The sequence below is a fragment of the Clarias gariepinus genome, chromosome 15 (genome assembly GCF_024256425.1).
Source record: "Clarias gariepinus isolate MV-2021 ecotype Netherlands chromosome 15, CGAR_prim_01v2, whole genome shotgun sequence".
NCBI classification, from domain to species: domain Eukaryota; kingdom Metazoa; phylum Chordata; class Actinopteri; order Siluriformes; family Clariidae; genus Clarias; species Clarias gariepinus.
In genome coordinates, this window is record NC_071114.1 from 29947364 (window position 1) to 30019452 (window position 72089).

The 72089-nt window shown below is 39.6% G+C and overlaps 2 protein-coding genes across 4 annotated transcripts in view; both read left to right on the forward strand.

The window, feature by feature from the left end:
• The first annotated feature begins 3060 nt into the window (after positions 1-3060).
• On the forward strand, positions 3061-55153 carry tp53i11a (tumor protein p53 inducible protein 11a). The gene is made up of 7 exons (XM_053513475.1): positions 3061-3179; positions 31622-31792; positions 44497-44555; positions 44780-44828; positions 45922-46012; positions 49959-50060; positions 52052-55153. Exons 2-7 carry the CDS (start codon positions 31664-31666, stop codon positions 52183-52185), a joined length of 564 nt encoding a protein of 187 aa, XP_053369450.1. The 5' UTR covers positions 3061-3179; positions 31622-31663; the 3' UTR covers positions 52186-55153.
• Positions 55154-60200: 5047 nt separating this feature from the next.
• Positions 60201-72089, forward strand: part of cd82a (CD82 molecule a) — a 31402-nt gene continuing 19513 nt past the window's right edge. Inside the window, exons 1-3 of one of the 3 annotated variants that reach the window (XM_053513809.1) lie at positions 60201-60260; positions 68589-68661; positions 71958-72030. In XM_053513809.1, coding sequence (XP_053369784.1) covers positions 68599-68661; positions 71958-72030 — 136 coding nt within the window. In that variant the 5' untranslated portion in view covers positions 60201-60260; positions 68589-68598. Of the gene's footprint in view, positions 60261-60725; positions 60880-68357; positions 68507-68588; positions 68662-71957; positions 72031-72089 lie in introns of those variants that run through there. The other 2 variants (XM_053513807.1, XM_053513808.1) reach the window with 2 other exon arrangements.

The following is a 72089-nucleotide window of genomic DNA, read 5'->3' on the forward strand; positions in this document are numbered from 1 at the left end:
CTCTATAAAGTCCCCCGCTACACTAATGCACTAATACTTGGATACCATCAAGTTAGAAAGTGTTCTCAGTACCCTGGACAAATGATCAGACTGCCTGTCTGTTTCACGTCAAATACCCCGGCCTCCCAGGAACTCCTTTAATGTTTGCATGTGGTAATATCTTGGACTGTACAGGGGATGTGGCAATAACTCCCAAACAAGTTCCTGTAAATGTAAGTGGTGCTGGTGAATAAATGTGTGTACAGTTCACACAGACAGATGTGTCTCTTTCTTCCTCAAGTTAGTGATAAGTTATTTGTAATTTTTTTTATTTAAAGGATCAGACGTTTCACTCACTAAATGTTCACCGGAACACCTCCAGTGCGCTCCTTAGTCAGGATCGTCATTCACGGACATGCGGCCTCCTTTAAAACATTCTCACTGTTCAAATGAATTAGACTTAGACTTAGAGGATAATGACTAAAAGTCTTAACGCAGTACTGTGCTTGATGTCTTCTGTAAATGTAAATTGCTTTTACGAATTCATTCACCAGATGTTTCATCACAAGTCCCTGTTTGACTTTGAACACCCCTGGTGATGAGGCGACGATGCACAAAGCATTTATTGTAGCAATTAGCTTTTAGTTTTGTTTGTTGTCTTTTTCTCATTGTTGAACAAACATCTTGTAATTTGGACCATTTCTTATTTTATAATATTTTGTTAATATGAAAGAATGGAAAAGGGCAAGACAGTCCTATGAAAGAAAACATAAAAGAAAGCAAGAAAGAAAAAGTCAGGACTAGGGTCTTGGTGGTTCAACTAAATCCCACATAGAGGCCCATTTCAGCAGGAATTGTTCAGATTTGGTCTGTAAGTCAGGTGTACGTTTTTCCAAAGGGTTAGGGTTTGGGGTTGGGTTTAGGGTTACTGACTTGAGCTAAACACATCTTCAGATTTGGTGCACAAGATGATGACCATAAGATACGTATACATTTCCGGCCAAATAAGTGATGAAATTTAGTAAACAATTCAAATAAGAAGGAAAATCTAGTGATGTTTTAAAATTTAACAGGTATATAGTTGGAGACAAAGTGAATTTTTTAGCCAATATTTTCTGAACCAATTCATGTACCTCATACCAAAAAGGTGCAATTTTCTCACAGTCCCAGAATAGATGCATCAATGTTCCTGTTTCTGAGTTACATTTAAAACACAGCTGAGATACATTTGTGAACATTTTATGGAGGCGTACTGGGGTAAGAAACTGTATGTTCGGTATATGAATTAAAAGTTGTGCTCATGCACAGAGATTGAAGTTGATTTATCAAATTTAAATTACATTTTGCACCATACACATCAATGATTTATGAAAAACCTACACCTGTCACATATACAGTAGAGAGCAGTGAATGACTGGCTTGTATCCCTTTCCCAAACTGACCATGTGGAAATGATTTAAAATGAAACTAAAAAACAAACAGCATGATGTACTATAGGTATTACGGTTGTTATTGAGCTTTGGCGCCATTCCCCCCCACCCCTATACAGGGTGCATTATGGTACGAAGTCACTTCCAGACGAGTTCCTGTAATGTGCAAGTGGTGCTGGTGAATGATCGAGTGTACGGTTCCCACGGACAGATGCGTCTCTTTCTTCCTCGTTAGCGGTAAGTTATCCGTAAATTTTTCCAATGAAGTACCAGGCGTTCCACTTGCTGAATGTTCACAGGAACGTCTCCAGTGCGCTCTTTAGCTGAGAACATTCACCTGCTTTAAAACGTTCGCACCATTGAAATGTTTTACTGCGGCTAAGCGTCTCATCACTGTACTGTGCTTGAAGTCTTCTGTAAAATGTCAGTCGCTTTTATGAATTCATTTGAATAATAATGCTTGCAGTACAAGCGTTAACTGCTCAGTGAAATTCTCTGGGAGATTTGATGTGCAATATGAGCAATGTAGGTAAAGTGCAATATATGTAAATTTACATTTCAATATGCATGAATTAAATTATTTGGTGCAATATGCAGTATGTAAAATTTTGGTTACATATATGTAACTGTTTCTTGTGTAATTTAAGTTAAGTGTATTTTGTATCTTTTTTGTAATATTTGTGAGGTAGCTAATTTCGTTGGACATCCCACATAATCCCGGTTTAAATTGAACGCGCCTCACGATGAGGTGACGATAAACTAAAAATTTTTATTGTAGCATCTAGTGATGGGTCGTTCATAAACGTTTTGTTATTTTTGAACGAGTCTTTAACGTGACACGTCGAGAAGAACGAGTCGTCTCGGAGAGTGATTCGTTCGTTTTCTACTGGGCGCGCATGCGCAAATCATCGAAAACCTCTGTAAATCCCGGAAACAGAATTGAGCTAATCTTTCTTAATGACTCTTCTACTCCGAGTCGTTTGTTTCTTTGTCACGTGACTCCCATGGACGCTATGCAGTGCAACAGATTCAAAAGAACGAACGACTCGGACTAGAAGATATGAGAGGTGAGCTGCTCATTCTGTTTATTATAATATGTCTTTAACTAAATTGTAATATTTTCATTACTGGAACTGTAGGCATCATTTGTGTATGTAGACGTATTGGGGTTCGTTGTATTGAAAATGTAACATTTTATTTTTATTTCCGATCAAAAGAAAGAAATGAATCAAATGACTCAAAAAAAGATCCGTTCATTTTGATGAACGAGATTCAAAGAACCGAGTCACTAAAATGATTCAAACTTCCCATCACTATTAGCAATCAGCTTTTGGTTTTCCTTATCACTAAACAACTCCAGTAATGTGGAACATTTTTTTTAATTATTATGTTTTTATTAATCTTTTAAACGACACTGATTGGCTACATTTTAAGGAGGCGAGGTTTGGAAAGTTTTGTTCATGAAAATTAACTGTAGAAATTCCTTAAAATGAGTCTAACAAACAAACAGCACGATATACTACAAGCATTACGGTTGCCGCTGAGCCCTGGCGCCATTTTTTTGAGTTTCTTTTATACAGGGTGCATTACGGTAGGCGTCGCGCTCGTGCTGGATTGTCGCTTGTCGAACTGCTGCGATGTGTGTGTGTGTGAGAGAGAGAGTGTGAGTGAGTGAGTGTATGAGTGCGAGTGTGTGTGTGAGAGAGATTTCCCCATAACGAAAACAACTCGGGATTGTGTTGTGTTTATTTCGTGTCTTAAAAGTACAAGGTAAGCTGTGTCTGTGTGTGTGTGTGTGTGTGTGTTGGGGGTGTTTGTGTTTGTAAATCATGCTGCGATGCTTCTTGGCTCCTGTAACGTTGTTAAATGTTTTAATAAATGGGAAAAGTGGTAAGAAATTGGACTTTTCCTTGCCGTGTTGTCGCACGTGCCGTACACTGTGTTACTTTGTAACGATCCGCGTCTCCTTTGATGTTTCTGTTAGAGACGCATAAGTTGCACTGATAGTTACATTGTACAGCCTGGCACAACTTACACATCAGGTAAGATTATTGAAACATCATTTTAATTAAAAATATAAATAATTAATGCATTAATTAATGAATTCACATTTTTAATCATGTCTTCTATTCTACTCAAAAAGCCTCTGAGTCCATGTTAGTGAAGAGCACTCTGTTTTAAAATCTAATTAGATATACTTAGGATATTAAAAATGTATTGGTTGTTTACATTCCTCATGTATTTTTAAATGAACTCCAACTACAGGATTAGAAACAGAATTGTCAGGAATGCATCTGTCTGATCTCATCTGTATGCGCCGCCCAAGGTTTGGAAATGCAGTATCCGTATTGTAATCGGATTTCGTAATCGGACTTTACGGTTGACGCTGCGTTCTCTGGAGCATTGCTCGTGTCTCTGACATTCATATGTGAGGTCTGTCTTAAGTCAGTGACGCACCTACAGCATCAGGAGTACAGCATTAGATCAGACATGTGGAAAATCGGATCGGCGTTAAGGACTATTCGGATGGGATTCGTTTCCCTGCAAATTCGCCCGCTGGCATATGACATGCAGGAAAGGGCGTGGCTCTTACCAATACGTCAGACAAACAAAATTCCATGCATTTTATCCATACCGTATTTCTATGCCAAATTGTTTTAAACTGAAGGGCGTGACTGTGTCTGGTCACATGACCTTAAAATATACAGCGGTAGCCAAAAGTATTAAGACGCTATTCAGGATACAGTGTATTATAAATGTCCCTGTGCACAAACCAGTTGATGTCACTAACTAGTTTTGGCGAGTTGTGCTCATTACAAACAGCTGGTTTAGTTAAGGGATGGAACAAATAAACATGCGGCTTTGGGGAGTCGTCCTCAAACTAGACACATTTCTGAGCGTGATCGTTTTAGAAAGCAATCAAGCAGAGACGGACTGTGTGACTGAGTACTGCAGACCTCTAACTGATTCTGAGCTCAGCAGGTTTTGACAATTAAAGTACTTTGTGCTCAATATTGATTTACATATAACAATTTCATTGCGTAAGATAAAATAACTAATTATTCCTATCTATGCTCATCATTATTTAAAAACATATAAGAATATCATTTCAATACTTTTGCATGTCTGCGGTAGCATGTGGTAAGAACTTTACATTTCTCTGATACACTATTCCATATGTTATTGTTTGTTGGATTTGTCCTGCGTGACTCGATCTTCGTTACTCCAGACGAGAGGAGGTATACAGTACGAGCTGCTCTTATTACAGCTCATTTTATACAGAGTAAAGACACCGTTGAGGCATGTGCCTGCATGTTTGTAATAAAACAATGACTAATATCACAGGTTTGGATGGAAATAAGATCCTGTGGCAATAATGTGATAGTCCCACCTCCTCGTGTAAAACTAATCCCGTCTTGATAGAGCTTTAAGTGTAAAACAGTTTTTAAGGGTTATGTTGTGAGTTACAGCCAAATTCTGGTGTTTAGTAAATGTGGTCTTCAGTTCCTTACTTGGTGAAACATTGAGATGTTTTTTTAAACATGTTTGTCAAATCAGTCATTTCTATTTTTTGTTTGGATAAACACTGCTTTTGTGTGTAAAAAAATAAATGCTGGTTGAATTGTGTTTAGGACTGGAGGAAATGTCCCCGAAAAAAATAAATAAAACAGGGTTTGTGCAGGGAGGTGTGTGTCTGTGTGTGTGTGTGTCTGTGCGTGTGTGTGTCTGTGCTTAATTCCCGCCCCCTACCGGTGTGTGTGCAGCTGTTCTAAAAGCTCACGTCTCGGAGGAAGAACATGAAAGTCCTCGCTCTCCCTGCAGAATTTTCATATTTAGCTGAATTCTTTTTTTTTTTTGTAAAAAAAAAATTGAAGCTCTGATCAGTTCCCTGGTGAAAGTTTTGTCATCTTGTACAGTTTTGGGGGAAAAATATATTGTTAATTATAGTTCTTTATAGAAAACAAAGAATAAAAATCGCCAGGTCAGAATCACTCACTCACTCATCTTCTATAGCGTTTTATCCTGTATTCAGGATCGCGGGGACCTGGAGCCTATCCCAGGAGGCTTAGGGCACGAGGCAGGGTACAGCCTGGACAGGGTGCCAATCCATCGCAGGGCACACACACACACTTGCACAATTTGGGAACGCCAGTTAGCTTAACCTGCATATCTTTGGACTGTGGGAGGAAACCGGAGAACCCGGAGGAAACCCACCAAGCACGGGGAGAACATGCATCTCCATGCACAAAGAGACGGGAATCGAACCCGGACCCTGGAGGTGCAAGGCGACAGTGCTAGCCGCCTCTAAGTCAGAATAATAAAAAAAAAAAAAAAAAAAAAAAAAACAAGGTTGCAATCGGTGCGTCTCTTGTCAGAAATACTCAGATGGGTAAATTTAAACACAAACACCTGTGAAAAATACATGACCAAAGTCACCTGTGCATCAAGAACATTTTGTTCATCCTTGATTCGAATGTCCAGAACGTAAAAGTTCTGCAGCGCTACAGCTCTGTACTTTGGTTTAATAAACAGCCAACTAACAAACCAGGAAAAAAAAGTTTTTGGTTCACGTCCTGCAGTTGAGTTGATTCCGAGAGTGTGTCCGAGTGCGACCGCTGTGTTCTGTCTAAAGAGGGTTTTGTTCAAATCCTCTAAACTCTATGTATGTGAAAGGATCCTCTGTTGTTTGACGGTCACAGCGATAGCAGAAATAAGGGAACATTTGGAAACTTGGTGAATTATTTACTCCCTCGGCTGGGGTCGGGTTTGTGCCTGGACGTGGCCCTGAACGTGAGACGAGCTGTGACGTTATCCCTGCTTCTCAATCCTCTCAGTTAGTCTCTGCATGTTCCATTATTCTTAAAAATAATCCCTTTTTTGGTTCAGATAATCATCAGGATTATGAATCCTGAGCCCTGGTTTCAAAATAAACATTCCCTTGTTAAGTCTTGAGAAGACTACTGTTTTAAAAATAACACTTGCCGATGGTGTAATTGCAGTTTCTATGGTAATCCTTATTTCTCAATTAACTCTGTGACCATGAATAGAGAATGGAAGCTCTGGGCTTCGCTGTGACTAAAAGTGAGGGTGAAAAAAAAAAAAAAAAAAGTTGTGTTTTTTTTTTTTTTTTTACTGAAAGAAAACAAAAGTACACGCTTTCCTGTGCACGGCGGTTTCGGTCGCTGGTTTGGAAGAGCACAAGGCCACCGTTTGGCTCCAGGTCAGATTTATTTCCTGCGCTGACAATGGCTGGAAATGAGCCTGTAACCTAGCTGTAACTATGTAGTTATATTTAAAGTGAGCCTGGCTTGATTTGAATCGAAACCCTTCCGTCATCGGCGCGGAGCAGCAGCGGGTTGTAAATCACTCGGCTTTGTGTCGGGCAGAACGCCAAGGAGCGCGACACGGGAACTCGCAGTCGCTCTGTCTTTGGAGCGAAGACCCGAACAACAAGGACAATGAAGGTCCAGCGTGTGTTTTTTTGTGTCATAATTTCAGTACCCGAGGATTGACAGTTCGCCTCGTTATTCCCGTTGAGTCATTCCCCTGAAATGTCGACCGTGACGAATGTTAGCGCGCGGGTTAATCAGAGCCTCATTTGATGTGTAGGCTAGCTGTGAAAATCAGAGAAAACCAGACCTAGATTTTTTTTTCCCCCACATTATTATTTTTTTGGTTGGTTTGTTTGTTTTTCCTCAAAGAATTTGACGCTTTGACGGGAAGACAAGACAAGACAAGGTAAACAGACTCTGATTGTCTCTACATGTGCTCAAGTTTTACATGAGCTTTAGAGGGTGTTTGCACGGTGATGACATAAAGCGGTCGAGAAGCCAACACCTGAGGTTTAACTCGTGCACACGTCACCACTAGGGGGCAGCAAGAAGGGGAAATGATACGAAACGCATCGTTTACTGCGACAAAACGAATCAGTGAGGAAGAACAAAGTTTACTTCATGAGTGTTTTAACTCGGAAGAACAAATTATTATTGCAACATAGGGCTGAATTCAGATTTCTCGATTCTGATTGGTTGGGAAAAATGTTTTTTTAGTTTTCTAGGACAGGAGCTCTGACAGTCATGTAGTTACAAATCACAGGTTTACATGCATTAATTCAGGCGTTCTGACAAGATGTCACTTTTACATTAACAACTCATTCATTAGAGCAGGGCGGTTTAATCAGGTTTTATTAAAAGTTTTATTTTTCAATTCAGAATCGATTCACACTTTAAATTATTATTTAATGAAAACATTAAATGCTTTAAACAGACAAATTCTTTAAATATAAACAGTTTCCATCTTTCACAAATAATAATCATAATAATGCAATATTGCTTCTTCCTCTTTTGAGTTTATGGCTGGTTGGTGCACTATCGCCACCTATTGGACTGGAGTGTGAAGCGAAAAAAAATTATAGCTTTGTACAAGATATGACATCAAACACTCAATCACAGCATGTCACAGCAAGTTACACAGCATTTCATTGATTATTAGATACTTTGAGTAGTTTTTAATACTTCAAAACTTGTAAGAAATTTAGCTGACAGTTATAGATGGGGAGGGGGGTTTAATTGATTCATTTTTTAATTGATTAAATCAATTGGTGTATCGTCATTGTCCTGTGTGACAATTCACGTATCACAGACTCAAATCGATCTTTTAAAATATACTTTTAAATTTATTCATGTTTTCACTGGAGGTGGTAAAATGTTGCAGTTCCTCTATAATCCTACAGGTGGAGCATCGATTAACAGTCTACCTGTGATTTACAACTCGTAAAATGTTCACAGGGACTCGTTATTCATACGACGGATGCTCCAGGTAAATGTGTGTAACCGATTTAACCGCGACGTTTTCTCCTCTGATCTCTTTAACTTTGATGAAAGGAGTCTCCAGTTCCAGAAGTAAAGCTAAAACTCTAATTGTTTACTAATAATGAAACTTTGAAAGAGTGAGAGAGAGCGCAGGGGTGAGAGAGAGAGAGAGCGGACGCTCTGGTGTTGCGTCCATTCATTTATTTCTTTTTGTCAGAAACACGGAGTGTGTGTTGTGTTTTGTGAACAGCCCGCAGGGTAATGAGTCCTGACTCCGCCGGATGGTTGAAGCACCAGAGGATACCTGTGTGAGACGGGAGATTTCAGAGCTTGAGGTTTTATTTATTTATGTATTTGTTTTTAAATTTCAAATCAGGTCATTTAAGTTAGAGGAAACAAGCCTTTATACATTTTACTCGAAAAAAAAAAAAATCTATTACAGATGACATTTCTTGTCTGCTCCAGGGGGCGCTATATCCTGACTGACCCTGTACTCTGTGTTAGTTGTTTGTTGTGAGGTGTGCAGTGTGTGTGTCCATCTCGTTTGCGTTTTGTCTGTGCATCACAGCCTGGATTATTATTATTATTTTAGCTTTATTGCTTATAAACCAGGAATGGAAGATAATCTCCAAATTACATCATCACACTTTGTTGCATAAGTAATGAATCACTCGGGAGGTGCGCAGTAATGGGGAAATAATCCACACAGGATTGGGGTGATTAAGGGGAGATACTGTTAAGACTTCTGAAACACATCCTGGAGTCTTTAGTTCGTTTTGCACCACAGCACACAACTCTGCAACAACATCTAAGCATTCTTTTGTTAAAGGTGCGACATCATACTTTTTATAGCTTACATTAAATGTTGTGGAACATCTGGGAGATAAGTTGCGATTTGCACTTGGACTATAGCAGGTGCAGACAGTCCAAGGTCCATCAGCTCACAAGTTCATACGCATCCCTGCGACGTTCTCGAGAAACCATAAACTTCTGAACAGCTCACACCGGACACTCCTTCCTTAAACATCCAGCGTTAATTTGCATATAGAACTAATATCGACTTTGTATTAGAATGTCCTTTACGTACGCAACAGTCGAAACGTCATCATCTCGAATGTTTGAATGTCCACGCTAACCCCCTCCACTCTCATGATTAAATTTTGCGTCTGTTTGGCATCTGCGTGACTCAGCCTGGGTAAATTCCACTTTCTTCTCTGATGGATCAGAAGCAGAGAGCTCGATCCCCGGGTCGATACACGCTGCTCATCGAGCCCGCGTCAACATAGCACAATAAATCCCCGCGGATCTCATTTGAATCGAGCAGCTACGCAGTAATTACACCATGTCCACTTCATCACAAGCTCTAGCGTAGCATTTATAGGAAAAAAAAAATCTAACAAACTGGACGTTCTCAGAGAGCAAAAACGGATCCTGTTTCCCTTTCCTTTTTTTTTTTTTTTTGTTTTGTTCAAGACAGACTCGTTTAAGTGGGTTTAAAAGCAAACTGCAGGACAGTCTTGACCTTTATGTCTAAATTAACCTGATTTCCGCTGACATGTGGTCAGGGTGAGTGGACTCGTTGTCCTTCCTCGATCAGACAGATGAATGTGCGTGAGGAGTTTTCAGACTCGAGCCTAATTAGCCCTATGGATCGTTCTCAGACACCGACTGTCAAGAAAAGCCAACTCGATAAAGGAACAGGTCCAGTGGAGTGGAAAGCGCTCATCGTGAAGAGACAGATCCACATCCTGCATGATCACAAAATGAATAAATATATAAACAGTAGATAAATAGATACGTTTAGGAGAGTTGAAGTCGTAATCAGGTACTAGACGGGTTATTGTGTTTTTTTTTTTTTGTTTAGTTTTTTTTACCTTAATATAATAAATCATTAAACTTATTTGTTGATGAGAGTTATGAGGTGGAGGAGAAGATACCTTTGACGTACGGTGTTCATCTACAAACACGTTGCACCTGATTGATATCAGTTGTGCGATAAGGTTTCTGAAGGAACGCTACCGGAAACACGGGCATGGACCCAACATGGCTGTGGATATTATTTCTTCCTTAATGGGTTTCATTTTGAGCCCGGTTCCTCTCTGGGTTTCTTCTTCCTGTCGTCTCGGTGAGGTTTTCTTTCCTCTGGCTTGGTCATTAGGAATAAATTTAAAATTGATATCCGCTTTGTGACCGTGTCTATTGTTGAAAGTGCTACATAAATAATATTGATTCCAATTGACTTTTATCCTGAACATCCAGCTTTATGCTTCATATCTGATTATCTTTCTGACCACATGGGAATAAAACCACCTGCTCTCGCCCCCATGAGAGTAAACATCTACTCTGGTGAAGTAAAAACCACCTCTCTGGCCTCCACCAGAGTAAAACCCACCTTCCGTTACCTTTGTGAGAGAGAGAGAGGAAAAACACCTCCATGAAAGTTGAAAGTGCCTTCTTTTACATCCGGGTAAGTAAAATTTGACTCCATGAGGGTAAAAACCTTCTCAGTCAATGCGAAACCCACCTCCCTGAGGTTAAAGCTCACATTCCCCTGCCTCCATGCCTCCTTCTTGAGGGTAAAACCCAACTCCTCTTGTCTCCAAGAGGGTAAAACCCATCTTCTCCTGCCTCCAAGACGGTAAAACCCATCTTCTCCTGCCTCCAAGAGGGTAAAACCTATTTCCTCCTGCCTCCAAGAGGGTAAAACCCATCTCCTCTTGCCTCCAAGGGGGTAAAACCATCTCCTCCTGCCTCCAAGAGGGTAAAAACCCACCTTCTCATGCTTCCTTGAGGATAAAAACCTACCTTTTCCTGCCTCCATGAGGGTAAAAAACATCTCCTCCTGCCTCCAAGAGGGTAAAATTAATTTCCTCCTGTCACCATTAGGAATATATTTATCTGATTATCTAATAAAAACCCACCTTCTCCTGCCTCCTTGAGGGTAAAAACCCACTCTCTCCTGCTTCCTTGAGGATAAAAACCCACCTTCCCCTGCCTCCAAGAGGGTAAAATTAATTTCCTCCTGTCACCATTAGGAATATATTTATCTGATTATCTAATAAAAACCCACCTTCTCCTGCCTCCTTGAGGGTAAAAACCCACCTTCTCCTGCCTCCTTGAGGGTAAAAACCCACCTTCTCCTGCCTCCTTGAGGGTAAAAAACATCTCCTCCTGGCTCCAAGATGGTAAAACCCCCTCCTGTTTCCATTAGGAATATATTTATCTGATTATCTAATAAAAAACCCACCTTCTCCTGCCTCCTTGAGGGTAAAAACCCACCTTCTCCTGCCTCCTTGAGGGTAAAAACCCACCTTCTCCTGCCTCCTTGAGGGTAAAACTCATCTCCTTTTGCCTTCATGAGGGTAAAACTCACCTTCTGGTGGCTGAAAACGAAGAGCTGTTCGACATTCCCTTCATCACGGCTCTAACTCTGTCTCCTGAGGCTGCGCTCTTTGAGCATATGGACAGAACGAGTCTGAGAACGTGTGTGTAGTGTTTAATTGAAGCGCAGTCTCCCTGGGTGAGTCAGATAATCTCCGTTCCTCAGAGTGTTCGGGTGAGAGTCAGACCAGGACCGACGTGTTCTTCACCGCTTCATATGCTGCGTTTCGCTCCAGTCAGCAGAGGGGGAGTTGGTTATTATTACTTTTTTATTTCATTTTTGCCATTTCTTTAGCTTGTGATAACAGTTCCCTGTTGTTGACCAAGAAGCACGCACACACACACACACACACACACACACACACACACACACACACTGAAACCTGAAAAGCAGATTAAACAGATTACATGGACTTCTCCCACAAGAATTATAATCATTTCATTATAAGCAGGTGGTTTTGCTTGCGTAAGCGTGAGTGTGGTTTTTACGCAAACTGAAATTACATCAAATGGGATTTCAGATGTCTGAGCCGGGTTAAGTTAGATTCGGAAATGTATTTCACATTAATTTGTCTTATTTTAAGTGTGGACAAATTAGACAGATATTAAAGGTACAATAATTCCCCCCTTCTCACTTGAACAGATGACCTTAAGGACGCGTCCTGTATGTGAAACACGATTAAAAAACAGATTGGAGCAAAAGTCTATCAAGTCGCTATTAAACAAATGTTCTGGAAACACGGATGTCCGATCCGGTTCGCTTATTTGTGTTTGGTTTCTGCAGACTGGTGTAGATGGTCGTCATGAACAAGGGTAAGAATGGGTTCAAACAGTTAGAAAAGGAAGCAGCTAGAGATCTGATCTAATCATATAGACTAATTTTATCTTCTGCACCTTTGAAGAACACAGGAAGTACCATAAATATACCACAGTACTCAGACTCTACTGGTGTTCTTTACAATGTCTACTGACTGTGTCTCTTTTTAATCAATGTTCTTCAAACAGGAAGAAGTTTGGCAAAAAAATATATACATAAGTCCTGAGGACATATAAGCATATATATTTGCTTTATTTTACACTATTTCTCTATCTATCTATCTATCTATCTATCTATCTATCTATCTATCTCCATGGTCGTTCCTGGTATTTCTTTCTCTCTCTGTAAAACAATACCGAGGGAGTTTCTCCCAAACACACAATAATCTCCTCTGAACAGTTGATATTGAGATGTATATCTGCTCCTTCTGCTCTGTAAAGCTTCATAACGGCTCTAATCTGAGGTGCTGGTTGTTAATTGGTGATTTCTGAGGCTGGTGACTCTAAATGAACGTCTCCTCTGCAGCAGAGCTCAGTTTTGGTCTTGCTTTGAAGGTCTTCATGAGAGACAGTTTCATCATCATGGAGCTTGATGGTTTTTGTTGTTGTTGTTTTTTTTTTTTTTTTTGCAAATGCACTCGACACAATACTGTTCTTGCAAGAACTGTTCCAGAACAGCTCACCTTCATGTCTTAAAATAACTGACTGTTGTTGTGGCTGTTGTTTTTGTTACGAAATAACCCAAAGCCATGTGTGTTATTTCAGAGTTTTGAAATCTCTGGTTTTGTTCTAGAATGTAGATAATAAATCACTAAACAAAAAAACAACCTTTTATTGCTACTCTGTCTCTCTGTTTATACACCCTTCAGGAAAAGAAACACTTGGATACAAAATATTTGAGTACTAAATGTATTACTATACTTTATTTATCTTGGGAATGACAGATACAAGTCCTGCACAGTGGCCAGAGGGATTTTGAGCCATTCTTTTTTTGTATATTATATGTTAGGGGCAGTGGTGGCTCAGAGGGCTAAGGCAGTGAGTTCCTGATCAGAAGATCGGCGGTTCCACACCAGGTTGCCACTGATGGGCCCTTGAGCAAGGCCCTTACCCCTATCTGCTCCAGGGCGCTGTATAATGGCTGACCCTGCGCTCTGACCCCAGTTACGCTGGGATATGCGAAGAAGGAATTTCACTGTGCAGTAATGTACATGTAACAAATATCCATACATATTTGTTACATATACAGATGCTGGTGGAGGAAAACACTTTCCCCAAAATACCCCAAAGTGGCTCAATAATATTTAGATCTGGTGACTGTGCAGGCCATGGGAGATGTTCAACTTTACTTTTATGTTCACATCAAACCACCCCGTCACCAGTCTTGCTGTGTGTATTGGTGCATTATCATCCTGATACACGGCATGTATGTAATATATAAACACACACATCAACATTATATGTACACATACAGTGTCTATACATTCATATCTGTGTGGTTGTATATATGGATACGTAGACTTTTATTAATTCAAATAAACCCGTGTGAGTGACGTGCGCCTACACACACTGCCGCATGAAGCCCTGACGCTGTACAAACACACTGTGCTGTGAGTGAATCAGCTCTGAGGCTGGAATATGGGAATAAATGTCAGCCCCGGATCGTCAGAGCAGTGGACATGCTCCTCATCGCTCTTCATCGCGCTCCATCGCTCTTCATCGCGCTCCATTTCCACTACTGTGTCTCTGAGATTAAAGCTCTGACTGTACAGGAAGTGCAGACCTTCAGGACCGAGTTCTGTTCACTTACAGATCAGGAGAGTTCCATTATCGAGTATCTGTAAAAAAAAAAGGCAAGATTTTGAGAATAAGCTCGTAATAGTCAGGAAAAGAAAAACAGTTGCAATATTTGATATTTCAGTATCATTTATGGGGAAAAAATAACAATTACATCATTACGACAAAACAATTAAATAATTTAAAAAAATTGTTAATTTTTTTTTCTCCAAATATTCCAACTCTTTGTGTATTTGTCAGAGTATTGTGATTTTTGTTTTATAACATTTTTCCCCCATTATGTCATACTTTATTTATTTGGTTATAGCTAGAATTTACTTTTATAACTTTATTCTGAATATATTGCAACTTTTTCTTCTCCTTCTGTACATTTCTTTAGTGTAAAATGTAAAATCTAGCTGTAGTTTGTAACTCTAAAACTGTTACTACGTTTACAGCTGGCTGTCAGTCAGGCTGTGCGTTACCATAGCAACATACAGCGCTCCACCCAGCGACGGCTTCATTTGGAACTATTTTTGTTGTCAGAACAAAAACAGACAAAAACGCATCTAAGGAGCTAGTTTGTGCTCGTCAGGTTTACTAGCTTGTTAGCGAACTAGTTGTTTGCATTTGTTCTTTGCATGATCGCAGGGCTACAAATCTTAGCTACCGGATTAGCGTATGACTAATGTGTTTCTTTAAAGAAACCTCTTAAGCGTTTTTCGAGACCCGAACAAGTAAGTCGGGCTGCACTTGCAATCAGAAATATTCAACTCCCTCACCAATAGACAATATAGTGATGTTGATGAAAGATAATGAAAATAAATGAAAAAAAACTTGAGAAATAAACAATTTTTATTGATATATATTTGAGTTATTTTGACAACAGAAGTTGACTTAACTTTGAAGTTCAAATGATGAAATGTTAATTGCAGATTAACAATATATAAGGAAACATTCAGTATTATATATGTCATTTTATTTATTCCAATGTGTATGCTGATGTTTCTGTATTTTTGTTAAAAATTTATATTTTATCAGGCAGTGCTAGTCTGGCATTTCTAGTTCCCAGTGTGGCAACAAAGTTGCTTTTTGATCCTTCAGGCGCTGAACAGAAGGGAAGATCGCTATCGTTCTACGCTTTTTGTTGGCGTGCGGAATTTTGCGATGATCCCTAAATCATTCGTTTCGCCGTAGAGAATAATGGTGTTTATGCTTTTAAACATGTATTTAATTTAAAGTGGATGCAGCTTAAAGACAATGTAGAGAGGAAATATATGTGGGGAATGACAAAATGTTTGAGAACCGCTGGTATAACCAAGGTTTAATTTGTCATTAGAAGGCATCGCGTTCTTCTTCAAAATGACCTGGTATTTCTGGGAATCCATGATGCCACGTACACAATCAAGATTGCCAGTTCCTGCCGCAGAAATACAGTCCCACATCATTATTGACACACCGCCATGCCTGACCGTGGGGATGGTATTCTTCTGGTCATAAGCCTGACCTTTTGCATGCTGGTCCATATGTCCAAAAAGTTTCAGTTTGGTTTCATCAGTCCATAGAACTGTCTCCCAGAACTTTGTAGTTTTATCCAAATTCCTTCTGGCATATTCCTGTCCATAGTTCCTTGAGGTCAAGAGTGGAGTGCGTCTTGGGTGTCCAGCCATGAAGTCCAAAGATTATTCAGTGCACGTCTTATAGTTGCCACTGAAGCACTTGTACCGGCCTTCATCATGTCATCCTGTAGCTGTCTTGCAGTCACACTGGGTTTTTTCTGTCCTGACTAAGTTGCTAAGGGCTCTTGATGAAATTGTAAGCTTTCTTCCACGGCCAGGCAGGTTTACAGCTGTTCCATAAGGTTCAAACTTTCTTATAATGCTCCCAATGGTGTCTCTTGGAATGTTAAATCTTTTGGAAATCTTCTTATACCCAATGCCCTTCAGATGTGATGAAATAATTTCCTCTCTCAGCTTTTGTGGAAGCTCCTTTGTCTTTCCCATGATTGCAACTCACCTTGAACACCTTCATGGTCGGGGTTTATAGATGCATCACAGCTGAAGCAAATGAAGGATCATTATAGAGTTCCCAAAGGCTTAATGATGTTTCAGCTCCACTTTAGGCTATAAAAACTGTCAAAGCTTTAAAACAACATTAATTTATAGAGGTTTCTATAACTGTGACACGCGATTTTAACAAAATATAGTGTTACACACACATTACTACATCACACATTTTCTGTGTTGATTTTTATGTATCACTAAACTCATGAAGAAGCCATCCAAAGCGGAATCCTGCACTTTGAAAAGATTTTTGTTTATAAATCCTTAAAACTCTTGAGGGGTTGAATATTTCTGATTGCAAGTGGATTAGTAGCTACCGGATTAGCGTATGACACATTAATCGTTAAACACATTCCAAGATGGCGCCGGTGAGGTCGTCTGCCGTCACGACTGCTCCGACCCCCTTTTCTTTGTTTTTGTTTTTAAGTTAGTTTCCAGCGTTCTAAAACCGGCAAAATCGCCACCATTGCGTACATACGGGAAACATCCCAACCTGGTTCGGGAACAGCACCATGCAGGACAGGCGAGCTCTACAGAGGGTGGTGCGATCAGCAGAGCGCACCATCCGCACCGAGCTCCCTGATCTCCAGCAAGCACTCGATCTACAGCAAGCGGTGCTGGACCAAAGCCAGGAAGATCGTGAAGGACCTCAGCCATCCCAACAATGGACTGTTCTCTCCGTTAAGGTCAGGAAAGCGATTCCGTTCCTTGAAGGCCAACACAGAGAGACTGAGGAGGAGCTTCTTCCCACAGGCGATACGGTCTCTTAATTACACACCACACAGGACTGACCCACACATATGGTTTTTACACTCATTCTGGACATTCGTTTACACTAGTGGCCACTGCAGAACTACACTTTGTGGTGATTAGTTAAGTCACTCTATCACAAGCCACTTTAAATAAATCACTTCAACCATATTTGCACTGCACAAGACACTTTAAATATGTGCCAACCCTGGACATTACCATTTTTTATTACCATTTATATCAAACTTCATTCCGTGCAAAAATGCCATAAATCTATATCCACTTTGTACAGCTGTTTTCTTATTGTTCTATATTTCTTTATATATAGTTTCTATATTGTGTATTTTTGTTGTACAGTTATTTTATTTACATTTTTAATATTATATAATTTGTTTAATTCTTTCTTAGTTAAATTTACCTTCTATTTTATTTTTCATAATTATTCCCTATTCATAGTCTTTTACTTTAAGGTCACGAGCAGTTGTCTAAGCATTTCACTGCGTATCGTACTGTGTATGATGGTCTACAGTATGTGACAAATAAAATTTGAATTTGAATTTGAAGAAAGCGAGAAAAACCTGTTACACATTTTCCGGGACCCGAACAAGGAAGTATGGCCGCACTTGTGTTGTGTAACAGACATCTAAATGTTATTCCCTCCTTAAATCTCGGCATGCTAACTCTTCTCCTTTCTTTACACCACCGTGTTCACGCCGCAGTGTATAACCTACCCAATAGTGTAATATGCATGCCATGGATTCCATTCACATCTGCCGTGACCTTTTTTTTTTTTCCCTAGCCGGAGAGTTTGTTGCCATGGTGAAGGGAATGCGAGCGGGGCCTTGATGCTGGATGTGGCACAGATCAGGATGCTTATCATAGCTCTGATATCGGCTTCCCTCGGCAGTTGCGCGCTCCTTAAACAGGACCGTGTTAATGACTCGAGCTGTTTGTTTAAGATAAATGAGTTTTCAGAGGTAGCCCGAGCAACGAGATTTTTATTTATATATGTTTTTTTTTTTTTTTTTTTTTGTAAAAAAAAGGCAGGACGAATCCCCCCCGGAGCCGTGCCGCTCTTGTCGTCTGATCTATTTTAATGCGCGTTTTGACGTGTGGTAGGTGTGAGGCTTGTGTTCGAGGCACACGTGGTGGTGAGAAGGTGTTTATAACGACGTGCCGAGGCACTTCCACTGGAACATAACCCAGGGCCTCGTGCGCGAGCTTGTGGTAACAGGCCGGGTTTGTGTCAGAGCGGTTCGGAGAATCCGCCTGGCTTTTCTAACGTTTACATTTTTCCAGTTAAACAGCTGAAGCGGCGTGAATGTTTATTCCCGCGCTGTTTGACCGAGTGTTTGTTTACCTCTCATACACATGAGGGTCTGTTAATATTTAATCTCAGTATAATCTCTGGCTTTCTACATTTTCCACTTTCGGATTTCAATAGCTTGATAACTGATTGACCTGTTCGCCGGGAGTGTTGACTGAAGCCCGTGTTTATGTCACGTTACAACACAGCGCGGCTGAACTCTTAGCTCCGATCGGTCAGAAGGATTCATCTTAACCAATTTTTAAATAACCAACACATTCACAATCAATAACCAATTAATCATTCATAATTGCCCAATATCACATTTAGTGGTTGTGCTATTGTGCTGAATATCAGCACGGCTGTGGTGCGGTCTTAGGCATAAGGGCGCAGCTTGGGTACAGAAGGTCTCACAGCCGTGCTGATATTTAGTACAACGGCACGACCTTGAGTGTGATCCAACAGTTCCACAAACACCATTCATTATCACCAGATTATGATTTGTTTATTTATTTAATCAGTTGTTTTGCTCCGCCCACACATATCCTTCCTCACCTGGCAGAACTAACGAACCACGACAGGCCAGCTGGCGAGTGACAGTTTAGCGAGCGACAGTTAGTGTAATTAACAGGAGGTGAGAGTGGTGTTAAACTCTTAGCGGTACTCTGTAGCCAAAAGGTGAGGAGAATAAACCATGGAGGTGGTGGACAGTCCTGAGAAACTCACCGGATTTACTTTATATTTCCACCTTATTACACTTTAGAATATCACCTTCGTTAATTTCCAGGTTCTGGGGTCGAATCCCAAATAGCATTAAATGGAAAGCTAATGCTCTATGGTGTACAATCCCTTGTTCCACACATGAGGTAGTGCCCTTGATCAGGGGTTAGAGAGGGATTTTGGATTCAGCGTCGTGTTAGACGACATAACGTTAACAGATGTGTGTTGTTGCTGAAAGTCACTGGTTGTAAATGTGGGTTTTATCAGGCAGCTGCTCTCTCTTTATGAAATATATACAGTATCTGTAAACATTACAGTTGTTTTTAAACGAAACAAACTATTGCCAAAGACGAACTCAATTCAATCGCTTTTCTTCTCGTTCAATCGCAGCCGTGTTTCTGATCGGGTCACGTGACTTGAGTCCACCGTTCGGAGACTTGTGTGCAATCTGCATCCTAGAAAACTTCCAGTTTGTTTATTTATTTATTTATTTACTCCTCCTACATTACAGTGGTGCAGATTTTTCACACTCGCTCCAAACACACCTGCTTGTAAAAGTCAAAGACAAACGGACGTCTCGGGCGCTTCGGTGAAGAGAGAACGAATGGAAGGACAAGGACAGCAAGCTTGCGGTAACTAGAGGTTGATTACGAGGGAAAACACCAGCCGCAAATGTGTGTTTGTGATATTAAGAAAAGAACAAAGTTCACGCTGTTAAATGTTGCCAAGCAACTACATCTTAACGTTTGCCATTGGGATAAAGAGAGAGAGAGAGATGAAGGAATAATTAGATGAGCCGTCATGCCAGAGAAAGACATAATAATAAAAACTAATAATATAAGGACAGTAGGAGAGACTGTGTGGTCCGAGTGTTTTGTTAGCGCGAGGGAAGAGAGACGGCGGTCACGCGAGCGGCTCCAGACCTCCATCAGAGCGAGCGACAGGTGTGAAATGGACAGGCGCCGGTGTTGATGACCAGGTGGACGCGGCGTCCTGGCCGGAGACGGCACGGCGTCTGTGTATGTCAAAACAATAGTCATCCCTTCATCGTCTGATAACTAAAATACACACGGCCTGTCCATTACTGCTGCAGCACAATGATGATATTAATAATGCAGTGCACTTAATAATGAATACGTTTCAACGAAAAAGTGCAAAACGGGTCTTCAAGTTTAGTTCGCAGACTGATTGATTAGGATTACATCGTTCGATAATGAAAATGATGAAATTGTGCCATGAAATGAAGGGAAAAATAAATATTAATATTATACCAGTAGTTTGTGTTTAATAAATCGCTCCCTCGGAATTATAACATCGGTCAAATCTGACTTCTTTTGTCAAAATTGAGGTATTCATTATTTTCTTATTTTTTTGACAACATATTACCATAATGTAAGTTTATTATTATTATTATTATTATTATTGTATGCATTTTGAACTAGGAGTCTCGTGGTGTAGTGGTTAACACTGTCGCCTTGCACCTCCAGGGTCCGGGTTCGATTCCCGTCTCTGTGTGTATGGAGTTTGCATGTTCTCCCTGTGCTTGGTGGGTTTCCTCCAAGTACTCCGGTTTCCTCCCGAAGACCTGGGGATTTGGCTAATTGGTGTCCCCAAATTGTCCATAGTGAGTGTATATGTGTTGGCTGGATTGTGATGGATTGGCCCCCTGTACCTCGCCTCGTGCCCTAAGTCTCCTGGGATCGACTTCAGGCTCCCCGTGACCCTAAATACAGGATAAAGCGCTATACAGTAAATGATGAATGAGTGAGTGAGAAAATAAAAATTCACGGGGCAGTTTTGCAAAAACTTCAAAGCTTAATATAAAAACCGCCCAGAATGCAGAAAGAAACATATTATTTATTCATGTTTTTTTTCCTAATAAATAATAAGTAAAAATTTCTCCAATTGCACATAAAAAAATAACTTTGAGAAACTGAATATATTTTTTTGTTTATGGAAGGTAAATGAACTTTTTGTAATTTAAAGATTTGTTTAAAATGTTATTTAGCTCAAAAAGAGGAAAAACTTTGTATTGTGTAAAAAAAAAAAACTAATGTGAAAGAATATATAACTTAAAGGAATGTAACAGTTTGCAGTATCAAGGTAGAAAATTAGGACTGGGGGAAATTAATAAAATAAATTGTATTTTGATACTTAAAAGTGTAAGAATTTAAGTTGAAAATGTAAAAATTAAGAAAATAACAATGAAAAGCAAGAATGTAAGAATTTTTTTTATTGTTTTGCTTTTTAGTTATTTAGCTTAAATTTTTTTTGAATGATCCACAAATTAATAAAAGAAGAAAAATGACAGATTTCAGTATAATGGGTTGTAAGTTTGCAAGTTTTTATATAAGAGTTTGTCATTGTTAATAAAATATCTCATCAAAATAAAATTATTATATATAAAGTTTATAAATTCCCATAAAGAATGGAAAGTAAACTTGTCTCCTGTGCCCTTTGGCTGATCCTGTTCCTCCCTCGTCTTCCTGAGGAACCTGGTGTGGTTTTCTGCTCATGAAGCTCATCTACCTCAATGTTTTTAAGAAAGTGTTGCTTCTTCTGAGATGCTTTTCAGTTCACCACAGCTGTAAAGAGTGATTACTAGCGACACTGCAGCCCTTCAGTCAGCTCTCGCATTAACAACTCATTCCTGCTTACGTTTTTTACGTTTTTTTTTTCTTGCAGTGGTATTTAAAGCTCTGGCTTCTTCAGGGTTAAAAACCCAAACTCGCAGCAGTTTCTGAAATCCACAACACGACAGCCAGAGTGAAATGTTTCAGCTCGCATGGTCGCTATAAAACGGGTTCACTCTCTTATCGTCCCTACACGTCCGTACTCCTTTCGGTGGTGTTTATTCATGAGTAAGATCACCAGACCTGCAAACGGAGAGGAATTTCGCGCAGCCGCTCTGCAGAACCATCGGAGTGGAAACTGGCTTGTACAAGTTATCTGCTATAAACATGCCAAAAGGGGGAAATGGAAGATGTCCCGGTCCATGCTGGAAAGATTCATGTCGGTTCTCGTAGAGTTTGTTGATATTAAAGTGACACTTCCGGGAAGCCCCGCCCCCTTTCCCAGAAACACGTGTACCGTCTGGACCGGACTCGCAGAGCGTCCTCGCTTCAGTCAGGGGGAAGAGGGAAGGTGTTCAGTTCGTTAATGTAAAATTAAATCTGTATATATATTTAACATCAGTTCACAGTGTATAAAAAAAAAAAATTTCACTTCTGGAAAACTTTTATCTAAAACATTAACTTTGGGCGTAAATTTAACTATTTACAAATAACATTAATAATCATGAGACTTGCAGTAAAAGTGAATTAGATTTTTCAGAGACTGTAAAAATGCTGAGTGCATCAAAAATGGACAGCACTGTGCAAAAGTCTTGACACCCGTCATTTCTTCATGTGCTGCTTTCGATCCTCCAGATTTTCTTGTATTTTTAATGCAGTCGTGAGGAATAGTTCTCCAGGCGTTTTTTATTTTTTTGTCTCTCGTTTTTAGTCCAGTCCCTAAAGAAACGCTTTTTGTGTGTTAAGCCACAGTTAGTGACCTATGACTCGATCAGGTCGGTGATTAGTTATCCTGCTGGTGCTGAATGCTGAGTGGTTGGAACAGACGAGAGGGGAAACAAAGTCGCTGCCGCTGAAGTTGTTAGATAAACAACCCATTTTTAAATTGTATCTTTAAACACTTGGTATTGTTCTTAATTCTTTTTTTAGATCTCTATCATTCAGTTGGATTTATAATATGAAGAAAATTGGTTGACTTTTGCACAGTACTGTATAAAGAAAAAAAAAAGATACCATTAAAATACTTGCTGCTGAATAACTGAGTGTCCATGGTCCGACTGTACAGTTTATCATATCATTACGCCTCACTTCTTCTCGTTATAACAACCGTAATGGTGGACGATTAAATGGTTTAATGATGGTGTGAATCACACTTACAGTCTCGATGTGATTTTGTCCGATTTTGTCTCAAGCAGCTGTATTTCTTACAGGTTTTAAAGTATTAAAAACTCTTTAAAGGTTGTAATACTGTAAATGCTGTGTTGATGTTTGTAAAAGTGTCATGACATTTAAACAAAGAGGTAATCATTTGTTTCTTCTTTTTATCTTCTCTACACTCCAGTCAAGTAGGCTTTTATTGTCATTTCAATCATATACTAGTGTTTGGATCATTTTAGTGACTCGGTTCTTTAAATCTCGTTCATCAAAATAGAATTAAATAGAATTTATTTCTTATTTTATTAGAAATAAAATAAAATGTTACATTTTTAAAAAACAGACCCCCAACACGTCTACATACACAAATTTCGGCTATAGTTCCAGTAATGAAAATATTACATTGCAGCTAAGGACATGTTATAATAAACAGGATGAGCAGCTCACCTCTCATGTCTTCTGGTCCGAATCGTTTATAGGAGTCACGTGACAAAAGAACAGACGCTATGCATTACGCAGAAAACAGAATTAAGCAGTTCTTCTTATGAGTCTTCCAGTCCGATTAACGACCATCACTACCATATACACCAGTTCAATACACAGTGAAACGAAACAGCGTTTCTTCAGGACCAAGGTGCTACATGCAGTATAATTTAGCAAAACTTACTAGCTAGGACGCCTAATTAGCTGACTAGCTAAGACAACAAAATAAATTAACATAACTGTCTAAGAACTTATAAAAAAGACAACATAAAGTGTACATGCACTGTTTACCTAAATAATTTTTAAAAAGCGTGAGTTGATGCTGAATCGAACTGAAACTGACCAACAAAATATTTAGATTTTAAATCACGCAATCGATTAAATTGCGCTGTTCTAGTGAAATCAATATCGCACAAACGTTCTCGTGAACGTTAAGTGAAACCTGCATGATTTTAATGTTATGCAGAATTTGCGCTGTTGGTGTGTCGTGATTGGCTGATTGAACCATCGCATGAAACTTCAGGTGTACGGGAGTTCCTAATGTGTTCCGGAGAGATCATACTGTAGTTCTCAGTTCGGCTTTTGTCGAATTATTTAATGGGGAATTTCTCAGCTGTTTCTCAGTCACCTTGTTTTCCCTTTAGAAATATTAAAACCGTTTTGTTCAGGTTCGAAAAGCAAAGCGGCAAAGGGAAACCCCTGCAAGCTTGTCTATTTATTTATTTTTTGTTGTTGAAAAAAGTTGTTGTGGTGTCGCTGCTTTTCTTCTTCATTGAAATTTCAAGTCTGTAATCCGTACCTTTAGAAAGCTTTCCATTGAGTCGGGTCTTTATTCGGCCGAAACCATTTTTTTTTTTTTGTACCATTTCATTATATTCCATCATCTTCTACAGGCTCATTGTGCGTGAACATTGAGCCGTTGTTTTGTACTGAAAGTCCCGACACATCCGTCTCCGAGCCGTCTGAGAGCGAGCATGTCACTGCCCCGATACATTTCAGCCCGTGGATCGCTCTGTTATAAACCCTGAGCATCATAATGGGCTCTTTTTTCATTCGGCAGCGATTCATTTTTTTTTTGGGGGGGGGATTCATTTGCATGAGAAGCGCTGCTGCTATTTGCATGAGATTTTGTGTGTGTGTGTGCGCGCGTGTATCTATGAAAAGGCTTTTCAGTGGAAATAAAGTATTGTTAACTGGATGTCTGTACTTCGGGTGCCAGATCTTTTATTATAGCGGGCCATCTCGACATCTGAAACTTTTCTTTCTCTAGAGAATAATTTATTCTGTTGAGCCTCGCCGACACTCAATGCAGATCATAATATGTGTGTGTGTGTGTTTGTGGTTGAGTTTGCGGCTGTATGTTCAGGAAATCATTTATTCCCAGCAGAATCTTTTGCACAAAAAACTCCTTATAAGCGTCTAACGTTAACTCTGCGGCTAGTGATTTATTTCACGGCTATAAATACGACAATCTGCAGTAGTTATGTAGCTGTGGAGTTTTTATTTTTGTTTTATTTCTCATAGTGCTGCTTCATCGACTCGAAAATAAGTGTTTTTTGTTTTGTTTTTTTATTACACGGAAGGTTGAATCGCTGTGGTCTGCTTCCACATTTATTATTTATTGCAGTAAAAGTGAATTAAATCCGGGAAGGGTGGGGTGGGGGGGGTATCTGGGGGCTGTATCCTGGCTGACCCTGTGCTCTGACCCCGGCTACCTGACTGGTGTAGGCGACTAATTATTTCACTCTTCTGTAAGGTTAATTCATTCTTAATCTTGAACTTACAAATATTCAGTGCTCTAAAGCTGGTCAAAAAAACATAAAACAAATCTTCAAAGTATCACTTCTGCTTCTTCTTTGAAGTGTATGTGCAGTGTGTGCAGCACCACCACCTACTGGACTGTAGGAGTTTGGAAGTGTAGAACATCAGCAGGAACAAAACAATTCTGTCTTTGTACTAAACGTGACATTTAGATTATAAACAACACAGCTTTTCAGTGTTTATTACATACTTTTAAATAACTTAAAAATCCTGTAAGGAGCTTCAGACAAATCAAACAGCAAATAGTAGTGCTACTGATTCGAATAAAACAATCAAAATGAAATTAACTATCTAGTTGTGATATATTCTACAGTTCTGTTTCAGACTGGATAAGGTGAAATGAAAGAGACTCTGATAAGTAAAGAAGTCACGCTTAAAGAAAGAAAAACCAGACTCCTGAGTGGTGGTCATTCTGTTTCAAACGTTTATCAGCTACCGTATTGTTTTTTTCTGTTTGGTCTGATGAAACATTTTGGAGTTACAGTTCTCAGGATACAGGATAGATATACTGGAGTATGAGGTTATGGGATGAATTATGTGTATGCCAGATTAAAGAGATGCGTCTTGAGTCTACTTTTAAACTGGGATACTGTGTCTGAGCCCTGAACATTGTCTGGAAGGCTATTCCAAAGCTTAGGAGCTAAATATGAAAACGCTCCACCCCCTTTTGTAGATTCTGAAATTCTGTGAACTACCAGAAGTCCAGAGTTTTGCGATTTTAAGGAACGTAGTGGATTATAGCGTATCAAAAGACTGGTTAGGTATGTAGGAGCTAAACCATTTAAAGTCTTGTATGTAAGTAATAATATTTAATTCTTACTGAACAGGTAGCCAGTGCAGGAACGATGATATTGGGGTTATATGATCATATTTTCTGGATCTAGTGAGAACCCTGGCGGCTGCATTTTGGACTAACTGTAGATTGTTTATTGAGGATGCAGGACAACCACCTAGTAATGCATTACAATAGTCCAGTCTGGAGGTCATGAATGCATGAAGCAGCTTTTCTGCATCAGATACGGATAAGATGCTCCTAAGCTTGGCAATATTTCTAAGGTGGAAAAAGTCTTTTTTTTTTTTGTGATATTAGAGATATGATTTTCAAAGGACAAGTTACTGTTTAATATCACGCCCAGGTCTTTTACTGTTGAGCTGGTAGTAACAGTACATCCTTCTAAACGCAGGCTGAATTGTGAAAGCTGTTGTGTACTGGTTTTTGGGCCAATAGGTAATATCTCTGAATATCTTATCTGAATTTAGTAAAAGAAGGTTATCGGTCATCCAATCTTTTATATCTTGGACACACTCAGTTAGTCTAGACAACTTGGGTATTTCGTCTGGTTTTGTTGAGATGTATAACTGGGTATCATCAGCATAACAATGGAAACTAATCCCATGTCTTCTAATGATGTTACCCAAGGGAAGCATATATATTGAGAACAGCAGAGGTCCTAAAACTGACCCTTGTGGGACCCCATATTTCACTGGCATTACATCAGACGGTACTCTACAACATGGTTTTGATCAGACAGGTATGATCTTAACTATTTCAATGCCTGTCCCTGAATACTATGTGATTTTGTAAGCGATCTGTAAGAATATTATGATCTATAGTGTCGAATGTAGCACTACGATCCAGTAAGACTAGTATTGAGATGCAGCCTTGGTCCGAAGCTAAAAACAAGTCATTTGCAATTTTCGCTAGTGCATGCAATTTTAAATAGTTTCTGTACTATAATTTGGGCCCATTTTCTAATATTTTTTATATTAACGAAAGGTTTGAAATCGGTCTGTAATTTATGTCATTAGGATCTAAATTAGATTTTTTAAGAAGAGGCTTAATAACTGCCAACTTGAAAGGTTTAGGGACGTGACCAAGATATAATGACTAATTAATAATGTTTAGAAGCGGCTTTCAAACCGTATGCATCACTTCTTTTAAAAATCTGGATCTAACAAGCACGTTGTTGATTTAGCCAAGGTGATAAGTTTAAACAGCTCTTCCTGTCCTATACCTGAAAAGCACTGAAAATCGTAATGTGAACCTTTAGACTGAACTGGATCATAAGATGCTATTAGAGGTTGAACCTCCGTAATTTTTTTACTGATACTATTGATTTTTTCATTGAAGAAGTCCATAAAGTCTTCGCTTCTAAACTGTGATAGAGTAATCTCTGCAGGCATCGTAGGTTTTGTTAGGCGAGCCACTGTATCAGTTATCAGTTGGCTAAGATGCTCGGTCCTAGCAGTTTTTAGGGCCTGTCTATAGCTGCACATACTGTCTTTATACGCAATTCGACAAACTTTGAATGTAGTTTTTCTCCATTTTCGCTCGAGGTTACGGGTTGCTCTCTTTAGGGCGCGAGTATGACTACTGTACCATGGTGCAAGTGTTTTATCTCTCACTGTTTTTTTTTATCTGATGGGAGCAACAGTGTCTAATGTACTGGTAAAAATAGTGGCCATGCTGCTGGTCACTTCATCTAGATCATCTCCATTTAGGGGTCTAATAAGAAATTTGGATAGATCTGGCAAATTACTTGTGAATCTGTCTTTAGTAGTCGGATTCATATTTCTAACAAATCGATAACGTAGGGAGACACAGCTAATCTGTTCTACGGGTAGAGTATATATCAGGAGGTGATGATCTGTGATATCATTTTGAGGTAAAATCTCTATATCATATACATTTATACCATGGGATATAATTAAATCTAGTGTATGATTAAAGCGGTGAGTTGCTTCAATTATATTTTGTTTAACCTAAAGGAATTTAGTAAATCCATAAATGCGAGTGCTAGCATCATCTACATAAATGTTAAAGTCTCCTACAAGCAACACTTTGTCAGAGTTAATCAATAGGTTTGATAGCAGATGTCCAAACTCTTTAAGAAATTCAACATATGGCCCCGGGGGTCTGTACGCGCTGGCCAGGGTAAAATATAGCGCGGGTTTATTATGTATTTCACTTAGTGTAACATTAATGATGAGCACTTTAAATGAGTTAAACCTGGGCCTTGTTTTCTGAGTAACAGTGAGTACATCATTGTAGGTAGTTGCAACACCACGACCAGTTAGACAGGGCTCATGCTTATTGAAATATCAGTATATCTAGTAACGAATGGCGTTAAATCCAACCTGACCAATAACGCCATGTTCTGGATTAATTTGTGCAGCAATTAGCAAGCTGTGGGTTATACTTCAGTTACACTTGGCTGGCTAGCTTGCTTTATTTACATTTATAATATATATATTTTTTATTATAATTATTTCGCTATACATCAGAGCAATTAAGGGTTAAGGGTCTTGTTTAAGGGCCCAATGTGGCAACATGGTGGTGGTGGTGGTGAGGTTTAAACCTCAGACAATCTGATCAGTAGTCCATCACCTTCCACTGTATATACAGTATATAGCCCTATGTGATCATACTGTATATACACTACTGTGCAAAAGTCTTGACACCTCTGATTTCTTCATATGTTACTTCCAGAGAGCCAGATTTTTCTTGTATTGTTAATGTAGTCCTAAAGGAACACAGTACTTCTCCAGGCTTCCTGAAGGATGTTTTTGTCTCCCTTTATTTTCAGTCCAGTCCCTGTAACTGAGCAGTTTCAGAGGAATGTGTCTTTGTGTTTGTTAAGCCACACAGTGACCTATGAATCATTTAAGAGTTAAAAAAAACATCTAACTTAAGGCCTGACCTGGTGAGAAACAGGTGCTAACAGGTGATGTCAGATGATCAGGTCGGTATGGTGGTTGGAACAGATGAGGGGGGAAATGAGGTCGCTGCTGAGGCTGGTACAGTTTCGAAATAGTATCTTTGTTTACTTTGTAGTATAACATCTGTTTCTATTACTTTATAAATCTACATTATACAGTATAATTTGATTTAATATGAAGAAATAAAGGGAGCATGAGACTTGGTCTCCATAGGACTGCATACGTTGCTAGTTAGCTCATGTGTTGACCTTTGACCTGATCAGAAGGTTCTAGCGACATATTTCAGGTGTTCACTCTTTAGGTGCGAGTTGTTTTTGAATATGCAGATTGTTTACATGCCGCCCCTTGAACCGCTCGCCCTTGTAACACGTCTCATTTTTATCTTTTTTACACCAATAGGAAATGAGCACAACGCACAAGTCCGGATGTTTGCTTGAATTATTTTAGCCTGGACGTGATTGCAAGGCCAACCATTGTTCGCTATCTAACAGGAAGTTTTGAAGCGCTGCCACATACACTTACGCTTCTGTATTCATAAACACGGAAGAGCCTTAAGAGTCCAGCCGGAATTTTTTATTTTAATTTTTTTTCATTTCCATGACCTATCCAGCCACCGTGATCTTTTCAGCTTAGTCTGATCTGTCAGTCTGAGAGCGCTGATGTGTTTCAGATAGATAAACACTCTCTCTCTCTCTCTCTCTCTCTCTCTCTCTCTCCTGGCTTCCCGAGAGCCACATGGGACGGTCGCAGTTCGCCTCTCCGCGCTCTTCATTAGCACTAAGCCAATGATTGATTTAAACGAGCTTCGAGCAGTGAGGACAGACTGTCTGAAAATATTTATAGAATATAATGATGGAGAAAAAATAATGCCAAGGTAGCGCTGTGCACCGTTTAATTAGAGGGAAGTTTTTGGAGAGCGATTTGTCTGGCGGTTCGCAATGTTTACCGCGTGTTCAATTAAATCTGGCTTTCACTCGGACAGTTACATCGTGACGAGGTTAAAGAACATTATTCCAGTTCTATGTTCATTAATAAATAAAACACTAATGACGTTTTATGAAGTGGAGTTTTAAACTCTTGTGTTTATTTATTTGTTTGTTTGTTTATAATTACTATTATTAAAAACAATCATGTCTTACTTTTTAAACTACATTCATAGTTGCATTTATTGTGCAATGACCTTCCACATCAGCCTCTTATCATCTTTGTATTATTATTATTATTATTATTATTATTATTATTCTCTCTCTTTGAGTAAGTAAACAAATAAACAGGCATCTAAGCAATCGCAAGCCGTAAACACCTCTTTTCTGCAGATGTTGGAAACCCAACGTTTCTGGGATTTCCAGTTTAAAATCTGGTTGCTTTTATGAATGTGTACCTTGGAAAACTGATTTTTAACTTTTTTATTTTTATTTTTAACAAATCTGATCCAAATCACAACCAGAGTTGGTTTGAAATCAGATTCAAGTCAGATTCCTAAAGATGTTCCTTATGTTCACTCGCGACACGGTCGTCACGTGGTGGAAATAAATGATCATCATTTTGTAGAAAGTTAAGTTGCTGTGCTTTAGGAGGTCGCGGAGGGACATTTCGGCGCCGTTAATACGGAGTATGTGAAAGCCGCACTCTTGAGTTTTCCATGCTGCTTGATTAACTGTGTTTTCAGAAAGTGCGTCCGGATATAGAAAAGAAAAAACAATGATCCCTGAACACTTTTAGCCTCTTACAAATTTATTTATTTATGTTTATTTATTAATTTATGTATCTACAGTATCTATGTAATCATCATTATTAAAGACGATCATGCCTTAATTTTTTAACTATATTTATAGTCACATTTAATGTGCAATGTCCCTGAACAACAGCTTCTCCTCTTCTTCTTCTTCTTCTTCCTCTCTCTCTCTCTCTCTCTCTGTAAAACAAACACGTTGAGTTGAGTAATCACAAGCTGTAAACGCCTCTTTCCTAAAGTTGTTGTAAAACTGAGGAATTGTTTAGACTGAATGTCCGTGCAGTGAGATTAACAGTGTTTTCAGGAAGAGCGTCCGGGTTTAATCGCAGTATAGAAAAGGAGAACGATGATCCCTGGACAGAGGGTGAAGTGGAACGTCTGATGGCACTTTGGGAGGATGAGACAGGGAGTGTACAGAAACGGGCCAAAGTATGAGAATATATCATGCTGTATGCGAGCCTCCGGCGTTGTTACCATAGCAACCGATGCAGAACGAAATCCGATCTGATCACTTCGGTCCTAAAGATGGGAACTTGGCCCAAGTTACAGTTTTATCTCTGACACTGGAGACTCATTCCATAACGGTTTCATACATTTAAATATGAAGTTTTCTCATAATCAGCGTTCATGTGTCTGTTTTTACAAAAAGCGGATTGAGTTGTTACTATGGAAACAATAACGTATTAGAATATAATCCTGCATGTTGTTGATGGAGGAGCCAATCAGAATGCAGGATTCTCCAGCAGTGTTGGTGTTATGTGAACATGCTTTCTTAGCAAACAATTAAAAAATGAAAGCTTGAGAAAAAAATAATTTTAATTAACTGAGATTAGTTTCTTTCTTCCCCTTTTCTCTTTTCTCTCTCTCTCTCTCTCATATCAGAGTGAAGCCGAGCGCAGCGTCTACCTCTTCTTCCCTTACGCCATGGCCTCCAAACCTCATCCTCCGCTCATGAAGAAGCACAGTCAGACCGATTTAGTGAGCCGCCTCAAGACCCGCAAAATCCTAGGCGTCGGAGGAGAGGACGATGATGGAGAAGTGCACAGATCAAAGGTAAAGGGAAAAAAAATTACGCAAACACTCTGACATTTCTCTCCGAGCACATGTTGAAGAAGCCGTGTACTGGTTTGTGTATCCTGCACCAAACAAACGGATATAAACCTCACGGTTCGAGGCTCCGCCGCTGGAAGCGAGATGTTCTATCGCAGACGCTGTTTAGTTCGAGCTCAGAGCTTTCTCAGCCAGAGTTGAAGGATAAAAATTCCAGAGGAGCAAAAGACATTTAGTGGGACAGGAGCATTTTATAGTGTACAGTGAGTAGAGATAGCAGTAATCTTCAGCACTTTCACATTAGAGACGGATTTAAAAAAAATAATAATAATAATAACCCTAAAGCGATTCGGTTGAAAGCCAATCACCTGTTTAAGGAAAATAGAGAGTAAAAACTTCTGCTCTTTATGTCTCTATAGAATCTCCTGATACACTAATGCACTGATCCCAGTGTCTCACTAGTGCTTGGACACCATCAAGGTAAAAAGTCCTCTCAGTACACTGAAGCCATGATCGGACTGTCTGCTTCACGACTGAAACGCCGGCCTCCCAGGAACTCCTTTAACATGTGAAAATGTGGAGCGAGGTCAGGTCCCCCTGTATAAGGGGTGTGGCGATAACTCCCAGCCGTGTTCCTGTAACGTGCAAGTGGTGTTGGTGACAGGAACGACTGCAGTGGACTTCGAGCCTCCACGGTTCTTTGCACCAAATGTTTTACTGTGGCGAAGAGTCTCATCATCGTAGTGCGCTTGAAGGCTTCTCTAGACGCTCCAGTAGGCGTCAAAAATGCACCGACCGGCCTTTATTTACTCAAAAGGAGAAAAAAAAAAAAAAAGTAAGACTCTTGTAAAATGTGAGTATTTCGTGGAAGAGACAAGCAGTTTCCATTTTCTACAAAAGCTGTTTTTGATTCCAATTTAAAAACTCAACCAAGAATGAAATGAAATGAATTGAACTAAAGATCGATTAAAGTGCATAATCGCTTCAATCACACATCTCTACAGTCCATTCATGATGACAGTAGTGTTATGATGGTTTAGTTATTCAGGCCCTTATGTTTATTTCATACGGCCTAAATTGAGAAACTCATAAAACGCTCTAATCGGATTTTAAACTCCATGTTACATCACTCACGCCGACTCGGCACGGAAGTTTAAGTCCGCATGATCACGCGGTGGAAATGATGGAATAAATAATTATCATTTTGTAGAAAGTTAAGTTGCTGTGCTTTGGGAGGTCACGGAGAGACTTTTTACCGCCGTTAATACTGAGCATGTGAAAGCCGCACTTTTGAATTTCCCATGCTGCTTGATTAACTGTGCTTTCAGGAAGCGCGTCTGGCTTAACCGACCGCGGTATAGAAATGGAAAACTGTAATCCCTGAACATTCTGATATGATTCCTCTGCGAGTTTTCACCAAACGTTCAAATGTTTTACTGTGGCGAAGAGTCTCATCATCGTACAGCGCTTCAGTTATTCAGTGTTTCAGTTATTCAGTGTTTCAGTTATTCAGTCGCTCATGTCTACTTCAAACAGCCCAAATTGAGAAACTTTGCTTTTAAAACGCATCTATTTCAGGTGATTATGTGAAACACCAAGCTTAATGTATTCGCATTAACATTGTCAGGACTCGTCTCTCTCTTTGAAAGCCATTTGAAAGCAGATGCTCACATCCTGATGATAATAATAATAATAATAATGATGCATTTTATTTATGTATGCACCTTCCTAGTCACCCAAGGTCGCCTTCCAGATAAAAGATAAAAACAAGATAACATTGAGTAGAACTGAACGAGCTCTGATCAGTGAAAGGGAGCGACATTATAAAGTGCTTTAAATGTGACAAGGATGATTTAATGATGATGCACTCAAGTCAACACTCGCATGCCGTTTTTTACCCCCGTGTGAGGAGGCGCCGTCGCGTCAGCCGTGTCGGATTCCTCTGACTTTAGATGAGGTTTCGGTGAAGGTGAGACTGCACTCGGGCCGCGTGGTGTTCACTGACGGCTTTCAGGAGGCGATGAAGCAGAATCGTTGGAGAGGAAACCACCATCTCACAGACCCCCGGGACGGTACAGTACGGTATGGGACGGTACGGGACGGTACGGCTCCTCATCCTGCTGACCGCAGAGTCGCTGAGGTTTATTTTACTGTTTTTAAAATGATGGCGTTTGATTTGTTGTTTTTTTTTACTTTCCTTTTCTCTCTTTTTTTCTTTCAGTTTTTGTTTCTTTCTTCATTTCTTTTTATATTTTCTTTTAGCTTTTCATTTCTTTTTTTCATGCCTTCTTATTGACTTTATTTTTAATTTTTTCCCTTTTCATTCTATTTGTTTTTCTCTTCACTCACCTTCGTTCGTTCTTTCTTTCTTTCTTTCTTTCCTTCCTTCTTTTCTTTTTTCCATTTCTTTGTTTCTTCCCATCCCTTTTTCTCTTTCTTTCTTTCATTCATTCTTTCTTTCTCTCTTTCTTTCTTTCTTTTTTCAGTTTATTTTTCTTCTTTCCTTTCTTCATTCCTCTCTTCTTTTGTTCATTCATTCTTTCCATCTTTCTGCTTTTAATTTTTCTCTTTTCTTTCTGACACCTTCTTGACTTTTTCTTATTTTTTCCTTTTCATTCTATCTATGTTTCCTGTCTCACCTCCCTTCATTCTTTCTTTCTTTTTTTTCCTTCTTTCCTTTCCTTTTATCCTTTTCTCGTTTTTCTTTTACTTTCTTTTTGTTTTTCCTACCTTGATAATTTTTCTTTTTTCCGTTTTGTCCCCATTTCTTTCCTTTCTTTCTTTCATTTCTCTTTTCTTTCTATTTCTACTATTTTTGTCTTTTCTTCTCTCTCTCAATTCTTCTTTCTTTTTCTTTTCTTTCCTTATCTGCCTTTCTCCTCTTATTCTTTCTTTCTCCATACCTCTATGAGATTTGAATTCTCTTTGATTTGACCCGGTACTTTTGAGAAGTTCTCTGTAGTTCTTATCAAACATTGTTTAAACACAAACACAAATCCTCACAGTTGTTTCCTTTTCAAATATCAGATGTCTTTATAGTAATTAAAAGTGCATTCAGTCGAGCCTCAACAAGAACTTGTTTAAAAAAGACAATACAATATAATTAATTTTCCTTACGCCCCCTCTGACATATTAGACGCAACCAAAGCATCTCTCCTCTCCCCCCCTCCCTCTCTCTCTCTTTCTCTCTCTCCCCCCCTCTCCCTCTATCTCTCTCTCTCCCCCCCTCCCTCCCTCTCTCTCTCTCTCTCCCCCCCTCTCCCTCTCTTTATGGTCGGTGTGAGTCCCAGTGACTGACGTGGCAGGAAGGTCAACATGAAACGCGTTTGTATTCACACTCTGCCGCTCCCCGAGCTCTGTATTGTTCCTCGTCATCCTCGTATCTCCAGGCGGGTGGAATCAAAGCGAGCGTCCATTAAAGGCCTCATCCATCTCGCTCGTCCCCTCCCTACTGAACAGACGCACAGAGCTCGTGTCCGTCTACAAACACAGCTTCAGGTGGCTTTCACCAGCTTTTAATAACCAGATGAAGGCAGAAGAGTTTTCTTTCTCGCGCTCTCTCTCTCTTTCTCTCTCTCTCTCGCTGTGTGTGTGTGTGTGTGTGTGTGTGTTTTAGTCATGGCATGTTACCGGAAATCATCCGAGACCACAGCAGGAAATTTATGCGGTTTATGTCAAGTTTTTCTAGTAAATTCGTGATCGACTTCCTGTGTACCTCAGTTGGATTTCAGACGATCAGAACGTTACTGAGGGTGTGAACTTAACATGGTTATAAAACTCTCGCTGAACAGCGCTGAGATAAACATCGTACACCACATGCACTATTTTGAGGAAAAAAATATGTTTTTGCGATTGACCCGAGGTGAACCACAGTGCAGAGCGAGTGGCTCTGATCGTCGTGCCACATACAGGGCATCTCCAAAACAAGTGAGATTTAACAGCTTACAGACCATAAAAAAAACTAAACAACATGCAGAATGTTTCCTAAGAGCAATCAACAAGGGATGTATAACACAGAAATTAACTAAAAACTATGATTATATAATAGAGGTGGGGGAAAATTTTTGTTATTTAATTTTGAACAAAAATTTGCATGTGCTGATTCACACTAACGCCAAAATCAATGCTTTAGAGGCTATTTTTACGTTTATAATAAAGATGATGGGTCGAGCAGAATCTGCTGGTTTTGAGTTTGATTGATTGAAACTTTTGTGCTTAAGTTTGTTTAGAAATAATAATGATGACAAAGAACAGAGATACGCGCTGCTCAGTAACAATGTAGCTTTGTGTTTAATTTAAAGTTAAATTTCAAACTTTAAAGTTAGTTTAGGAACGGGTGATGTTTAATTACTGAAAACGTTTTTTTCGGCTGTAAAAGTGTAACCACATTAAGGGAAAATATCATTGGATTAGGATATAAAAAAAATTGTGGTACTTATTGAATCGCAATTTTTTACCGAATCTGGGATAATATCGTCTCGGGAGGTGACTGCTGATTTCCATCCCTATCATTTACGCGCTCGGTACTTGTTCAGGGTTCCTTTAGCATGATGTAGAATCCTTATGGCATGGAAGCGATCAGTCTGTGGCGCTGCTGAGACGTTTTTGAAAAAGGTTGCTTAAATAGCAGCCTTCAGCTCGTCTGTATTGTTGGGTCGGTGTTTATGTTCCTCTTGATGATACAAAATTAACTTTCATCCAAAAACATGACTTTGGACCACTGAGCAAAGGTCCAGTTTTTTTTCTTCTTAGCTCAGGTAAGACAGTTCTGACATTGTCTCAGGTTCAGGAGTGGCTTGTTACCATCACCTGTAGACGTTGTGGGTGTTGAAAGACTTGAAATATTTCACTTTTCATGTAACACATAAGAATTTCTATAGTAAATTATGGAAGAACCATAGTCGTATTTTTTGATGCTCTGTTCTTTTCTGCTCTTTTCTTTCCTGTTTTTTCCCCTTTAGTCTTTCATAAAGCAGTGAAGGGAATAAAAGTGATGTGTCAATGACATAATTACACATTGACATCATCTGGTTAAAAAAAAGGGAGGGGGGCATTTTGGCCTGCACATGTATCTAACCCATTAAACCAGTTCGGAACAGTTAAACTGCAATTAAGTTTTACAAACGTCAGACTTGTCTCGCTCAGCATGTGCAGAGTACAGAGGCTCGAAGATACGTATTTTTAACTTCCATTGTAGAAATGATTGCTCTTTCGCCTTCGTACTTTTATTCATCCCCAGGCACTGTTGACGAGACGAGATGAGATGAGATGTGTGCGCTGCTGGAAAAACAGCACCGCTGATCTTTGGGCAATCAGACGCCCTGATTAGTTGAAACACTGGCGCTTTTGCAGCGTTTGACTATAAATGGCTCTGATTTCTGCTGAAGCTCGTTTACTTCTTGGATCCTGTTTAAGTGGCTCCTATTTGTCATGACAAGCTTAACATTTTGGCATCCTTAAAAGTTTCCTTTGTGCAGGAATGAAAAGAAGCTTGCTTTCATGCGGCTGCCTTAATTATAGGTACAAAGTTTCTACCGCTGATCCCTCACGAGCACAGAAATAATTATCATCAGTCTACAGAACGTCACGTCGAGAGTCGCGGTGCTTTGTGGCATCAGTGAGGCTGCGTTCACATTACAAGCCACGTGGTTCAATTCTGATTCTGCCGGTCAGATCGGATTTGCATGTCATGATGGATCAGGTTCATAATTACTACTTATTTTAATTTGACTCTTACACGGACGCGCCTGTTTTCTGATTCATGTGCACACTGATACGTCTTAAAATGCGTTATGAGTTCGTGTGATTGCTAATTTAAGCAATGGATGCGATTTTAGCAAAAATCTGCTTGGGGTTTTGCTCTGGAGGACAGCGAGCAGTTAGTCGGCTGTACAGGTAGTCCCTGTCTTACGAACAAGTTCCGTTCCAGGAGCATATTTGTAAGTCTGATTTGTTCTTAAGTTTAACAAAGTGAGTCTTATATTTTTGTCTCAGAGCTGTTTTCCACTGTATTGGACTGTGAACTCTGTAAGTTGAGGATTTTCCAAAATTAGGATTATTTACCTTCAGGACAGCTTTACAGGACAGACATTGTCCATCATCATGACTGATTCTTTGAAACCAGTCAGGCTTACTCATTTCTCCAGCACGCACACACTTACAATACACTGGATTTTAGACATTTATACATTCACTTACACACTGAAAATACTGTATATAATTGTATCTGGTGCACTGCAGTGTATATTTTTTGTAGAATACACGTGAAATACTTCCGTGATTAAACTGGAAGTAGAACTGTGGTTCGTTAAGTTCATAAGGGACTAGCTGTATTTGATAAGGTCCAGAAAAACAAATTGTTGGCGTCATTGAGAACTCTATGGATTTGCAGGAAGTCCTATTCAATCTAGGGCCCCGTACGAAAGCGACTCCGAGTCATTTCTTTTTTTAAAAACTAAAGCAGTTAGTCTCTGTGGTCGTCCACTCGTGCTACAAAAGAAAAGCCAGCAAAAGAAATATTCTTAAATCTTGAATTGCAAGCGAAAAACGACTGGTCCTATTGACAGATAATTTTGCATCTTTCAATTCATAAAAAAAGGCTAAAACCTAGCAGCATTATCTTAACAACAAACCAAATATTTATATAGTAAGATTATTATCTTATTTAAAAAAACTCTAGATATGTTTGTTTAGATTCAATAATATTTCCCTTATTAAGATTAAGATATTTGCACAGCTCAGACTGACCAGCTATCTTTAAAGAGTAGGAATGTCCTCAGTATGATCACTCTAGACGTGTTTAACATTAATTTCCGTCCATAATGTAGGAAACTATTGCTAGTCATTATATTCATAATAGAGGCAACAAAGACTTAATTATATTTTATCGAGGGAAAGACTTGAAGAAACGTCTAGACGCTAAACAAAGAAACAGATACTAGACTCGGAAATGTTTTCTTTTTTTTGTACATTAGAATTAAAATAAAGGGCAAAAAGCGAGTAAGGAAACGTCCAGACCTAAAATAACAGAAATAACATTATTCATCAGAGTCATGGCGCGGGTCCGGGTCACGGTCAGGTCTGCTTACTTGCTGTTGAGAAAAGTGTCTGCTGTTGGGTAACACTCTGTTCAGGAGTCATGTGATAATGATTTCTACAGAAAAAAAAAGTAAAGTTTACCAGGAGCAGGTAGAACCGTGGGTGTGAGATGTCCACGATCATGTTCTCAGCTTGCTTCTTGGCTCTGATGTTGTTCAAATCCTGCACTCTTTTACCATTTTTTATTTAATTTCTTGCTTTTTGAGCAACAATGTGAACGCAGCCAGAGATAAAGTTGGCAGAAGAGGGGATGAACAAGTAATACTTCAGCAGAGATGAGAAAACCTTAACATCCATCTTGTTGGTGTTCCGTGATAAAAATGGCCGCCGATATACGTGTCACGCTGCACCTTGTGAAACGCAAGAACAGCACATGTTCCTGAAGTGCTGACATTCTGCTGTGTCGATAGTCTGGGGTCATATCGTTTGAGAAAGAAAAACAAGAAATATCACATTTTCCATTACCTGCTGTCCAAACCATGGTGAGATTAGGGGAAGAAAAAAAACATGGCTGTGATAGGAGTCTAACAACGAGCCATGTCTAATTTTAACTTTTCTGTAAAGCTCGATCGACACCCACACCCACAGGACGAGCACCAGGGAACGCTGGCTTTCATCATCCTGAAATATCCCGGCTCAACACCCACTGCTAGGTGAAGAAGGAATCCTTTATTCCTTTCCATCCTAAACTGCCTGACCCTCCGTTTAGCAAAGCCGCACTTTGTTTTTACAAACACTAAATAATTTTCTTACATTTTTGACCAGGCTTAGATTTTCCTGGCTGCAGCTCGACTAAAACCCCTTCACATAATACCCCTCTCCCCTCCATTCACCCGTCCTAATTTCACCACTTCTGCCAAAATTATCTTTACGTAAGAGCATTTCGTCCAGGGTTTCAAAAGTGTTTTTGCCTCTCTTCCTCCCTCTCTCTCTCCCTCTCTCTCCCTCTCTCTCTCGCGCACACGCACACACACACACGCGTGCCGAAGCTTTTATCCGAGCTTGATAGAGCGAGACGCAAGCCAATCGGTCCTTCTTATCGCTCGTAGAGAAGTGCCGACTCGGCCTTGTTTAATGCTGCCTTAATACGTCGCCGAAATAATTGCAGCTTTTAACACGACTCTCGCTTCCATCTTCAGAGAGTTAATCAGAAAATAACCAGCGCCAGGATCTCCTTTAATCTCTCATGGAGCACGTCCAAGGCGCTGAAGTCAATCTGAATAATTGGTTACGAGCTCAAAATGTTTGTTTTGGTCCATTTATCATTCTGTTCTTAACCGCGCTGATGGCCGGCTCCGAGAGTGAACGTGTGCTTGAAATATTTATAAGTGCGTCATTTACATGTATTTAATTAAAGCATAATTACCGGAAACAGTACGTACATCAATAGCACGGTGGCATAGAGCTTAGCACTGTCGTCTCGTACCCTTAGGGTCGAGGGCTCAATTCCTGCCTCGGGGTCGTGTGCATGGAGTTTAAAAGCGTGATACAGAAAGAGTGAGTGTTGTATGTTGTATGTATATAATATTATACACTCACCTAAAGGATTATTAGGAACACCTGTTCAATTTCTCCTTAATGCATTTATCAAATCAACCAATCACATAGCAGTTGCTTCAATGCATTTAGGGGTGTGGTCCTGGTCAAGACAATCTCCTGAACTCCAAACTGAATGTCAGAATGGGAAAGAAAGGTGATTTAAGCAATTTTGAGCGTGGCATGGTTGTTGGTGCCACACGGGCCGCTCTGAGTATTTCACAATCTGCTCAGTTACTGGGATTTTCATGCAAAACCATTTCCAGGGTTTACAAAGGATGGTGTGAAAAGGGAAAAACATCCAGTATGCGGCAGTCCTGTGGGCGAAAATGCCTTGTTGATGCCAGAGGTCAGAGGAGAATGGGCCGACTGATTCAAGCTGATAGAAGAGCAACTTTGACTGAAATAACCACTCATTACAACCGAGGTATGCAGCAAAGCATTTTTGAAGCCACAACACACACAACCTTGAGGCGGATGGGCTACAACAGCAGAAGATCCCACCGGTACCACTCATCTCTACTACAAATAGGAAAAAGAGGCTACAATTTGCACGAGCTCACCAAAATTGGACAGTTGAAGACTGGAAAAATGTTGCCTGGTCTGATGAGTCTCGATTTCTATTGAGACGTTCAAATGGTAGAGTCAGAATTTGACGTAAACAGAATGAGAACATGGATCCATCATGCCTCGTTACCACTGTGCAGGGTGGTGGTGGTGGTGTAATGGTGTGGGGGATGTTTTCTTGGCACACTTTAGGCCCCTTAGTGCCAATTGGGCATCAGGGCTACCTGATCATTGTTTCTGACCATGTCCATCCGTTTATGACCACAATGTACCCATCCTCTAAAGGTGCCACATCTTTATCACAGGTGCCAGTTCTGACTTAAATATAATATTTCAATAATCATATTTAGGTGGGGGAAAAATAATTTCATTTAGTAATTGCTTGTAAATAAATTTTCGCCTCTTAGTGTTACAGGAACATTGTTGATTACAACGATGCTGTCAGAAAAGGGAACAATAAGAGTTGAGAGTGAGCGAGAAGACCAAAATATCACATCGCAGTACAGATAGTCCCCGTTCCTGGAGCACGTTCATAAGTCACATTTGTTCTTAAGTCAGACAAAGTGAATCTTGTACGCCTTTGACATAAATATACAATATAAAGCTGTTTTCCACTGTATTGGACTGTGAACTCACCATCAGGACAGTTTTACAGGACAGACATTTTCTATCATCGTGCTCCAGGACTGATTCGGTGAATTATTTATATAAATTCACTGTTTTCATTATTGGGATCTGGTGCACTGCTGTGTCTATTTTAGGAAGGTACTTCCGAGATTTGTTTGAAACTATTCATTTTAGAACGTAACTAGGGGACTACCTGTATTTCTACGATGGTTCTGTTTATGTTTATATACATCATTAATACGCTTGTCTTGCAACATTATCCTTCATCTTTTTAAATGCCTCCACCGTGAAGACTCACAGAGTCAAGCTGCCACGCAAAAGAAATTTATTTAACATTTTTTAGAGGGAGTCTCCAGTGTCTGCACTTTGTAACATGTTTCAGGACATCGTTAGGGCTAAGGTGATTGCAAGCTACATTGACAACATATTTTTTTGTTATTACTGTGAAAAATGATATATGATGTAGAGCGTGTTTCGTTTTTTAATCAATAATGCTTAATATTTGTTTGGAGAGTGATGTGGTGATATAAAGTTTATAGGAAGATAATTAACTTGAGAGAAGTAGTAAAAGTGACTCTGCTTCATTATACAAACTCATTGTTGATGATTTGCCTGTAGTTGGGTGAGACAGAGTGTTTTAATAATAAAAGCAGTAGTAACATTGCCAGATTATTAAGTTGTACATATGAGTGTGCAGTTTCTGGACAGACACAAAATCTGCTCGAGGTGTGTGTGTGTGGGTGCCGTTTTGTTTTTCCTCAAAAAAAAAAAAAAAGTGCAGCATTTCTTCTGTCTCTCTGGATCCAAGCACAGAATTCTAAAGAAATCTCACTTATTATTTCCATGAAAGCTCATTTTCACCTTCTTACCTTCCGTCAAACCTCAACACACGAACCAGCAGCAAAAAAAACAAAAAACACTCCTCTGTTCTTAGGCAAATTTTTCAGCTTAACATCAGCATGATATCAGTAAATCTGAGTTGGCTGGAGCGTTTATAATCCCACCACGGAGTCACGCGCTTCCTCTTTGTGTTTAGATTGTCTTTAGCCGGGCTGCTGGAGAGAACATCCGTCTACTTTCAAAATTCCAGAAATACCAAAGAGCTTCAGAAAGTGTGTCCGAGACTCACAACCCTGCTGCTCCAATCCGCTGCGAGATATGAATGTGCTGTGTGTTTGTGATCTCGTGGCAACTCTGGGGTCATTCGAGTCAAACTGGGACTTTTGATTGTGCAGAACAGAGTTCTGGGAATAAAAATGACATTTATTTTAAATTCAAATATAATATAAAATGACCGTTGTTATTTACAAAGCAATCGTATATCAACATGAATTTCCACAAGGAATAAAGGAACCTCTGATGATTGGTTTCACAACCCGAAAATATTCATATAAAAATAATTAAAACAAAATATACAGTAAAAATAAAACAAATGAACCTGCACTTTACCTTTGTAAAGAATCGTGGCTGGTGTAAGGGAGACGAGAGAGAGGATGAGAGTAGGAGGATGGGGTTATTGTGTAAGATGACTTTCTCTCTCACTCACACACACACTAACAGAATCACCGCTGTCTGGCTAAACTAGAGACTTTATCTTTTTGTGTGCAGTTAATAAGGAACCTCTCCAACCTCTGATGTTGCGTTGTCATGGACACCAAAAAAATGCTTTGCACGCACACACGTGGTCACAATGCTTTAGTAAACAATACACACGTGCACGGATGTTGACTATACGGTGCACGCACGCTGAGGACGAGCATGAGAGACGATTACCCACAATGCCGCAGCGAGCGCGCGTGCGAGAGAGAGAGAGAAAGAACAACCATTGGCTCAGTTGTGATCAGGTGACGCTCAGGTAAAGTGTTAACATACTGCTTGTATTGCAAAACATCGCTCGTTTATCGAGTCGTATTTAAACATTTTTGCTCATTTTGCAGACCTAGTTACTTACAATTCAAATAAAGAAATGAAATAAAAGAAAACTATACAAATATAGAAAACTTTAGCTGTAAAATTTACAATATGTACAAACAATAAAGTAAAATGGAATTGAAATAGGAGTGTATCGATGTTAATCATCGGTTATGCAGTTACACCCGAGTGCAGTCTTCATTTGTGTGAAAAATGTGAGCAATGTCCAATCACAAGAAGAACCCTAGAAGTGTGCAACGTGTCTTCCGTGTGCAAAAATGCGTTAATGTGTGTAAATGTGCAGCGTGATGAGTAGTGTACAAGTCGTAAAGAACAAAGAAAGCAGATCAGAGTTTTAAGTCTCAGGACCACCTTCTGTAGATCTCGTCTTCTTTCCTTGCATGGTGCTGTTCCCGAACCAGATAGTGATGTTTCCCCGTCAGGATGTGCTTTAGAAGTTCCTGTGCACATTGGAGGACAGACTAAAGTCTCTCAAGGGTCTGAGCTGGTGGAGACCATGTCACCTCCTGCGTGATGTGAATACAGAGGTATCTGAAGCTGTCCGCTCTCTCCACAGGGGGTCTGGTAGTTTCTCTCCTGCTTTGTGCTGAAGTCTCCTTTGAACTCCTTTGTCTTGCTGGTGTTCAGGAGGAGGTTGTTCCTCTGACACCAGTAGTCCAGATTTCTCTCTATTCTCTTTATTTCTCTATATAATCCCCTGCTACACTCATGCACTCATCCCAGTGTTTCACTAGCGCTGGGACACCATCAAGGTACAGACCGCCTGTCTGTTTCACATCTGAAACGCCGGCCTCCCTGAAACTCCTTTAATGTTTGCTCAAACATGTGTAAATGTCTTGGAGCGAGGTCAGGACTGTACAGGGGACTTAAAGTGCAAGATACAGAAACCTACAGCCTCCGGTGAAGAATGCTGATGATGATGTTATCTTTCTCCTCGTGTTTTTCAGATCAGTCAGATGCTGGGCAACGAAATCAAGTTTGCCGTACGAGAACCCACAGGTCTCAGGTAAGCTAAAAAAAAAAAAAAAAAAAAGGACTTCAAGGAAGTCCAGGGCACTTTTCTACGTGTGTGTGTGTGTGTTTCCGTGTGAGAGATCCTGAAAATGATGGCCCTTTTCTCAGTAGTGGGTCTCTTCAAATCTCTTTGAACACGAGTGTCGTCTCAGTCCTGAAATAGCCGCCGCCGCCTTCTTCTGCTTTTTTTTTAATGTGATGTTTTTCTCGTTACAGACTCTGGATTTTCATCTCCGCCGTTCTGTTCACAGCTACAGCTTTAGTGGTGAGTGCTGCATGCACCTTTGTACATATGTTTTAATATAAATATACACTTCTTTAAAAAATAATATACATTTTAAATGTCCTGTTCACACCACAAGTTTTAAGTTGTATTGTTTGAGACCAGAACATGAAAAATTGTGTTTTTATTATTATTATTATGAATAAATAATAAAAAATTAATAAATTATTTTAAAAAATAAATAAATTGATAAGCTGTATGTTTTAGAATTTTTATGTTTAACTGTTAATAACATTAAATCTTTAATAATAGAGATTCTGCAATAATAGAGATTTTGGAGTCCCAATCAATAAATTTAAATATACGCAAATGTCTGATATTGATATTAACCATGTCAACATTAAACCTTGGACTCAAAAACTAAAATTAACTCCCTTAAGACCCTGGTCAGGATCGTCATGCTCCGGGTCTGGTCTGAAATGTTCAGAAGGAGGCACAGGGTGATCTTTATGGACGTGTGAATTTATTGGCCTCGGAAACAAGTGAGCAGAAAACGCAGAGGAGAACTAAAACATAGACAAAAATTTTCTTGTTTTTGCTTTGGACAAATCAGTGGAGAAAAATACAAGTTAAGCGCCGCATCCACACACACACACACACACACACAGTACACAGATTATGGCAGCGCCAGGACTCGACACTTTAAGGTCGACCAAAATATCTTGTCCTGTGTTTTTAAATGAGCCGGTTTTGTGTCTTGTGCAAACCTTAAATAACCCGACTTTACATCAGGGAAACTAAACGTCTTTGTTTTAAAGTGAAGCGTTGTTTATCAGGGCGAGTTCGTTATACAAGAATTTAACGAGTATCTCCGCTGCTGTTCGACACGGAGCACACAGAGGTCGTGTGTTTAAGCGTTGTTAAAACATTCCTGAGCTTTTTGATCAGAAATCAAGTTGAAAGCTTCTGGTACAGGCTACCCCTTACCCCGACCCCATTCCATCAGGGTTTCTGCAATACTGTCGTCCATCAGAAGCAGACAGGAAGACAGGAAGCTTACACCTGATCTCATTTAGCTTCTCTCGTTAGCAGTGTCGTCACTAAACTGTGCTCTCTCTTTGTGTGTGTGTTTCAGGCTCTGGCTTTCCCCAGTCAGCTCTACGAGATCGTCTTTGAGCTCGCCACCACCAGGATCTCCATCAGACTCTACGGAGGAGCTCTTCTGAGTACGTACAGGTTGTTTTTCCTACTGATTTGAACCTGAAGGATCTGATCGCGACACGATTATACCGGGGTGTCGAGATGACTTGGCTGATGTTGGTGCTGAACAGATTGTCGTTCTCGCAGGTTCAGATTTTGACAGATTTGTCTAATGTTAAATAAATCACTGAGAGAATGACGAGCTTGACGTCCCACTCGTGTTGGCCTGTGAGGAGTCTGAGCCGGATTAGATATCACGACGTTGCAGTGGTTTAGTTGACAGGACGTCATGGTGCAGCTTAGACATTCAACATTGAAAACAAATTAATATTTAAAAATAAAGAATTTTAAGTTTTCTGAGTCACAAGTACATTTTCTGAGTATTGTACAAGTACAATAATAATAATACAAAGAAGAAGAGAAGTGTAGAGATGCTTCACTGGGACGTCCTGGTTCTTTGTAATGGTCATTTAAAATCATGTTAATAATCACTCAATAGATGGATAGCCAGATAGATGGGTAAATAAATGGGTAGAGGGATGGATGGATAAATAATTAGATGGATAGATAGATAAATGATTCTATGATAGATAGATTTGTGGATGGAGAGGTGGGTAAATGGATTTATAGCTGTAAAGGTAGATGGATTGATGAATAGCTGAATGGATGGTGTAGATGGATGGATGAGTAAATAGATAGATGAGTAGATAAATAGATAGATAAGTAGATAAATGGATGAATAGCTGGATACATAAATATATGGATGTTTAAATGGGTGGATGAAGGAAGGATAGAGGGATAGATACATGAATAGGTGGATGGATAGAGAGAAGGAAATGTGGGTAAATAAATAAATAGAGGGATGAATAGATAAATACATGAACTGATAGACAAATGGATAGATGGATGGATAGATAAATGAATATGTAGATGGATGGATGGAGGGATAGACAGATGAAAGGAAGATATCGAGAAGCATAGATAGATAGAAGGATGGAACGATGAATAGATGGATGGTTAAATGGATAGACAGATAGATAGATGGCTGGATAGATGGAGGAATTAATAAATTGATAGATGGATATTGGGATGGGTAGATGAATAGATAAATAAACGGGTTTGTGGAGAGAGCGATAGCCACCTTTGGGGATGGATGAATAGACGGTTAGATGGATGGATTGAAGAATAAACAGAAGAATGGATGAAGAGAGGCATGGATATATACTGTAGATCGAGGGATGGATGGATGGATTAAGAAGAAAAAAAAGAATGAGGACAATAAAGCAACAGTAATAAAAGCAGTAGTAATAACACTGCAGTTGTTCATGTGTAAAAGAAACTAATCAGGAATATTACAGAGCGCAATAAGCTGTGCATGAATTATTAGGGGTTTTTGCTCGTCTTTTTTTTTTTTTTTTAAACCTCGCTAATAAACAGTTCTAACATTATCATAGTGGTGTAAAATGAGCAGTTTATGCTCCCGCCCGCTACACGAGGGCCGTCAGATTCCTCCTCTTCTTCTTTTTCTTCGTGTCTTTCTGCCTGTGCTTAAATTTGCAGAAACGTCCTCTCCGTATTGTTCTTTTCTTCTTCACACTCCTGCTCTGTGACAGCTGCGTCTCCTCACGGCGTTTACGTGAGTGACAGCGGCGCGCTGGCTCGTCTCATTACCCCACGCTGAGCGACGGATCCACGCCGGATGTTTTCAGGCCTCCGCACACACCGAACACACATACACACACACACACACACACACACACACACACAAGAGACGCCCTGTTTTTTATTTGCCCCGTTAAATCGATGCCGGATTGTGAGTGGTATAAATATTTGAAACCCTGAGCTTTTTAAAAATGGATGACTGGTGCAGTCTCGACTCGCTCTCACGCAGTGCAGGGTTGCAGCAGCGCGAGTAATAAGAACAGACGCCCCTCCGCCGGTCCTGGGTCATTTTCGGGAGGCAGCGCTAATCAAACCCCCGCAGGAGGTCCAGTAACGCAACACAAGATTACAGTGTTTTGGTGGAAGGGGGTGAATATTTCCTGCGAGGGAAATACTTGAGATCTGATTATAAAAACAAGTCTATTATTTTTCAGAGAGAGAGAAAGAGAGAGAAAGAGACGCAGTGCATTTTCCTCTCATCTGTTTAGATTTCGGCGCTCCTCAGGGTGCACATGGAGAATCGAGCACTAATGGGGTTCTGTGTGCGTTCTTCATCCGAGTGGTGCAGACGCACAGCAGGTCTACATGCGCACACTCGCTTATTTTACCCTTTCACGCATAGTGCACAAGCTGTTCTTAGGAAAATATTACTTAAATATGAAAAGTAATAATTATAATAAAATAAAGAAATCAATAAAAATGAAATTTTTCCTAATGAAGATTCTCAAATGTCGGCTGAAACCCAAAACCCATAGCGTTCGGTTAAGTTCAGACTTTATTCATCACACGTACGTTACTGCATAGGTTCAGCCTTTACACGGCACCCCTTGAGCAGACAGGGTTAAGGGCCTCACTCAAAGGCCCTGGCAGAGCTGGGGCTCGAACCACCAACCTTCCGATCAGTAACTCCAGAGCCTTAACACGCTGAAGCACCACGACCGCCACCCTTTAACCGTTTAAACTACTACCCTTTCAGTTTTTTTTAGTTTTTTTATATTATTATTTTATCTGAAGTTAGATACATGTCCTCCAAACATTTTTTGTTTACTTTATTTTACTCCCAAAGCACGGAAGTAAGGAAAGCGAGGAATGTTACTCTATAGCTTACCTTAGCATATGAACGTCCAGCCTCCCAATTTTCTGCTCAAGAACTGAAAACTTGTTTGTGTGAATGGAAAGCCAAGCGAAGTGAATTTTTATTTTAATTTTATTTTTTTATTTGTGTAAGATTTAGTAAAGACACAGCACCATGGGGTTGCGAGAATGTTATCAAGGACGGTAGCAAAAAGAAAAGGGACACGATCTCAGTTTGGTTTTTAAAGCAGCCGGTGCCAAGAAGAATAATAAATTAAGGTTGAGCGAGGATTAATGTTTATTTATTTCATATTTTGCTTCATTTACATGTCTTTTCTAAATGATTTAAATGTTTTTATACACATCATTATAATTATAGTGTTGGAAAGTGCTAAGATTGGTAATATTTTTGGGTGGCTGGAACGGATTACATGCATTTACATTATTTCCTATGGGAACATGTGTTTCACAATACGAAATTTCACCTTAAGAGCTCGCCTGGCGCTGCCATAATCTCTGTACTGCATGTATGTATATATATATGTGTGTGTGTGTGTGTGTGTCAATGTAAAATACTAGAGGCGCACAAGCTGTGCATTAGTGTATCAGGGGATTATATAGAGGAATAAAGGGATAAATCTCAGAACTGTGTTTTGTTATTCTGCACAATCAGAAGTCCTGTCTTGCTACATACAAACAATTGATGATTATTAAACACGTAGCTTAAAATCCAGATATTTTTTCAAATACATTATGGGTGAAGTGGTTGATTTATCCAGAGTGAGCGTTTGGGTTTTTTAGCTTGTGTTACATAACCCTCCCTCCGCCAGCCTCTCTGACTCCTCATCCAGCTCGGCTGATCTTTATTTCATAATTGGCCCGAAGCAAGGTGTAGCTTCTGACGATCACGTGTGAGATGTGCAGTGACCAGAGATAATCTTTGTGCCAGATGGTTTACAGTGGGGGGCAGAGAAGCAGCAGCTGGTCCCTGTGTATCCATATCCGGCATTAAGGGAGGAGATCAGAGGGATTCTCTCCGTGTTTCTCAGCCTCTGAGCCAAATCATCAAAAAGCCCATGCATCGAAGACTCGCGCTTTCAACCTGAAGCCTGTGTGTTTGACCTGCCTTAACACGAGCACTTCACAGCGTGCGTTGGTGTGTACTGTACTCGATGATGTAGTAATCAGAGATGTGTGTTTGACCCTCGCCGTATGTGTTTGACCTTTCCCCAACAGGTATCTCGTTAATTCTGTGGAACGGCCTCTACACAGCAGAGAAAGTCATCATACAGTGGACTCTGCTCACCGAAGCGTGCTACTTGGGCGTACAGTTCCTAGGTAAGATCCTGGAAGGTCCTGCGTAGGCGTGTTGGCTGTTATAGTTTTCCTCCCTCGGACACGATCAGCCGAACTAACACCGCTCTTACACACTTAATGTAGGTGAGGAACAACACACTCAGTGTTGTGCTGTTCTGGGAAAATAATCAGTGGCGATGCGTTGTCATGAGTTTGTTTTATTATTTTCTTGATTTTTTTTATTATTTTACTCCAGCAGCACGCCCTTGAAGTGTTACAGATCGTAGCAGCTACAGTATAAACACACTGCGTTCTCTCTCATAAAGTTAGAAAAACTTTGTCATGAAGCTGACTCTGGTAAAGTTGGGAACCACACAAATATAAATTTTCACAAAGTCTACTGAACTTCTGTCTACTATGAAGTTTATGCAGAGAGTCAATATTTACAGTGTTGGTCCTTCTTTTTCAAGACCTCTCAATCAACTCCTGGGCCAAACCCAGACTTGATGGCGCAGCTCATTCCTACATGATCAACGCTTGAAGTTTGTTAGAATTTCTGGGTTCTTGAGGATCGACCACAAGATCTTAATGGGATTAGGGTCTGGGGAGTTTCCTGGACATGGACACAGAATTTCCATGTTTTGTTCCTTAAGCCACTTAGTCATCATTTTCGCCTTATTGGAAATATTCTGGAAAAGGGATTGTTCAACACCAAGCTGATGTTTTTGTTCTGCTCTTTATTCATGGCTGTGTTCTTGGGCAAAAATAAACTCCACCGGCTGAGAAGCAACACCACACATGAATGCTCTCAGGATGTCTTACTGTTGCCATGACACAGGACTGATGGTAGCGCTCACCTTCATACATTTCAAGAAGGGCAGCAAAGAAGCCACTTCTCTCCGGGAAAAACATCAGGGACAGACGGATATTCTGCAAAAGGTATCGGGATTGGACTGCAGAGGACTCGAAGGAGTAGAAGTCTTTTCCTCTGATGAATTCCCTTTCCAATTGTTTGGGGCATCCGGAGAAGAACAGATAAGCGCTAACATCAGTCCTGTGTCATGCCAGCAGTAAAGCATCCTGAGACTATTTATGTGTGGGGTCACTTCTTAGACAAGGAAGTTTTTGTTTTTTTTAATAAGCATACAGCTATAAATAAAGAACGGTACAAAACATCCTATTAGAGCAACTTCTCCCAACCATCCAAGAACAGTTTGGTGATGAACGATGCCTTTCCCAGCATGATGTAGCTCCTCGCCACAAGGAAAAGTGTCTTGGGGAACAACACATCAAAGTTTTGGGTCTACAGTACAGTATGTCCAGGAAACTCCCCAGACCTTAATCCCATTGAGATCTTGTGGTCGATCCTCAAGAGGCGGGTGGACAAACAAAAACCCACAAACTCCAAGCATTAATTATGTAAGAATGGGTGTGGTCCCAGGAGTTGATTGACAGCATGTCAGGGTGAACTGCAGAAGGATCAACACTGTAAATATTGACTCTCTGCATAAACTTAATGTAATTGTAAATACAAGTTTTTGACACTCATGAAATGCTTGTAATTATACTTCAGTGTATCCGAGGAACATCTAACACAAAGATCTAAAAACAAATGAAGCAGTTGTGCTTCAATGTTGTGAAAATTATTGTTTCTGTCATTCTCAAAACATTTGGCTTCAGCTGTACTGTATATAATCCTGCGATCTGAACAAATATCCATCACATGTTTGGATTGGATCAGAGACGGACATGGTTTAGACTCGATGCCAGACTGTTCAGGGCTTCTGCACCGAACATCCAGGATTACGGCGCCATCTTCTGGTCTCTGTGTTAATCCCAGTTGCGCATTATGATCACACGAGGGCGGCATAATGATGTCATGACCTAAATTCACTCTCTCTCTCACACACAGACACACACACACACACACACACACACACCACTCTGGCACTCAGCCTTCTGGCAGCCAAATGTGTTTCATTTTCACTTGGCTTCTCCCGAACATTGTCTCTAAAGCGTTGGTGTCTCCACAGTGACGTCCGTCTCGCTCCTGGAGATGGGGACGCTGTCCAACGGAGCCGCTCTCCTCCTCCTCAGCGACGCCGTCTTCCTCCTCATCACCCTGTCGTTCTACGGTCAGCTCAGCCGTCGGCCCAAGAAGATCTGAGGCGCATCACGTGTGTGTGTGTGTGGGTGTGTGTGTGAGAGAATAATGAGAGTATAATACTGAGTGCACATTACAGGATTTGTCTGTCATGACATGTTTACAAGATCAGTGACTCAGGTCACATGGGCAGGCGGAGGCATTGTGTGTGTGTTGGGTTTTTTTGTTATTACACGATTAATCTTCATATTTATTGCATCTACGGGAACATTAGGAACATTTTCAGCTTGGACGCTCAGCACTTAGCATCACATTTCCTCCTGATTAATGCGCTCAACACCTCGCCACACAATTTGGCTTCAGTTTTTTCAGACCGAGCAATATGGTGGAACTTTATCATAAATGTATATATACTGTATATGAGGGCGAGTCAAAAAATTAACCACGCTCTGGCTACATTAAAGCTTCTGTCGGCCGCACTGTTTTATCAGCGCTTTCCGTTCAAGGCCGCTGTCTACCCAGTCACTGACTGAACGCGTTACGTGTTTGAACGTGTTACATCATTTAATTTGTAACTGTGGTGTAAGCAAAAGTGAACGCCCTGCTTGTGATTTGCACAAAAGAGAAGCAGCGTGCAGAAGTTCGTGTTATTTTTTTTATTTATTTATTTTTTGTCGTCTGAGGGTGTACCCGCTGGCGAAAAAACTCACGGAAAATCATAAACAGAAGTGTTTGGATATCTGCAAACATAGCCTAATTCTGAGCGATACTCTAAGGATGGTGAAAGTGTCTTAAAAAGAAATCATTACTGTGACTGGTGACGAGACACGGATTCATCACACAATATGGAACGGAGACATCCTCATTCACCGACCGAGAAAAAGTTAAAAAGTCTAAACCATCAGCTGGAAAATCCATCAACGCTTATTTTATTGGACGCAATTATTGGAACATCATCAGGAGAAAGGTTCAACAATCAACAGAGCTCGTTACAGTGAGAGCTCGTAATACCCCTAAGCTTCGTATTAAAAGCAGCGAGATCACAGTCATCCTCATGACTATTCACATCTGTACACATCTGCCCACACTGTCAACACTCAGGTGTTAAAGCGTCCTCCCTATAGTCCTGATCTCACTCTATCAGACTTTCACCCGCCTGGTCCCCTGAAAGCAGCCCTACGAGGACAGAGGTTCACTTTTGATGAAGAAATGAAGACAGCAGTGCATTCGTGGCTCGCAGCTCAGCATAAAACATTTTTATTCTAGAAATACGAAAGAACATTGAAAGTGTGAAAAATAATGTTTAGAAAATTTGTCTTTTCTAAAAGTTCATTAAAATAAATTCCACAGCGAAAGTGAGGATAATTTTTGACTCACCCTCATATATCAGTTATGGATTTCTCAATGATTGCTTTTGTTGGGAAAATACTACCAAAGAATAAGATTATGACTTTCAAAGATTTGTTTTTGTTTTTTGTTTTTAACTCAAAGATTAGAAAATAATTAAGGGATATTATGTGGAAAGGGCTGAAGAATTAAATTAAATTCAGAAATTAAATTTTGGATGAAAAAAACTCTTTAAAGATGAACCAGTTGTTTAGTCGAATAAGAGGAAAATAAAACAAAAAGCATAAACATCTAATAAAGATTATCAAAAAGCCGTATTTGTTTATTTGGTTATATACAATGTTGCGATAACGTGTGTCTTTCTGAACTGTTACTTTGTAACAGTTTTTTATTAAAAGTATTAACTTATGAATAAAAAATACTTCTAGATAAGCTTTCTTCTTAAAACTTTCTTTTTTTTTTCTCCTCTCGGGATCTCTCCCCCGGCTCCAAGTGAGATCTGTTTTTAGCATTAGCTCTTAAACACTAGACTTTTTGTCCTAATTCTACTTCATCCAGCTGAGTGTTTCTGTACTCGGTAACGCACAGACGCACAAACTCAACTAATAGGATGTCATTTCACACACAAGGACGCATCGCTAAATTACATCATGCTTTACTTTTTTTTTTTTTTTTTTTAAACATGTTTCGTATTTGTCCAAAGTTTCATTTCTTGGTCTTGAACAGAATAATTCGAGACCGATTCACGTAGATGCAATAAGAAGACACAGTCTCTAGAAATAAGAAAAACACATACACATATTACAAACTCTTTGGACCAAAAAAATAAAAGGAGTTGCATCCAAAAACAACAGTGCTTTATATTGTGATGTTGAGATTTCATGCTTTAGCTTTGAGCGAAACTCAATACTGACTCTCCTGCGTTCCAAACTGACGATCTGTTCATTGAACCACTTTGACGGTTCTGTTAAATCAGTAACGCCTCCTTTTTTTTTTTTTGCCACACAACTTTTTGCACCCATCCAAGTAAAAATGGGTGCTAAAACTTATTGGAACTCAAAACATTCCTAGCTTTCTGACTTTACAAAATTAAAAGAGAGCCGAAACCAAGTATTAAATGAGACTTATTTTTCCCCTTTGAGACGCTTCACGAGACTAAAATAAAACCTGTCTTTATGCCGCACAGTCCATTTCCAGACAGATGTTTCTTTATCACTTCCTTTTTTAAATACTAATTTTAAATACATTGTGTAATCCTGTACTGTGTGCTCAGTTTATTACGGCTGTTTTTACACTTGGCGTATTTATTTTTACCCCCAGCGCGTGCTTGTCATGTTATCCCGCAGGAATCAGCTGATTTTAAAAGGCGCTGATAAAGATGTTTTTTGTTTATTTCGGTCACATTAGCGCTCTCAAAAGTTAAAACAAATTGTGTGTGTGTGGAGAAGCAACATGCTGGTGGTACAGCGAAGACAAACAACCTTCCCATCTTTCTTATTGCATCTGATTACAGAGCGAGCTGAGGCCAAGTGTGAAAACAACCTGTGTGTGTGTGTGTGTGCGCGCGCGCGCTTTCTGACTCGCACGACATTCATGGTTTACCGTAGCTCTTCTATCAGGACCAAACGCAGTCTTGTACGAGTTGTGTAGCACTTCGCCTGTATGGACACTTTCAGTTTCATGTGATGGCAGATGCAGAGTGATGAGTTTGGGAATGCAGGGGAGTTTCTGCCTAGGGCTTCTTCAGAAATTTTTCCTTAACATGATCTCATTTGTGCACTGAGTTATTAAAAAAAAAAAAAAAAAAAAAAAAATCCCATGTTAGAGATTCAAATGTGTGTGTGTATAGCAGATTACCTAAGGGTGTACAATAATCCAGTGTGTGGACTTCAGACCTGCCAACCGTTACATCACCATTAAAGCGCCATCCGGCCTCTTCCGCATACAAGATCTTACAGTATTGTGTAGCGTCACTGTGATAGACAGGACAGAAATAGTAAGCCCCGCCCATGTTGAGCACTTCGGATTCCCTGGCCATTGATGGGAAGTGAAATTGTTATCGCACTTAACATCTAACACGGGAATTAAGAGTCATGACTTAAAAATACATTACAGTCATTTTCATGTGCTCAATAAATAAAAAAAAAATGATGTGCCAATCAGTAAACAAGTCTGTAATGACTGACTTGTTCCCATGAGGGGCGTTCAAGTCACCTCGCTGCAAAAAACTTCACATTAAAGGAGTTCCGCCAAGGCCAGGGTTCCAGATGTGAAACAGACAGGTAGTTCGATCACGGCGTACAGGAGAAAACTTTCTACCTTGATGGTGTCCAAGCACTAGTGAATAAGTGCATTAGTGTAGCAGGGGATTATATAGAGAGGGAGATTTTAGGAGTAGTATTAGCAATAGCATTAAATATTTTCATTCGGGTAATTAAAGGGAAAAACCTGTTATTGGTCTATTTGCAGTTCAAATATAAACCCCCAACATTTTACATACAGAATGTAGAATAGTTTCTATATTGGAAATGTGATTTACTCGATTACACATGTTGTTTCTTTAAGGTTGGCAGGTCTGATATACTGCGATGGATTGGCACCCTGTCCAGGGTGTACCCTGCCTCGTGCCCTCAGTCTCCTGGGATAGGCTCCAGGTACCCGCGACCCTGAATACAGGATAGTGCTTTAGAAGATGAGTGAGTGAGAGGTCTGATATATTAAACGGTCATTTACATTTGGAATATATCTATTATATATACAGCCGAATCAATGACGATTGTGGTAGCTTTAATGTCGAAATCTGAAAATGTCAATTGTTGATCTGGTCTTTAAACAATCAGAAATGAACACTGATGCATCTGGACCTAGTTTTAAAGCACAGTTTGTTAAAATAAGCTCAGTTTTTTGTACACCGGACGCAGGTCCTGTATCGTTCAGCGCTGTATCGTTTGCGAACGGATCGTTTCGAGCATAAACTGCATTAGTCTGTGAGTGTTATGAACGAGAACAGTGTGTAAGCTAGTATTATCTGTATTCGATAGTAAGGATGTTCAAGATGAGCGTAGAGCACAGATCAGGATAGAGCTTTGATTTGTGAGGTGATGTTAAAAATTCTTTTGCGCTTTTTTATTTTGAAGATTGTGCTGCGTAGTCGTAGTGTAGCAGTACAAATGTAGCATTAATGAAATCTATAAATACGACGAATAACGGGAAGGAAAAGGTTTTTAACGTTCGTGCTGTGTGTCGTATCTAATTAAAGCCTTTAACACTTTGTCAACATCAGTGTTTACATCATTTCTACGATAACCTGCTGCTCTTGGACAAATAGACAGTTTATGATTCAAATATACTATAGTTATATAAAGCGTTCTAGTTGACGTAGATAAGTAATTAAACGTTTTGTTCTTGTTTTAGGTCAGTGTAAATCGATATCCATTTCATCAGGCCAGATTAAAAGGTTATTATATGGTCAGTGAATAACAGGAGTTTAGGAATAAAAAGCTGCAGTTGTTTTCTTCTGGCTCAGCAATTTTTTGTCAAATTATTTCTATTTAACATGTCTTTTCTGTCTTTTTTTTCTTTTCAAATCATGCTCAATGAATGAACTTTCGCTTATTTGTTTGTTGTTGTTTTTTTCAAAATTGCATGGTTTTTATTTAGTCACAAGACGGGTTACATCTCCGTAAGTACAGTCCTATGAATAACGTTAACTTTAAACAAAGTGCTAAATAATAACCAGGATCTGTTTAAATACGTTTTATATCTACATCTGTGTTTGAATGAAAAGCTCAAATAAATCAGCATGATGGTACATATTTACATTATTGTACTATGAAACTTGTCCAGTCATCATAAAGGGATTTTGAACAAATTATTTTTTTCTGGCTGCCAAAAAAAAAAAAAGGAAAAAAAAAATGTCTGATTTGTATAGAAACCAAAAATCTGACCGTGACTTTACACAACTTGGGGGTTTATGTGTGTTGAATTGGTGTTGTACAGTTGCTTCGCACGGTGACTTTTTTTCGCCATGAGCACAGTGTGCTTTCACAAATACGACACGGCCGTTACTCTGCCTCTTTACTCCTGATTGTGTTTTGTTTTGGAAAAAAAACTCATGTACATACGAGCCTACGTAGAGTTCTGTATATACTTTTGTAGCAGGAATGTGAAGTGCTTCTGAAATAAAGATACAGTTTTGCAAATGCCTTCAGTTTAAGTTTGGGTTTTAGTTTTTTTGGTGTCTGTTCAATGTGCTTAGTGTGTTTACAGGAAATGGAAACGTTTCCCTGAAACCACTCGTCGTATTAATAGACACAGAGGAAACACAGAGCCACTGGGATTGATGTGTTCTTTTCCTACCAGGAGGCACCGGCTGTTTCTGTCTCATGAGAACTTACAAGCTATCGTACAGAGCTCCTCCTCATTCCTGATAACAGCGATGTCAGGATGAACTCGGCGTGATGACCTTGACGGGGTTTTCCCTCATTCTGTTCTTAAACATCATGCTTCTCGGAAGCTTTTCTGCTTCGCTTATGTGTTATGATATCCATTCATTTACAATATGGCACAATATTTAGCTCTGAAAAGTGTACAAATGTTAACAAAACCCCTGCCGTGATGAGTCCGTGTAGATAAGATGCTAATAAATGACTTGCCAATATCTATATTATGATATCCAGCACTGAAGATTCCTTGTGCAACAAGCATCTGTTTCATCTCCTACAACGAAATAAAAATCAGCTGTACTTCATTTTCCATAAGTCCAGTTTTTACATATCTAAGCATTTTTTTTAAACGATGGTTAAATGTTTCTCTCTTTTTTTTTTTGTAGAACTAAAGTACTAGTCAATTTAAACAAATGTTAAATCCACCTAAATAAAAATCATTTCTAAACCTTCACATATTTTTTAACGAACCAAGTCATGTGACTTGACATCATTCTATTTCTAATCTTAAAACTTACCTTCAACATTTCTTTTATTTATTTGTACTGTACTTTTGTCATTTGTTTAAAAAAAATAGCTATTTAGATGTTTTATAGCCAGTTTAGCTCCATTGGAACTCCTTGTGATCTCAGCACCATGGGACAAATAATTTTGGTTTGCACCACTCAGGAACATATTTTTTGTTTGTTTTAAACTTTCACACTAGTCCACTTCCTACATTAATCATAATGCCGTTTGGTTGCCCAGCTCTACCCTCGTATTCAGTAGTAATGTATCACCCCCTTGGTATCACTGTTGTCCAAACATCAGGTCATTTTCCTCAATTCAATATGTCACAGTGTCCTCCATTGTTTCAATCTAATCTAATCTTCATTCATTCATACTTTTTACAAACAATCACACACTCATTCACACTTTGACACACTGGGCAATTTGGGAACACCAATCAGCCTAATCTGCAGGTCAATGGACTGTGGGAGGAAACCCACCAAGCACAGGGAGGACATGCAAACTCCACACACACACACCGAGGCAGGAATCAAACCCGCGACCCTGGAGGTGTGAAGCCACGGTGGTGCCTTCTATCTAATTTCTTCATCTTAAAAATTAGTTATCATTCTACTGTAACTCTGTCCTTTTGATGCAAAGGAGACAAATCAAAACCTACAGTCGATTGGGTAAGTTGTAATATCGTTAAATGAAAGAAATAAAACTTTGTTCATTTAAGCAGGATGTTTAGCTGGCTAGTTAAAATATATTTAAACACTATATGCTGACACTAATTAAAGTAATGGTAAAAGTTGGGAATAAGTAAAAACACAGTAGATATACAGTTTAGTACAAAATATAAATGATGTAACTACATTGGTATACATTGACTTCAACATTTAATGTTAAATTTGGTGTGAGGGTGTAGCAGCTAGCGCTAGCTAGCTACCTATCAACTTCTATATACCAACTGAATACCTACAGTAAGTACTGTACAGTTGTCACGTCTATGTAAGTTACTTAAGTAGTTTTACTAGAGGATACTTTTTACTCCGCTCAAACATACAGCAAATATCTGTACTCTTACTTCACTACAGTTCTGCATGGCGTTGCGTTACCCAATAAAAACAGCACGTTCACAATCGAAAAACAGAAAAATATAGAGATTTTTTTTTTTACGGCAGATTCCGAAGTCTTGCCTGTCGTACAGTATGCGCTGCCTACTGTTACATTCGGTGAGGAACGCCTGTGACATGTCCACAGTACTATTTTTAAGTGCCATTTTCTGCCTAAAAAAACTGATGATGCTGCCCCCTATTACATCTGAATAAAAACATAAAGTTGTCTACTGAATTGTGAAGCTTAATGAAGTCAACTCGCTGCTGTTCCCTTACGCTGCTCCAATGATTTGGCAGCCGCTATTTCTTCCTATCGTATGTGCTTTCGCTGTAGACATGTCATAGTCTGATCCGGGGTTTCAGTAGCTATGAGCTCAGACTGACGTTACTATTTTCGTCCATAGACGATACACTGCGATACACTGAGAGCCTGACAAACCCTTTTTCGCCATGGACAATGCTGCCTACTGTTACAGTCGGTGAGAATAACTTGTGACATGCTCACAGTATGACATAAAAGTTGATAATGAAGCTGCCTACTTGTGACACACCTACAGTATGATGGGGCTTCCTGTGTGTACTATTATGTCATAATGTAACCTAAACACCACCCTAACATACGCAGTTCCTGTTTTTTAAATAGAGGGATTTATAATCGGGAGACTCTGCTTAATCAGGCCAGCTACCAAAGATTCAGCTTTCACACTAATCTACAACGTCGACACCCTCTCGCTTTTGCGTAAGTCGATCCGCTGCACTCGAACATCTGCACTGCATTCTGGGGAACATTTGTATAAGTGCAACTTTGTATCACTGACATTCCAAATGTTATTGTTAGTCTTTCTTCTGGTTCTACAGTGGGGTCGCCATCAGATTCGCACAAAACTTTGGGGCATTGGTTGGGAATCGAACCAGAGCCTTCTACATATTGAAGTGAATTAAAATAAAATAATGCACTTGTTTCAGGATGGATTTTCTTTTCTTTTCTTTTCTTTTTTTTAACGATGATGCATGTACATGGGATTGGACTTGTATGAGCAGTGTGTAGGCAAGTTATATAACATGCTATAAATCATGTACAGTGCGTTGTCACGGTCAAAGCGTGGGCAGGCGTGCATGCATGGATCAGCTCGTGTGTGTGTGTGTGTGTGTGTTTCCGTGGTGACGGAGCTCTGCCGCATGGTGGAGAGCGCGAGCGCTTTAGTCGTGGGAGTGAGTTCAGCGCTCTGCCACATTGTGCATGTGTGTGAGAGTGTGTTAGTGTGTGTGAGTGTTCAGGAGTCGCTCAAGAACGCAGCAGCGCGCGACTGACAGCTGTAGGACTCTTTATCCAGAAGAAAAGAACAAAAGAATAAAACGTGAGTATTGCAAACGACATGCACTAAATAGAGGACTAGTGCGCACTTTTGGAAAGTTTCGTTTTTTTGTTGCGCTGCATTGATGTTTGCTGTTTCGCGCGCGTTATTTTACATTATTTTTTTTGGTTGTTGCTTTGAGAGAGAGAGAGAGAGAGAGAATGCGCGAGAGAGAGAGGCGCTGATGTGGCGCGAGCAGCGCGCGAGCCCCCCATAGTTATCTTTCTGAGGTAAAAATTAAAACGTGTAAAGCTCGACGTGTAGTCCGTCTCCCACAAACGTGTACATGTGTAGTGGCGTAAGATCAGACGATTAAAAAAATATATATGTTTGTATATAATTTTGTACTAGTTTATTTTCATCTTTGTGACAGACGACGCCAAAGCTCGTGCTGTAACCTGTGAGAGGATCGTGTCACAGTTCACCAAACTCATTCTCCTTATACATTCTTTCTATATAAAAGTTCCCAAAGTTGTTATCTGAAATAATTTTCATCTGTTTGTTATCCACCGTTAAAACCTATCAGCCCAAATAGAAAAATAACAAGATTTAAGTGATATTTTGTCCTGAGTTAGTCAATATCACGAAAAGAAAATCATATCACGATACTTGGAGTCTGCGGCGATACAGAATGCTCGGATAATTCACGATATTTGCTTTTCCTAATATGATATCTCCTGTATTAATAACTATGTAGCTATGTTTTTCAACATTGATCACTAATACCAATTTAATTAAGAAAAAGAAGAAAAACATGAATGGTTTTCCTTATTAAGTATAGACAATATGACAAAAAATATGACAATCACTATATATGTATCATGAGGTAGATGATTCCTAAGTAGATGCTTTTATATAGGAATATACAGTATTTAATGTGTATGCCGGGAATTTGGAAAAAAAATGTTTGTCAGAATATCATTTTACAAAGTAATTTTTTTTAGTTTGTCTTTTTTGTTACAAATAAATAAATAAATAAATGTCTAAAAAGATATCATGATACTTCAGAACATTGTATCCTGACCTAATTTATTACAATGTCAGTATTATGTCATCAAATCGTTTAGTCCTATTCCGTATCCCAGTAATGAAATTCTCAGTACAGATAACTACTGGACTGCTTGACTAGAGTTTCTATAGTTTGTTTTCTGACCCTGTAGACCAAACCTTTGCTTTACTATTGTTTGAGATAACAGTTATCAATCACAAAAGGAATCAATTATTGAAAGCGATCAAATTTATTAACAAAGTTTAAGTTTTTTGTTTTAAAAAAAGTAAAAAAATAAAATAAAAATATCATGCTACTTCAGAACATTGTATCCTGACCTAATGTATTACAACATTAAATCACTCAGTCGTATTCCTTATAATGAAATCATCAGTACAGATAACCACTTGAATACTTCAATAGTGCTTTTATCATTTGTTTTCTAACCCTGTGAACTAAACCTTTTCTTCGCTATTGATTGAGATTACAGTTATCATTTACAGCTTTCAAATTTTAGATCCTAAGATAATTTACATTATGGTGTTAGCAAGAGGCTAGGAGCTAGCTGGTATTGATTTTATTTGCTTTGTTCCTTAAGTTATGTTAGGTGGATATTGTTAATATTAAGTATATCATAAAAATTTGAGTCATTGATATATAATTTAAAAAAATCTGAAATTTAGTCACACTAAATACTAGATTTGAAATGTTGTTCAGAAAAAAAAGCATTTGTAAAAGAAACCATTTAGTCCTAAATTTTATTACCATATTATTTCTACGTTAATTAATTATAAGTTAGAAAATCTCTGCCCATACTTTTGAAACTATTTAACATATTTGTTAACATTTTATAGAAAAATACATTTTAGCGCATTAAAGTTAACTATGAATTTTTAAACTTGACTTAAAAATAATGATTACAATATTTCATGATGTCATTGCTAAAAAAAAATCGTTATTTGATTTGGTGTAAAACAAATTTTTTTACTCTTATTTGTAATAGATTTATTAATAAAAACTAAGAATTTAAACTTCAGTAATTAAAATCTCTAAAAATATATATGTTTCTTTTTTTGGATGAAGTTCTGTGCTGAGTTTCTTTCTGTCCCTCCATTGTGCCTTGTTGTCTGGACTCCTTGTTAAGGTTTATTTGTGGTCCATTGGGGGTCGTGAATATAAATCGTGCTAGTTACCCAACTACAAAATTAGCTCTGTTTGCTATTTGTGAACTGGTCAAGCTTTTGATTTGATCAACAACACAACTAAATACCAGCTCTGTGTGTCAGCTTCTTCTTCTTCTTTTTCTCAGTGAATTAATGGGACATCTGTCACTGGGGGTTAATGCCCTCCTTATGAGGTGGTGGTAGTGGAGCGAATGCTTTTCCGAATGTAGGTCATCTCTGACTTTCCAGCGGAATCTGGCGCTGGTTTTGCTGTGAAGTTCTAATGTGAAACACATGTTTCGCTGTTGAACACAGTCTGCTGTTCTCGCTCTGCATGATGTAAACTGTGTATGTTTCAGTAAATGTTCCCTAAAATGGTGTACGCATTAGGCTCGTTTTGTCATCTTTCAGTAGACGCTGACACGGCTATCAACATGCTTTCAACAGCTAGAAGTCCAGTTCGACCGGATTCCACATTTGTCTTTATTCTAACAGGAAGTGTAGTTTGTGTGTCTCTTTTATATAGTGTAACTGCAGCAGTCTTTACTAAGATGCTTCCATCCGGAACTTAATAACTTGCTTTTATTATTGTTGTTGTTTTAGGGGTTACTCACTTACAGTATTTACTGTAAAACCTCATTAATGATGTCACTAACAAACATTATAGACATCATAAAGTTGCAGAATGTGACTTTAAATGATGTCACTAATAAACATCATAGCTTCAGACCAATCATAAGGCATAACAACATTGCATTTAATGAACCTGCATGCTAAGCGTGTTAGGTTTCCTACACAATCTTGTTAAGTTGTCCATTATGATGTAAATACTGTAATCTTACCCATAACTGATGTAAGCTAGCAGCATGTAGCTAGGTATGCAAGGGTGCTAGGTAGGAGTAGTGACCTTATAGTGACATAATTTACATATTCATGTACATATGCAGACTGTGAGATTATTAAGCGAATATTAGTTTTACAATAATTAATATTACACTTAAGGTCATGCATACATTTTTTTCAACTGCAAGCAAGTAAGTTATGATGCAGCCAATACAAACAATTAGCTCGATTGATCCCTCGGACCGATCTTATGTACAACATGTTTCTTCAGTTTTGCTCTTGTGCTGTGTTTTTTCCTAAATATCAAGTATTTTAATTAATTTTATTGCTGTTTAGCTAGTTAGTAAACAAGTGGCAAATCCAGACACTTCATCATATCTTGCCGTGTACAACCTCTCGTTAAATGTGTGTCACATGAAATGTCCCGATTGTAAGGAAGTAGTTGCGGAGATTGTTTTAAACCCTAATATCGATTTAAATCACAAGTGCTGTACAAGCATTCATTTATTACATTTTGTGATGATAACCGCAGAAAGTGTACACACACAAACACACACACACACACACACATATATATATTTCGAAAACTTTTATATTTTGCTCTAACTTCTTATAGTTAAACTATTTATTTATTTCTTGCTCCTTTTTAATTTCTGTCTTATTTCTTGTCAATTGTTTTTAAAACTGTTAAGGTCATTGGCGGTCGTGTAAGCATTTCACTGCATATCGTACTGTGTATGACTGTGTATGTGACAAATAAACTTTGAATTTGGGTTTGATTTTGAACACACAGTACATACACATGTGGCTTGTCGGTTGCTAGTGTGAACAGACATGGGGTTAAACTTTTCCTCTTGGTCTCTTTGAGGACCGGTTTGAGGACCCCACTTAACCAAAGTCACCGTCTTCAGGTGCTGGAATGAACGTAGACCGGCGCCGGCCTCATTATTATTATTACTATTTTTCCTGTTTACATGCCACGGAGCGTGAGAGTGTTTGCTTTCTCAAGAGGATCCACTTGTTCTTTACCCTCCCGTTTCTATGGTTGCCACGGGAAACCATCCGGCATTCACGAGACTGAATTAAGTCGTCTGGAGATGGAGAGAAAGAGCGGACGGGGCTTTATTTAAAGGCCAGCGTGATTTGGGTCGGGCCATCTGCGGCGGTGCGGTGCTGCTCGCTGTCAAGTTTGTGTCAGCCGCGGATATAAAGCCGTCTGGATGGAGAAGCTTGTTTTTCGGGATCTATGGTCAATTTTGAGCTGCTCGTTTAAAAAAAAATCTTTGCAGAACTCATTGTGTGGCGTGGACCGTTTAAGCCAGTGTACGTCTTTAGTGTGTGTAGAGTTTCTGCTTTTGTAAGCTGTGAAAAGCGTCACTGAAAAGCTGCCTTTGTTGTTGTGGGAAATCAAAGCTGGCCCTGTCTCTCAGCAGGGTGTGTGTGTGTGTGTGTGTGTGTGTGTGTATGGAGGGGGGTTGGAAAGAGGAAAGGCCTTGGGGTGTTAACTAGCACCTCGGTGTGTGTCGCATGCTGATGAACTTCAGCTCGTCTGCCCCCCCGCCTCCATAGGGAACTTCTAACACTTTTTCCAGATGTTTTAAAAAAGTACAGATGTTCTGACATGCACATCTGCAGCATATCACACTTGTTTCAAATCACTTCATTACCTCATAGTTCACACTTATATCACCTATATTTCTTTGTTATTTACCTGATTATTAATAAATTTTTTAATTGCATTTATTTTGCGGTCCCGGTTTCATGTCATGTCTGGTTTAACCGCTTACGGTAGAATAAATGCTGTTCTTCTTGTATTAATTTTATCATCCCAGTTCTGACATGTCCAAGGCTTTAGTAAAGGATTAGACTATCGTTTTTTCCCGTGTCTTTCTTCCTTTGTGTCGTTTTATTTCGTGTTGCGACTGGTACAGGAAAGTACAATTAGGAGTACAGAAAGTGTCCTACTTTGTCCTTTTACTTTTTCTCTTCTGCAGGAGTGTCCATGATAAGTGAAAGACAGTAACGTGATCATCCGTCAGACCTCCGCTCTTCCCTCGCTCAGCCTATGGATATAAATAGCAGCGCTTTGAAAATTCTGACAGCCGAGGAAATGAGTCAAAGAGGTTTTTATAAGGTCGGGGTGAAGGGAGGCAGAGCGGAGTTTCTGATGTTTTTTGAAATAGTTTAAGCTTTGAAAAGAAGAACTTCAAAGAAAGATAATCTAAATACCTCAAATCATTACGCTTTCGAACTCGTTTATGTTTTTTAATCAGAAGTGCTTACACGAAATGTCCGCCAACAATACCTGATCGTTTGTCAGAATAATTTCTTTTTAATAGAACAAGACAAAGATTTTACCTGTCCATTGAATGAGGAGGCGGGGCCAACAGGAAGATCTGAAGTGTCTTGTCAAGTTGTGTTTGTTGCAACAGAGTTTTTTTTAGCTACATTGTTGTTGGGTCTTGTTCACGACATTGTATCTAGTATTATGAGTTTTAAATTGACTTAATTTCAAAATATCAACATCCTGATTTTGTAAAAAATAAGAAATAATAATAACATTCTTACCCAACCTTCATATTAAACTATTTGAATAAATGAATTAGGGATGGGAATCACCAGGAGTCACTCGATACGATATTATCGCAATATCTCGTGCAGATTCGATTTGTATTGCGATTCTTCTCTACAACAGAGTTCATTAACTGAACGCTTTGTGCTATTTCATCCTCTTTTTATTCACCGATTAGCCGCCTGCGCTCCTTTTATAACTCGTCTACAAACCGGTTTTAAGTCTCTTTAATTGTAAAGTGCAGGTTCTCTCAGAGAGCGCACACACCTTTGGAGTCAATCTGGTTTAGACTGTCTTGTAATTAAATATCAATGCATATTATTAACAGTGATCGTTTTTTCTGTTTGTTGTTTTTTTTTTTTTTAAAAGCTTAACGATGCAACAAAATATCATCATGATTTTCAGAGGCGTTTCTATGATACATGACGTGTATAAGGATATAAATATCGTTTAGCAAAAAAATTTTCCTAGCAGGAGACAGAAGAAGGACCGTTAACAGACATTAAGCTGCTGTGTATTTTTGTAGATAATTACATTAGATGGACAAAAATTAACAGAAACATTACCCGATTCTGTGATAAACAGATAAAAGAGTAACCTAACCACTGCTAGCTTCTCTTCTGTTGATTATTGTCATATGTAGTATGTTTTAGCGGACTTCATAACTTATTCAAAAGTCGTATCATAACGTACTTACCTACAAATATGTGATTGCTAGAATTAGCATTAGCTCATGGAGTGCTTGTGTTGCAAATGAGACGATGCTCTGGAATATGCTCTGCTAAAGTCACCCTTCATAAAATGATGTGCCGGTAACATTAACCAAAACTGACTTTTCAAGCTTTCTAATTAATAGCTAACTAACTGTTCTAGGGTCGAATCCCTAATAGCTAGTGCACTATGTAGGGTGTACAATCCCTTGTTCCACATACCAAATAGTGCCCTTGATCAGGGGTTAGAGAGAGATTTGGGATTCAGCCTAGTGTTGGGAGCTAGTTAGCTTTGTAGCTAAGCGTTAGCCGTGAACAGAACGACACGGACGGTTGAAACCGATTTAGAAGTGATTAGTGCAGAGACGGCGTGTTGTTTAAGACGACATAACGTTATCAGATGTGTGTTCTTACTGAAAGTGCTTCTGTGACTGGTTATGACTGTGGGTTTTGGCACTGATTCCCATCCAGATGTGGGCGGGGCCATGGCGGACAGATGTTGTGACATTTTTTTTTTTTAGAAAAAGTAACATTAAAAAGAGAAAATAGTTTTGTAAATGGTGGATGAGCGTTTTTTAAAAATTATGCTATAAGAAATTTGTTAAACAATGATGTGATGAAAATAAATAAATAGATAGATAAATAGTTGGATAGATTTCCAATATCTAGAATGAGGTTTTAGTATCTACGCTGAATGTCGATGTTGGAGTATATCAGTACATTACAGCCCTACTTTCACATGCACTAGAATTTTTGTGTAAGAGGTTTTGTTGTTGTTGTTTGTTTGTTTGTTGTTGTTTTCTGTTGAGATGGCTCGATTTTTAAACTTTAAAAAGCTTAAAAATAGGACATGAATGAAAGCAAAAATCCACTTTGTATGAGGGGTTGGTTTACTGTGACCTGCGTGAACTCGTGCATCCTGATAAAATCCCACGTAAACAAATTATAAAAACTCGCACTAATAAGGTTTTAGGTGTTGACTGTGAACAGCGCGTGAACGCTCCCTTTTGTTTGCTTCTGACGAGCGTCTTCACGACCGACACGAGCGTCTCCTGTCGCCTGGTGATGTAACCGATGACATCAGGCCGCTCTTTTCTCAGACACACTCCGAGGACGCTGAACTTTTGTCTCGCGTCTTCGTTCTTGTTATGTCTCGTTACTTTCAGTTTTGCTGCGAGGTCAGGAAGTGTGTCGCGTCGCGCGGCGTGCAGGCTTCAGAGCGCGAGCTGGAGAAGCAGCGTCGCTGCAAACAACAGGAGAAAATCCTCAAGTGTTATTTGAACTCGTGTTTGTTTTACAAACTTCTTGAGCATTAAACTGTATGAATCTGATTCACGTTTATTCACGTCACATGGTAAAATCTTTCCATTATGTTATAATAATTGCTAATGTTTTGAATATATAATGTCCTGAAACGTTCTTTTTTTCTTTTTCAGAGTCAGCAAAATGGGCAAAGGTTGCATCACGGCTACAAAGTACTTCCTGTCTTTCTTTAATTTCCTGTTCTTCGTGAGTATTCTTCTCTGTTTTGTGTTTTTGACACTCCACATCTCATAACCCTGACTTATGGCAGATAAACCCAGACTTAACCCTGACCCTGGCAGATAAACAAAATGCTAAGGGTTAAATGTTGCTGTTTATCACTGCAGCATCCTAAATTTGTTATTTACTATTTGTTAACAACACATATCTCATGGGCCTGGTAGAACTAACAAACTGCGACTGATGGAGCTGGTGACTGACAGTTAGTGTCATTAACAGGGTTAAAGGTAGTTTTAAATTTGTACTGGTACCATGGAGGTGGTGGACAGTCCTGAAAAACTTATAGATCAGCTCTATTAACTTTTGGGTTCTATTGTTGAATCCCAAATTGAATGGAAATCTAGTGCACTATGTAGGGTGTACAATCCCTTGTCTCACACACTAAGTAATGCCCTTGATCAGGGGTTAGAGAGGGCTTTGGGATTCAGCCTAGTGTAAGAAGCTAGTTAGCTTTGTAGCTTGCGTTAGCCGTGAACTGCCTGAGCTTAAGTCATTTCAGACTCAAGCGCGGAGCGATTGTGTTCTCGCTGATCAGAATAAACAGACTTGAGGGTGAAATGTTCTCAGAAACGATCCCAGGTCCCTAATGTGAAAACGCCCATAAAGTAGTAGGAGCCGCCGCATCATGGTCAGGGGTTCACTCGATGGATTACAGTTCATATCAGTTCGGTTCAGTTGCGACTGTAGGGCCCTTGAGCGAGGCCCTCAACCCTCAACTGCTCGGATGTATAATGAGATAAAATGTTGCTGGATAAAGGTGTACTCCTTCTCCAGGGATCTGTAGGGAGCATTGTGGGTAATGTAGGAAACTGTTATTGATAATAATAAGTCAGGAAATCTTGGAAGGAAGATCCTATTTAAACAGTTTACAAAATGAAGAAACATAAACTTTTTTTTTGCGCCATTCTCCAGTTCACAGAACAGCTGTATTTTGGGGAACTTTATGTTCGGGCAAGATTGATGTTTTTAACAGAGTTATCTCTATCAGCCCCCCCCCCCTCTCTCTTTGTAAAGACATTCCTGTAATTACACAGATGATAACCACCCGGGTCTCTGCGGGTCCCCTGCGCGCGCCCCCACCCTGACTAAATGAAACCTCTTACCCAGACATACGCCCTTTAAATCACAGGCCTCCCTTACCAGGTCCAAACAAATTCGGCCGGAGCTGTAGCATTATCCCCGGCACACATGTCCGGATCAAAGCTGCGCCACAGGAGGAGTTGTTTAGCCTCGACGTCGTACTGGGAATGAAAGAGTGAAGCGGCGGCGAAGTGCTGGATTACACCCTTCGCTACTACGCCGGTGGTGCACCGGGTTATTTCAGGAGCAGAAATTTTATTTTTAGCGTCTGTGTTCTGAGAATACTGATATCAGAGCTGGCTCTCTACTGAAACGCCGGGGCTGTAACAAGCTCAGGATGTTGGTCCAGACCTGACCCGATCCCCTTTTATACGTCATCTGTAAAGGCTTCCCAGGATCTTACCATGTTTACGCCACAGCGGTCTTAAATATTTAAGGTTAGCGTCATTAGCGGTGCAGTTTTATGAGTCTCCAGTCAAGTCAAAGTCTCCAGTGTCAGCTCGCTGTATCAGACTGAGGAAGGTGTATGACTGTAACAAGGGTTTTTAGGGTCCAAGCACTATGACATCAGCACGATGACACCACGGCTGTTATGTCATTGACATCGCTATGAAAGTGCTGCTGTTTGATAGTGCTGATGTCATAGTGTGTGAGGGCCCTCTTGTTCTTCGAAGTATTTTTTTCCAGCATCAGGGGCTTTTTAGGGGCTTTTTCTGCTGCCATTAGGGTGCCGGAGCAACACAAAGTTTGCTGCATAGCTCATACACACTTGCACGTATGCACATGAAACCCATTAAATATTTAGAGCTCATTGAGCTGAACAACTTTCGCATTGCATGTCGTGGGCACTACTCAACAGGAAGTCAGTTATTTTGGGTCATTTGCAAAACGCACACAATGGATTTTGATGTACTCCTCCCAGGGGATTTATGCGATCGCCACCAAACCGGGCCCATGTAGGCTCAATACATGGCGGATGCAAAATTGCAGAGAGATTTTTGATAGCTCAAACGGTTCAGCCGAGACAACGCCGTAAACCTATGCTGAAAAGTGGTTAATAACTTTCTGTGTGACATCACATTGATTGACATCATATGGTGATTGCCTTTTTTTTCCCCAGCATCCGAGGGCTTTTTGATAGTCTTGGCATAAAATTTCCTCTATTCTAAAATGATGTCATACTGGTATTGGTAAATGCGTGTGACCCCTTTTTTGTCTTTCTGATGTGCCCGGGGATGTGACGGCACAGGGTGCTTGGGCCCGCTCATTGTTGTTTATTGTTATATTGCAATATATTAACTGGAAGGAAGAGACAGTGAGAGGCTGCTGAGGAAACGATGGTTCTTAGACGCTATAGACATTTGATCTTCCGCAGTTTGCTTAGGTGTAAGAGGAATAAAACACACGAGGCTGCGCTGTTACTGGAAAATATAATGAGCGGTCGGCGTGAGAGCAGCGACGCCACGGCTGAGCTTTTACAGCCAGAAACAGGAAGTGTTCAGCGCAGGCCCTGGGGTCGGGCCGGACTGTGAACCGCAGATTGATGGGGTGCGTTTGGGGCAGGTTCTGGTCTTCTCAGACACAGGCCACATCCGCTACAACCTCACCCCCCCCCCCCCCTTCCTTGCTCCTGCTGCTGTAGCTCCGGCTGCCACGCACGGCCAGGACTCGATCAATCCCAGATGTTTTAGTGATGTACTGCAGAGGGGAACGAGAGAGAGAAAAGGAGAGAGAGGGAGACGAAAAAAGAGAAAGAGAGACAGAGAATGAGAGAGTTATGGAGAAAAAGAGAAACAGAGAAAAGGAGAGATGTCGGAAGAAAAAAGATGAAAAACGAGAGAGAGAGAGACTGAGCTAGAAAGAGAGAGAGAGGGGGAGAGAGATGGCTCTTAAAAAAACCAATGGTTTGAACTTCTTAGTGTCTTCCAGTTCACTCTGGCACAGTGTATACATTCGTGTACACACACACACACACACACACACACACACACACACTTTCCTCCTTTCGTCCTGTCCAAGTGATTTGGAGCGACCAGCTTGTAAATTTAAAATGTGAGGCCCTGCTTTTCCCCTTTACTCCAGTTTATGATTTATTCTCTCTCTCTCTCTCTCTCTCTCTCTCTCTCTCTCTGTCTGTCCCTCTGTCTCTCTCTCTCTGTCTCTCTGTCTCTCTCTCTCTCCAGATCTTTGGAGCCCTGATTATGGGTTTTGGACTCTGGATCCTCCTGGACAATCAGAGCTTCCTTGCAATCATGCGTAAGTATATTTAACACGCGATCAATAAGCACACGTTCCTGCTTCTTTTTTCACTCTCG

Coding starts and splice junctions, on each gene's coding strand:
- tp53i11a (XM_053513475.1), top strand. CDS start 31,664: ATGGCCTCCAAACCTCATCCTCCGCTCATGAAGAAGCACAGTCAGACC. Junction 44,829..45,921: donor TCACAGCTACAGCTTTAGTG/GTGAGTGCTGCA, acceptor TGTGTGTTTCAG/GCTCTGGCTTTCCCCAGTCA. Junction 50,061..52,051: donor CTTGGGCGTACAGTTCCTAG/GTAAGATCCTGG, acceptor GTGTCTCCACAG/TGACGTCCGTCTCGCTCCTG.